This window comes from Peromyscus leucopus, chromosome 10 (assembly GCF_004664715.2).
Source record: "Peromyscus leucopus breed LL Stock chromosome 10, UCI_PerLeu_2.1, whole genome shotgun sequence".
NCBI classification, from domain to species: Eukaryota; Metazoa; Chordata; class Mammalia; order Rodentia; family Cricetidae; genus Peromyscus; species Peromyscus leucopus.
The window spans coordinates 45108485-45180573 of record NC_051071.1 but is presented as its reverse complement, the minus strand read 5'-3'; positions in this window follow the sequence as shown (position 1 = coordinate 45180573).

Sequence of the window (72089 nt, the reverse complement as noted above, 5' to 3'; positions counted from 1 at the left end):
AGATGCCCCTTCTTGTGTGTGAATGCATTCATACATACATACACACATTAATGCTTACATTGCACTTGGCTATAAAATGCAAGCCTTTCATTTTTTCTATGAAATTGATCATGACTATTTATAATTATCATTTACAAAAAGAAACCACCTAAAATTCTGAAACCTTGTAAAGACTTGAATTTTTATATTATAAATAGATTAATTGGCTTATCAGTCATATTTTCATACTATTTGCCTTAGTCAGTACTCTATTGCTATGAAGAGACATTATGACCATGACAACTCTTATAAAAGGAAAGATTTAATTGTGGCTTGCTTACAGTTTCAGAAAGTTAGTCTATTATTATCATGGTGGGAAGCATCGTGGCATGTAGGCAGGCATGGTATTAGAGAAGTAGCTGAGATTTCTACATCCAGATCCATGGGCAGCAAGAAGAAACAGTCACTGGGCTTGACTTGGACTTTTGAAAACCTCAAAGCCCATCTCCAGTGAGTCACTTCCTCTAATAAGGCCACACCTACTCCAACAAGGCCAGGCATCCTAACCCTTTGAAATAGTATCATTCACCAGTGACCAAGCATTCAATTCTATAAGCCTATGAGGGCCATCCTCATTCACCCACCACACTATTCTTAGTATGGCTTAGTGACTGTTAGTATTGATATTTATCACAGGATTATGATAGCTGATTATATTATGGAAATAATTGTCAGATACACAAGAAATACATGGATGCTTTGTCTAAGTGTATGCATTTTTGTAGTGTTGGAAGAGATGGAAATTAATCATCTAAGTGATGAATGTATAGACATATGTTGGAGGGATGATTTGTAGCATGAATAGCATGGTTTTCATTGATTATGTTCTCTGAAGGACAGTGGTGTCTTTTGCTATTACAATTGTCCTGTAAAGTATATCTACTTCTGCTGGAATGTTGTAAGTCTTGTTTGGTATCATTTTGCTAGCTTAAAATTATGTCCTAACATCAAGGAGATGCCAAAGAATTTGGGAATATAGAAGTAGAAAGGTGAAAAGATAGATGACAGAGATAAATTTGAAGTTTACTGGCATAGAAATGGAAAGTGGAATCTTGGATACTGTTGAGGTCAATTTATGTAAGAAATCCATCGTAGACACAGCTCCCAACAGTCAGTGATCCTCTGGATCTTATAATATTTCTATCCTCTCTTTTGCAATGTTCCCCAAGGCTTAGGTGCAGGAGTGACTTTGTAGATTTTCCCTTTGGGAATGGGCTCCATAACTCTGCATGCTGATTGGCTGTGATTTTCTGTAATGGTCTCTGTCTATTTCTACTATAAATTTCCTTGGGTAAACTATTAAGTCTCACGAACATGACTGCCTAGACATTAACTAAATGAAGAGAACAACAAGAGAGTTGCTAAAGTAGAATATGGAAAGTCCACAGGGCGTCAGCTATACACAGAAAACCACAGGCAGCTGGAGAATGCTGAGAGTGATGGAAGTAGTCTTCTCCTGAGAAGACACCATTTGATAATCCAATACCAAATGGTCATCCCTGAAAACATACACATAAATAATATTATACAGATGGAGCAGGCTGCATTTATAGATTTAGGAATATATATCTATATCTACACATACATATTTAGATATATATGTATGTAACAACAATTAAGAAGAAAAAGAAGCCAAAAATTTGAAAAAGAACAAGGAGGTATGTATGGGAGGATTTGGTTAGATGGAAGGGAAGAAAGAAGTCGTGCAATTATTGTTATCTTTAAAAATAAAATCGTTTTTAAAAAGAAATACATAGTGTGGTTAAGACAGAATTTCAAACTAAGTTTGCAAAAATGAAATAGCTAGTATCTGCATAAATGTGGATGATTATGTAAATGGGACACATAACAAGCATTCAAAGGGGAAGGTCATCATTCAGGAAAGGAAGTTAATGGAGAGCCTTAAGTAATTGACTGAGATAAGGAGTATCACATGTATAATTCAATGGTATTTTAACCATTGTGTGTAACAATATAGAAGCTAAAACCCTAAAGTTGCTTTACTCAATGATGAGGCCAAATTCAAATTAAAATACTGTGGTGGTCATGAAGGTGTACTCAGAGGTATTATTTTCTCCAAACTTACTCTTGCTTAATCTTTCAATATATCTCGATTGAATGTGGCCACCATAGTGCATTCCTATAACACCAGCACTCTGGAGCTTGAGAAATGAGGATTATGACTTCAGGTCAATGTGGACTACATGGATTCTCAATAGATAAAGACAAGTATCCCTGTCCAATGGCCTTGTCTCACTCACATTGGGACTACTCTTCTTTAGGTCTTCTTATACTTAGTCCTCTTTCTTTACATCTATCTTTCCACAAGAGAAAGAACTGTACCACAGTTTGAAGGCTAAAAGAATTGACCCTTGGAGAACTGAATGGGACCAAACATTCAGGGAACCAAGGAGTGTTTGTGCTGCTTGAGAGAAATAGAGGTATTAAATATGCTTTTTGTAAGAACTATGGTACAGATGAAATGTAGGATAATTTCAAACTTACATAAATTCATTTATAATTATATGAATGTACAAAAGTTGCTTTTGCTATTTTCAGAGTTATAAGTATGCATTGACTACATCTACCTGCTATACAGTGTTAAAGTTTGATACTCTGTCATACCTAAGTGGTGTATGTATATAATTGTGAGTAACAGACACACATTTTTTAATTAGCTGAAGAACTGAAATAAAAGTGGAAAAATAAATGCAATAATTTTTCAGGAGATAGCCATCAGTCAAGACAATGGTTATTAAAATATGCAGTCTATATAACATATGTGAGAACTCAAGATGCCACAGAAAGTGAATACAGAAGCCACAATGGGCTTAGATATTCTTATCATAACAACTTCATAATTTTCCATGCAACCATGGTAAATTGCTTAAATAACTATTTTTATTGTATGTTCTAGTGTTTCTATGTGTCTCTGAGGAAAGTGAATACTAAAAGATACTGCTTCATTTCATATTTTGCAAATGTTATATCTCTTATTTAACAAATAGTAAATACTAATAATTTACTATGTTGGGAACAGGGTTATATTTCAATGTAATTTGTGTTTTGGGTTCTGTGTTCTTCTCATTTCTAGTCAGAAAATGTTGCTGGTTTTTCACTTTCATAAATGATGTCCAGGTTGAAAATAATGGTTTTCCACAAGTGTGTCATGTATCCCATTTATTTAGTTGACATGCTAGCAACTAATTACATCATCTATTCAAAATAAAATTTAAATCCATTAAAATTAAATAGAATTCAAGTTTCAGTTTTCCAGTCACACTTACCATGTTTCACATTCAATAATTCACATGGTCTATGTTTCCTATTATGCAAAATTAAGATCTATATCATTTCAAAAAACAGGACAATTATGTTCTTCTACTTTGCTATAGGCAGTAATACTCATTCATTATTTGTCCCTTCAGTCACTATTGAATCCAATTTTACTGAAGATTTTCAATGCTTCAAGCACTGTCTTTTCTTCTAAGATTAAAAGTAATAGCACTTACATTCTTGAAATAAAGTAGATGTAAATTATTATTCAGGACCAAATTGATGAAAAAGAAGAGCTTAGTGTCTATAATCAAAGGACTTTATCTACGTAAGTACAGTAGATTGGAGAAAATATAAAAGAAACGAAACAAACAAAAAACCCCAAAACATGCTTTCCTGAAAAAATGATATTTCTTGATGAACGCATGTGAGGAGAATGATAATAAATGTTCTGGGGCTCTAGGACCTTGGCCCTGAGGCATAACCCATGCCTGGGAATCCCTACTCATCGCTGCCCAAGTTGCTAGCCAACAAGGAAGACTCCTGCCAGCAGGCTATCCCACCAAACCTCCCATCAAACCCTGCAATATACAAGACCCGCTCCCTACACAAAAGCCAGCCATACCCCTGTGACCTCAGCGGCTTCCTAAGACACAGAATCCACCACCTCTAATTGAACCAAGAGGTGAGTGACTCTTCTCCTACCCAGAGAGTCCTGCTTCTAGGACCAAGGCCTTCAGTACAACTGTTGCCCTGCACAACATGTGCTCAGAAAACCCCACCCATTGCTGTCCAGCTGCTGTCCAGCATAGAAGATTCCTGCAGGCAGAATTCCCCACCAACTCCCACATCAGACCCTGCAATCTACAAGATTCACACCCTACCTAAAATCTACCCATCCCCCTGTGGCCTCAGCAGCTTCCTGAGACACAGAATCTGCCAGCACTGTTTGTACCAAGAGTAGCTCCCTGAGACAAGGAACCTCTGAGCTCCAACTATGCTGAGAGCTATGATTGAACCAAGAGTGGTACCCTGAGACACAGACACAGCAAGCACAGATTGAACCAAGAGTAGCTGGATCAGACACAGGCAGGCACCTCTTGTACCTATTAGAGGAACAGATGGGTAGACGCCAGTGTAAAATACATACAACAACATAAAGAGCAATGTGGCACCACCAGAACCTAGGGGTTCTACAACAGCAAGACCTGAACATCACAACGTAGAAGAAGCAAAAGAAAAGTGACCTTAAAAATAACTTTATGAAGATTTTAGAGGCCTTTAAGGAGGAAATGAAAAATTCTCTTAAAGAAATTAAGGAAAAAAGAAACAAAAGAGTTGTAAGAAATCAATAAATCCCTTAAAGAAAGCAAGAAAACCAAGAAAAAGCAATTAAACAAGTGAAGGAAACAGTTCAAGACCTGAAAATTGATATAGAAGCAATGAAGAAGACACAAACTGAGAGAATTCTAGAAATAGAAAATCTGAGTGAATGAACAGGACTACAGATGCAAGCATAAACAACAAACAAGAGATGAAAGAGAGAATCTCTGGCTTGGAGGATACAATAGAGGAAATAGACTCATCAGTCAAAGAAAACACCAGAGCTAAAAAAAAAAAATCATAATACAAAATGTCCAGGAAATCTGGAACACCATGAAAAGGCCAAACCTAAAATAATAATAGGGATAAAAGAAGAATATCAATTCAAAGGCACAGAAAATATATTCAACAAAATCATACAAGAAAACTTTCCCAAATTAAAGAAGGAAATACCTATGAAAATACAGGAAGCTTACAGAATGCCAAATAGACTAGACCCACCCCAAAAAAGTCCCCTTGACACATAATAATTAAACCACAAAACATACAGAATAAAGAAAGAGTATTAAAAACAACAAAGGAGCCGGGCGGTGGTGGCGCACGCCTTTAATCCCAGCACTCGGGAGGCAGAGGCAGGCGGATCTCTGTGAGTTCGAGGCCAGTCTGGGCTACCAAGTGAGTTCCAGGAAAGGCGCAAAGCTACACAAGAGAAACCCTGTCTCGGAAAAAAAAAAAATAAATAAATAAAAAAGAACAACAAAGGAAAAAGCCAAGTGGCTTATAAAGGCAAACCCATCAGAATAACACCTGAATCCTCAAAGGAGATGTTGAAAGCCAGAAGGTCTTGGACAGATGTAATATAGACACTAAGAAACCATGGATGCCAGCCCAGACTACTTACTATATGACACAAAACTTTCAATCACGGTAGACGAAGTGAACAAGACATTCCATGAACAAACCAGATTTAAACAATACCTATCCACAAACCCAGGCCTATAGAAAGCACTAAAAGAAAAACTCCAACCCAAAGAAGTCAGATACACCATTCAACAAATGGTGCTGGCATAACTGAATGTCAACATGAAGAAGGTTGCAGATAGATCCATATCTATTAACATATACAAAACTCAAGTCCAAGTGGATCAAAGACCTCAACATAAATCCAATTGCACTGAATGTGATAGGAGAGAAAGGAGGAAGTAGTAATGAACACATTGGCACAGAAGATTACTTCTTAAATAACACCAGTAGCACAGACACTGAGAGCAACAATTAATAATTGGGAACTCCTTAAACTGAGAAGCTTCTGTAAGGCAAAGGATGTGGTAAATAAGACAAAACAACAGCCTATAGAATGTGAAAAGATCTTTATCAACACCACATCTGACAGAGTGATGATCTTGCAAATATATAAGGAATTCAAGAAAGTAGATATCAAAATGCCAAACAATCCAATTAAAAATGGACTACAGAACTAAACAGAGAATTCTCAATAGCAGAATCTCAAATGGTTGAAAGACATTTAAGGAATTGCTCAACATCCTTAGTCATCAGGGAAAAGCAGATCAAATGACTCTGAGATACCATCTCAGACCTGTCAGAATGGCTATGATCAAAAGCCCTGAAGACAGCTTATGTTAGAGAGGATGTGGACAAGGGGAACACTCCTGCACTGTTGGTGGGAGTGCATACTTGTACAGTCACTTTGGGAATCAGTATGGTGCTTTCTCAGAAATTGGGAATTGATCTTCCTCAAGACCCAGCTATAGCACTCTTGTGTATATACACAAGGAATGCTCAATCATACCACAAAGATACATGCTCAGCTATGTTCATAGCAGCATTATTTATAATAGCCAGAATCTGAAAACAACCTAGATGCCCCTCAACTGAAGAATGGATGAAGAAAATGTGGTACATATACACAATGGAGTAGTTCTCAGCAGTAAAAAACAATGAAGTGAAATTTGCAGGCAAATGGATAGAACTAGAAAATATCATCCTGAGTGAGGTAACCCAGACTCAGAAGGACAAACATGGTATGGACTCATTCATAGGAGGCTAGATGTAAAATAAAGGAAAACCACACTACAACCCACACAGCGCTAGAGAAGCTAGCTAACAAGGAAGATCCTAAGAAAGATACATGGATTGCCCTGGGAAGGGGAAAAATGAGATCTCTATGAGTAATGGATATGAAAGGAGGCAGTGGAGGGTAGAGGATGTTGAATGAGAACATAAGGGATTGGAATGGTCAAGCTGGAACAGGGATAGAGTGGGAGAGCAATGAAAGAGATACCATGATACAGAAAGACTGTATGAGAATAGCTAGAAACTGGGTGATAGGGTAGTTCCCAAGGATCCACATGGATAACCCCAGCTTAGACTTCTCTCAGTAGTGGAGAGGGTGCCTGAACTGGCTTACCCCAGTATTCATATCAGTGAATACGCTGTCATCATAGAGCCTTCATCCAATAAATGATGGAAGCAGATGCAGAGATCCACAGCCATGTACCAGGACAAGCTCTGGGAGCCCAGTTGAAGAGAGGGAACGGGGATTCTATAAAAAAGAGGCATCAAGATCATGGTGGGGAAACCTACAGAGACAACCAAATCAAACTAGTGGAAACTCATAAACTTTGGACATATACTGACAGCTGTGGAACCTCCATGGGATCGCACTAGGCCCTCTGTATAAGCAAGACAGTTGTGTAGCTTGATCTGCTTAAGGGGCCCCCTGACAGTAGGATCAAAATTCATCCCTTGTGCATGTACTGGCTTTTTAGAGCCTACTGCTTATAATGGGACACCTTGCACAGCCTTGATGCAAGAGGAGGGGTTGGACCTGCTTCTACTGAATGGACCAGGCTCTGTTGACTCCCCATGGGAGGCCTTACCTTGTTGGAGGAGGGAATGGGGGTTGGGGGTAGGGAGGCTGGAGGAATGGGATAAGGGAAGAGAGGGAGATCTGTGGTTGGTATGTAAAATGAATAAAAAATTCTTTAATAAAAATAAGTAAAATAAAATAAATGTTCTGGGACTACTGATGTGGAATTGTCAGCAAGAAAGATGAGTTGACACTGAGCATATACTCATCAAGTAAGATCATTATGAGTTATTTCATGATCAGTTTTTGTACATAGTGTGTCTATCATCTTTTAGAATCTTGGTCTCTGATTGCAATTTCCCCTTTTTCATTGAAAACATTAAAAAGAGGGCCCATGTGTCTTACTTTTAAAATGTACCATAAATTAAACATAGTAAATCTCTCATACATTTATTCCATTATTTTGGTTAAGCATATTTCCTCTTTTTCCTTAATGCCATTAATAAAGGCAAAATAAAAATACATTGAGAATCTGTGCACTGCAGGTAAATGAGTCTCCAGAAAAATGAAATTTCCTGGTTGTTTTTTATTTTCTCAGCACCAATGATATGATGAACCATTCTATACACTTAGATACTGAGGGGATTCTGGGAAAGATACACTAAAAATATGAGGGTAAACAAAAGGCCTTTTGCCAACAATAAACCCTAAAAGGTTGTATAAAAAATAAGAATTAATTATATAACAAATGAGGCTTCCACTTGGTAAGCAACAAGATAATACCAAAATTATGTAAATACCTTTGACTTATATCTTTTAGAAATCACATAGTGTAGCATAATTTAATATAAACAAAACCCATTAAATGATGTCATATAGCTAAAGGAATATTTTAAAAGTATATGACTATAACAATTTTTTTGTTTTCAAATTTCAGATAACATAAAGCCAATGTAATGCATGTTTCTTTCAATCTAAATTGAAATTCTTCAAGCAGCTATAAACATGTCGCTCTACATGAAAGCATGTTGATGAAAATAAATTATGCCATTAGCTAAACAATTTCACTTCCAGAATAAATAAATTCATGCAAGGAATGGTAGAATTAAAGGAAATTTAAAAATCAAAAGTAGTCTAATAATGAAACAAATGAGAAAATTTTAGAACTGAAAAAAGCAAATTTCAATTTTTAAAAACTTTCCTTGCACCACCATTCTATTTTTGAGATAACAGAGGAATTTTTAGCTGATTCTCAAATCTTTCAAAGGACTATCCATTTTTAGGTGTACAAAGTCTCAAAAATAAAATTAAAATATAACTTTTGTTGAAGTATTCTAATTGTCCTCATTATTTTTACTTATTCAAATTACATGCAACTAGTCTAAAAATAATTTTAAAGAAGACCTTACATTAGCAATCCTTATGAAATAATGTTTATTCCAAGAAATGTCATGTTTGACAAATACATTTTGACATTCTAATTACATACACTAGTTTTTAACAAAACCTCTTTTTCTTGTTGTAAGTGCATAGTTGTTCAAATCATTTTAATAGGTGAGTATCATACTACTTAGTGCATTGCTTGCAGTTGGATTCAACAAGATTTTTTCTTTTCTTCTCTTTCTGAGAACCGTGAACTAAATGTAGCTACAAAGATAAAGGATCTCTATTAAATATAACCCTATTTATAGTTTTACTGTTATCGTGGTGTATAACTTATAGATATTTAATAGAAATTGTATTTCCAATTCTGAAATGTTGTCTCTTTCTTTGACTAATCATATACAATCTGATGCTACCACAAAATGCAGAATCCCTCCTCTTAGCTGTATAACATCCAAACAATAACTGCTTCGCTGTGTACTTGGCTGCAAAACTTTCATGCTCCCTAGGCTAGGTAAGACCAACTCATTTTCCTCTTATATTATATTCAATCTATTATTGGACACATACCCCTTGTAACTCAGAGAGTATCAGTACAGTTCTATAACATCAGGTTAGTTTGCAATTTTTCTCGATGAATTATTTTCTGTTCTGTTTTCTGGTGCATTGTTCCAACTCATCTTTGTTGCTTTCATGTACACATGGGAGCTTTTATAAATGTTCTTCCATTTTTCATAGCCACTGCTTTCCTGCCTTCTGGATTGTTTTTACAGTTAGGAAAAGTGTCTAGAAGTTGTATCCAACTGGAAGTTGAAACTTTTTGAGAAATGGGGAAGTTAATATTTCAGCCCTTTTAGACCAAAATATTTCCATTAAGCTACACAACTCTGGAATGGGGGGCGGGTGATGTAGTAGCTAATGTAAAAGCACAAGGACCTGAATTCCTTTCTTAGCAAGTACACAGACTGGTGTGACAGTGTATGTTTTCAATCCTACTGTTATGGAGTGATGCTAAGCTGACTACAGGGTCTAGCTGACCAACCACATCTAGCCATAATGGCTACCCCTAGATTCATTGAGTGACTCTGCCTCAAAACATAGAGTGGATAAGGGATTGAGCAAGAAGTCTCTCTTATCCAATCATGCAACTATTGTATGAAGACTTACAAACAACCCCCAACACACTATATATATATACACTCACATATATACATACAAGTTCTTTAAAAAAAACTACTAACTTCTGCTGCTTTAGTATAGTGTTACAGAAAATACATCAATTTAATTTTCACCGATACTTTTTTATTGCTGTAATAAAGCACAATGACTAAGGCAACTTAGAAAAGAAGGCATTGTTTGGAAGATAAAGTTTCAGAGGGTTAGAGTCTATGGCCATCCTGTCATGTTGTATGCCAACCATCAGGCAGGCATAGTTCCAGAGCAGTAGCTGACAGCTCACAGCTTACATTGTGAGACACACCACAAAGAAGTGAGAGAACACACTAGGAATGGCATGGGCTTTGGAAACTTCAAAGCCTACCCATAGGGATAACTTCCTCCAATAACGCCACATCTCCTAACCCTTCCCAGAGAGTTTCACCAGCTGAGGAACAAGTGTTCAAATATTTGAGCCTATAGGTACCATTATCATTGAAACCACCATGACATAGAAAGGATGTTGCATAAAATGTTTAAATACATTTCTATGAAAAATAAATGGCAGGTAGCTTTTTGCAATGATTCATAGTCTAATTTCCCAAAAGAAAATGGAATACAGGCATGTTCGATTTTACAGATACTCATATACAATACTTATCTCAGCACTAAAAAAGGACACTCTTGCAGAAATAATTTTGAAATGTCTCATACAGATAGTGTTAGATTTTACAGACATTTTTCATGCTGTATATAGTAAGTTGATGAGCAAAGTAAAAAACTATGGCCACCATATCTATATTTTCTCTCTGAGTAAAAATTTTGTTGCAATTACATGGATCTCCTTTTCCAAGCTCCTACTCTTGATTTAATGTTTTCCTTAAGTAATTACTGTATATACTCATTATTATCGGCTGGTTCTGTAAAGTAAGAGTACTTAGGTTCCACAATACTAAATTGAACACTGAATTGACAATGTTGACCCTTGCTTTTGACAGAAGTATTTATTCACTCCCCTCTGATAAACACACACACACACACACACACACACACACACACACACACACACACACACGGTCAGATGGCAGATTTCACATGGATGATAACCTTAAAGTATAAAAGGAAATCATTGTGATAGGTTCTATTTCATTCCAAAAGTATTCAGAAAAGTTAACAGACCTCGAATATGTCTGCTCTACTATCAGGTGTCTGAATTGAGATTTAAATCCTGTGCAACAAATTCCAGTACCTAAGTTTCTCCCACTCCTTTGTACTAGTCTTCGTCTTTTGGTTGCTTCTGTATAGGAACTTATGAAGGAGTCTCCCTCCTGGTATAGTTGAGCTGGAGAACAATGAATATTATTCAATTCTGGGCATGCTTGTGAATTATGCAAAAGTCCAAAGAGTGATTTTATGATTGTATTAATTTTAGAAAATAGGCAATTTTTTTAGAACTTTTCAACTTTGATGATTGACTGTTTGCTAAGTAAATACAGAGTATCTTGGCTGTATAGTCTTTTGATCTTTGACAATTATATTATAATAGACATATATTCCAGTCTTACACTTACAGGTTTTTTACATTTTGATTTTTATGACTAGAGAACATTGATTTATATACCTATGATTAATCATAATTCTTCTTTTAGTCCAGTATTTTACTTCATGGTATTAGGGCCATATTTCACTTATTGATATTACAAATAATCCTGATATGAATATTTTATGAATTTTTTTCTTTTAAAGGTTGCCCTTAACGTAATATATGTTTGTGCATGTTTTGTTACACTTAATTACAAGGTAACATTAATAACTTTTTAAATAATAATCCAGACTTTTACACAATATAGGAACCTCAGTCATGGTATTAGGATTTTAAAAAAGTCTGGTTCTATTATCTAATGCATTATGTAAATGTTCTGTATCAGTTTTAATGAATGTGAATTGGCATATAATAAAGGGCTAATATACTAGTATAGTGCTAATAAATTGACTAATATTATATGGTAAGTTTTCTCAATTATTCTATGCTTTGCAGCATATATGTCTTACAAATGTAGTAGTTTTGTAAAATATTTCTTAAAAAATATGCTCTGAAACTTTATTGTGATTCCAAGTATTCTTTTCCAATGAATAAGCTATTCTCTAAATTTCCGTTTACATATGTGTGTATCCTGTATTTGTAATTTTGGTGTTTTTCATTTTAGATATTACTCTAATACATCTCACAGTCTAATATTTTGGGGTCTAGTAAAATTATATATATAAATGTGTCAACAATCACCCAGCCCATTAGAGGCCTACATGTTTTCATGTGTTCAAAACTGATATCATTCTTTGTTATGCTTAATAATTTGTTTAAATTTAAATTTTAAAACTGGCCTAAGATTGTATTTAGCCCCTTTTTTTCTCTTTGATTTCTGGTTTTATGTATGGTTTATCTTCTTATAATTCATTGTATATATTAAATATACATATATATGTGTATATATATCCATATGTGCCAAGTTTCATTTCCTCATAAGTATACATTCTGTTAAGTGTTTAGATAGCAATTATGTCCTCATGACAGCATTGTGTAGAGTAATTACACTCAAATGTCTTCAAGGAAATTCACAAATATGGGACAATTACATCTTCAGTGGATCCTGAAGGAACTGCCTGAGACTGTTCTAAATTATTCTTTAAAGTAACATTCACTAAAAAAACAATGAGAAAAAGAATATTAAATGGAGAAACCAACACCATAGGCATCTATTGTCATTGTTACTTACTTAGTTCTAGCAATAAGTATAACTATACAGAGAAGTTAAAATGCTCCTAATCTTCTTGGGACTAGGATGCTGCTTGGTTTCAGAATGTAATAGCTAGCACATTTCTTCAATTGAGCTGGATTTAGTTTCCCTTTTCAAAGCATTGATGCAAGAAACAGTTGCATAACTAGAGTTCTCAGCAACAACTGTAGTGATTGTAAGAGGTACTAAAGGTATTCTTCAGAATTCCTTAAGCCAGTGACCCCCTCCCTTCCAGTACTTGGATAATATCATCATGTGTGTCAAATTGTGGTCTGGAATGTAATTTATTGGTAGAGTGTTGCCTAGTAAGCACAAGTCCTGTGGTTTGGAAAAAAAGAAAAAAAATTAAAGAGCATCTCAGATTGCAGGCTCTACTTGCTTTTGAGCTCTTTGAACTATGTTCACTTTTACATCCCTTTTGGTTGCTGTCTTTCTTTCCTTTCTTGCTCTTTCTTCCCTTCTTCATGCCTTCTTAATCTATGTATATTCTTACATCACAGGCTAACTACAGGTTACTATATATGTAGTGTATGCTTTCTACAAAACCAAAGTGTTAGCCATCTGGACCAGAACTCTTATTCCATTGACTGAAGAAACAACATGGCCACAAATATTCTGCAGTGAGTATATTATTATATTCAGCATATGATTAAAAACAGGATACAAGCAGTAATATCTCTCCATCTCTCTGTGTATATATGTATGAGGGTTTGATCTCATCATTTTCTCTAAAAAGGTCAAAGCTTCATTGCCTTACATGAAGAGGAGAATATATAACCAGTTCTTTCCCATTCGGGCAGTGTACTGCATGAGCTCCCTCTAATGGTAAGGGGCACAAGTTCAGCCAGACATTGGTTGGCCACTCTCTCATGCTCTGCACCGCCATTGTCCATAGGTCTTGAAAGGACAGATTGTAGGTCGAGAGTTGTGTGGTTAGACTGGTGTTCAAGTTTCTCTTTTGATAGCCTGCTGAGTACTTTCCCATGAGCGCAGGAACCCTTGCTGAGGAGGGGAATGAAAGATGGTTGACATCAGAAGGGATGGAGCACACCAGGAGAACACGACCCACAGAACAACACAGAGACTGAAGTGTCAAACACGGTACCTGCAAGGTTCTGTATCATGTCCTCTATGTATATATAATGACTGTAAGTTGTGTGACTCCTAACAGTGGGAGCATGCATGTCTCTGATTCTTTTTCTTTTTCTTTTAACTCTTTCTCTCCTATTGAGTTGCATGGCCCAGTTTAGATATGAGGGCTTTTGACTTTTCTTACTGTATCTTGTTTTGTTGTTTCTCTTGGAGGTTTTTTTTTTTTTTTTTTTTTTTTGGCTTTTCGAGACAGGGTTTCTCTGTGTAGTTTTGCACCTTTCCTGGAGCTCACTTGGTAGCCCAGGCTGGCCTCGAACTCACAGCGATCCTCTTGGCTCTGAAGGAAAGGAAAAAGAAAAGAACAAGAAAAAAAAAAAAAAAAAAAAAAAAAAAAAAAAAAAAAAAAAAAAAAAAAAGAAAGAATCAAGAAGGAAATGAAAGACGAAAGAGAAAGAGGAAAAGAAAAAATAATATAGAACCAAGCAATAATGTTTCTGTGTTCCCAATGAGAGACTCCCTGACAATTTGAAGAAGCAGAATTTTATCCTTGGTATATTAAGCACCACCACTCAACACCTTAGGTCACTTTTCTTACTCACTAGAGGCAATGCTCTGACCATTGTAATTGATACCCTAGCTGATACTGGATATAGAGACCAGTCTGAATTATGCCTAAGTACATTATATTTTCTTTCCACACTTCAATATTTGAGACACAGCAACTACCTGTGTGAGATCTATGAATTGCTTACACAATGCCACTAGACTGATTTCACATTGATTCATCTTTCACTACTCTGTGTGTTAACTTCTATATAATATCTGGCATGGAATTCACCTCAGTGCAAATTTCCTTTTGGGGCATTGTTTACAAGTTATGTAGATGTATTGGCAAACTGAAAAATTTCATCTGCTCTAGTACCACATGGTGGCCCATTTTTCCAATTCCTGAGTTTCTCTATCAAATCTTTAGATAATTTACTGGTTCTGTTCCATAATGTCTCTGGTTTGGAACTTTTAAATTGATCAGATTTTTGTATTTTAAATGGCTTTCCCTAAAAATTCCCAGAATAATTTCTTTAATTATAGGTCAAAGTAACCCATAACTGAAACTAGTTTAAGCATTCAAAAAGATGAAGATAGAAACTAGGTTCTACCAAATCGATTGGTGGGGGCACTTAAAGATTTTTTTTTTTTTGGCATTACTGGGATTTTGAGCATGTGTTATTTAAAGCTGTTTCTTAATTTGTTTAAAATTTTAGTTGTTACAGCTGAGTATTCCTTTCAGATGCACTAATGGATAGAAACCATTCTTTAATAGATGAGTGAGAACATTTATATCTAACAAATACTCTTAGTGGAGCATAGGACAGCCCATAATCTCCTTAGTCCACATCAGAGATTTATAAATATCACCACCCCCCCGAAAAAAAACAACACTTTGTTTGTGTGTCTTCTGATTTTAATATTATAGAAAACGCAATTTGAAAAGTAGATGACAGTTCTTTTTCTTTGGATTGTTACAAAATATGTTAAAGGCAATTTCAAAGGAAAGCCATACATGATATTTTGATTGGAATAGATAAAGATTGTTTTTAGGTATTCTGAACAGTGGATTGAAGCCTAGCTATTTTCAGGATTTCTGATCCTTACATTTGTTTTAATGAGATTCCAGACTACTTTGACTTGTGTTACTTGGCATAAAGATGAATGGACGAGATGGGACCACACTGTATCATTCTCTGGTCTTTAATGACCATAATACAGCAGCAGCTGTGGCCAAGGCAGCTCAAGTGTGGTAAAACTATGTCTAATGACTTAAATTTAGACTTAACTATTACTTTTAGTGGATTATACACCAAGTCTCCCATTAAAGAATATGCTTATTTCTTTTTTTCTCTTTATACCTCAATACACCTCTATATCTCAACAAATAAAAACTTGTGCTTTATATACTGGATGGTGTGGTGTTATTTTATTTGTGCGAAATGTGGTGATATTTTATTTGTATGTTAATAAATAAAGCTTGCCTGGAGATGGGGGGTGGGGAGCTAGCCATTTAAGTAAACAAGGAGTCAGGCAGCACATGCCCTTAATACCTTAGCAGGTAGGATCTCGGTGTGTTCAAGGACACACTAGGGAGCAGAGCCCAGCATGGTGATGCACGCCTTTAAGTTGGTACTGACTCCCAGTACCAACCATAGTGGTCTGGAGGTCTGTACAGACAGACAGAAAGTGACAGAGCTGTGTAGGAAGAGGAAGTGAGGTAGCTGGGCTATGATAGCCAATGAGAGGGTAGAACAGCAAGGCAATAAAGGCGTGGGTAAACAAGAAGTAACACATTTGGAAGCTGCAGAGTTGGTAAGGTAAGATTGGCTGGTGGCTTTCCCTATTTCCTTGATCTAAGGCATTCACCCCTATATTTGGCTCCGTGTCTTTTAATTTAATAAGACCACTTATCAATTCACCTACAGGATGGTCTCAATATGATTAGAATACAAAAATCATGAGCATTCCATTAAGTAAAAGCCTGAAAATATAGAAAAGACAAAGCACAGTTTTTCAGGTTACAGGTTTTTGTGTTGATGGGGACTCGACTATTTGGAGAACTTAGTTATTTCTGCTAAATTATCATATTCATGAGTATCATTTAGTGTCTGACATATAGACAAGGTGTACAACATTTTCATTTCCTATCTGCAAAAGTTGGGTAATGGTATAAACCATTTCATTAAGAGGTTTGGAATTAAATTCATTTGTAGAATGATCTCAGGCACAGAGCTGAGCTTTGATAAATATTAGCTTGAATATACAACAACTATTTGTTAACCATCAATTATGTTCTGTGTTTTCTTTTAATTCCCTGGGCAGGTGATTGGATAAAACTAACAGAGATAGAAATATCATACAAATCAGTTTGTAAAACAAGCTGATAACCAAATGAGTTTAATGAATAATATACTAGAAGATATTAAGTATTTGCTCAAATGTGTTCATGATTTCATACCCTTGGGAGTGACAAGAGATGATTTTTTTCATCTTAATATAAAATATTGAATATTCTGGGCAGGATATATTACCTTAAAATATGGATTTAAACAGAAAATTAAATAATATAACTGAGATAAAATGGAAAATTGAGTTCTAAGCAGAGGAAACGTAGATTCAGTGTCAAAGTTCAGAACAGCAATAAAACAACTTGGTTTGAACAAAAGAAGAGAACTAAAAATGGAACAAGTAATGTCAATTTAATATGCCCAGTAGAAGAACAGCAGAGCTGAATAAGTGAAAATAATGAGTACTTTGGGTTTGTCAGAGGAAACAAATAATCCTTATCTATCTATCTATCTATCTATCTATCTATCTACCTGTCACCTATTTATCAAATTCTATCTGTACAAAAAGATTAGTTCAAATAATTATGGATGCCAAGAATTCATAAGATCTGCAACTGTCAGGAAAGAAGTTGCTTTACTACTCTATTCTCAAAAGTAACAGACTTAAGACCAAATATAGCTAAAGTTTTCATTTGAGTTTGCCAAAAATAAGATATCCATATTTCATGGAGAAGTCTATTAGAAAGCTTTATCTCTCTTTGAATCTGTCTTTTTTATACTCAAGTCTTTGTTTGAAGAGGATCATAAATACTGATGTAGGAAATTTACTATCTCTATGAAATGAATTCAAAGCTTAATAGAATCTTAACACACTTTCAGAGACATAAAGGAAAACTGTTTGACCAAATGACTGGCTACCTGTTCAGATTTTTACAACATGAACTGAGCCTTTACCATGATTTGTGAGTTTGAACTAAAATTTCATGACTTGTCTTTGTTGAACAGATAAAAGGAAGGACTGAGGAGATAGTTCAATTAGGAAAATGCTTACCGTACAGTAATGTGGACCTCAGTTTGATTCTAAAATTCATATTAAAAAGTCTAGCATGGTGATGTTCACTTGTAATGCTAATGCTGGGGAAGCAAATAGAGGTGGATTATTGTGGTTCACTGGGCAGCAAACATATCCTACTTGCTGAGATCAAAGCCAATAAGATATAATGTCTCCAAACAAGAGGTGGAAAGCTAAGAATGGACATCTGAGATTGACCTTTGACCTCTACACATGTGCATATACACACAGGTATGGTCATATACAGAGACACACACATGCACATATAAAATGCAAATAAAGCACTCTAATGATGTGTTATGAGTCAAATGAAGTGAGTAAGAATATAGTAAAGGCAACTTTTTGTCAGTAGAGGGAATATTAGAAAGTATTTCCAGAGACAAGTAGCACACTGTTGTATAACAGGTAAGAAATGGTAAGAAAAGGTGTACATTTTGAAGACACAGCCATGAGAATTTGGATATTGATTGTGAAAATACTGTTGACATCAAAGGTAAGTTGAACTGAAGAGTTGTTGGTATGCTTTGATTTACAGGAATAAGTATGTAAGTAGATTTGGCTAGCAAGAGAACAAATTTGTATATTCTACTGTAATATGTGATGTCTACTGTGTTGAAATTTCTATTCATTGCCTGAGATAGTTATTAATAATGAACTAAATTTCAACACTTGCACAAAGTTTATGAATTTTAGCAATTTTCAGAGGTATCCAACTTAGGATATAAAGATGTTAATTATGCTACATCATTTGTAAACAACGTTGACTTTGTATAGTACATACTTACAGTTATGCTTAGCTATGTACACAGGAATGTACTGTGATTCAGAGCTGTCAGAGGAAACTATACATATTTTAAGGATACAAATCTCTGTCTTCGGGAGCCTACTTATTCATTTTCCTCAGGCAGTTTGCTCCTACTATTCAGGTAGTTCTTTATGTAGTCATTTTCCTCTTCTTTGTTTTGTTCCGGAGTTTCAGTTTGAAAAAAGCTAGTCTCTCAATTTTTTCTTTTCAAAATCATTAAACATAAAGACATAACATAAAATTCCTCTCCATTGTTAAGACTTTCTCATTTCATATAATTGAATTTTTCCAATATGTCTCCATCATTGATTCTAGTTGTCAGTAAATATTTTAAAATTTTTACTATATATAGAGTTTTCTGCCATTTTTCCCAGAAAATGTAGATATTACTATGAATAGATAATTAGTGAACCATCAAAAGGTATAATTTTTTTTTCTTCCCTGAAATTCTGTATATAGCATGAACCTAATACTTTATAATTACTTTTTTCAGTAGATCACAGTAGATCAACAATAGTTGAAACAACACTGCAGTTTTTAAAAATCAAATTTATTACTTTGTAAAACTGTTTACAGCATTTTACAAATCATCTTAACCTGTCCTCCATCCAAGCTAGGTGAAACATTGGAAACTGTACAATTCATATTAAATACCAAAAAAATTCTTATGCTTACTCATTATATAGTGTTTACTTTTATTTATCTTTATCAGATATTTATATATTATAGTTTTTTTCCTAAAGATAAAAGTCACAGATATAAGATGAGCGAAACCCTTGAGGAGTGCAGTAATTATAGCATGAATTGACTAGTAGGCATAAATATTCCTTAAGACAAATAAAGAAGTGCATAGGTTGAAGTAGGAACATGGAACTTGTATAGCTAGGCTGCTGCAAAGAGAAAGAAAATTAGTCTATAACAATTTTTAATTTGTTCTATTTTCTCATGATAATGAAATACCGGATATTTACAGTTGTGGCTTGTACACACTTACAGTCTGTCGGGCACGAATCATAATTAAATGCTTACCTCATTCTATCCACTTGCATTGCTACTGTTTATGTGCTACAGCCAATTACCATTAAAGACTACATGAATTATTCAGAGAAACATTCCAATGAAATGTGTTTAAATAGGAAGAAACATTTAATAATTGAGTTATTTTCAAAGCAGCGAATCTGCACGAAAGACTATGAAGATAACGTAGTATTATGTCCCATTCTAAAATCACTCATTTGATAGTGAAAGCAATCTTCATCCCCATTTAAAACAGGTAAAAAGAAGAGCTCAGTCTATGCAATTAGATAAAATGTCATAAAATGATGGTACTTGTTAGGTTTTAGAACTCCTCAATCAGCACCTTGATATTTATCTGACATATAATTCACAATTGAATTTAATAATTTCTTTTCTTTTGTTCTTTCTTTTTTCTTTTCTTTCTCTTTTCTTTTCTTTTTTTTTTCTTGGAGACAGGGTTTCTCTATGTAGCTTTGGCACCTTTCCTGGAACTCACTTTGTAGCCCAGGTTGGCCTCGAACTCACAGAGATCCACCTGCCTCTACCTCCCAAGTGCTGGGATTAAAGGCATGCACCACCACCACTGAGTGAATAAAATAATTTCTAACAAGAGCGATACTATGGGAAAAAAAACAGAATCTGAAAGATATATTATTATTTTTAACAATATGCTTTGGGGAGAGAGACAAAGAGACAGAAAGAGACAGAGAGCACGTGAGTAAGCAAGCCAGCAAGAGACATAGAGAGAGACACTTGAGATGGCAGTAATGTGTAGGTGCTGATACATGTGTGAACATTTGTGTAGAGGCTAAGGGTCAAGCAGGGGTCTTACAACTCAAAGTCTGTGGCCTTTTACTTGCCTGCTTCTCACTAATGAAAGGAAGTTGCTTGGTCAGTAAGACTCAGGGACCTCTCACCCTCATACACATATATCCATAAAAATTAAATTTTAAAAAAAACAATATGTTTGGCTGGACTCCTGATAATCATTTACCTGAACTTCCAGATAAAGTCAGCACAGTATGGCAGTATTCACAACTCCTTTATAAGAATATACAATTACCCTCATTGGGTATTCAAATCACACTTAAGGACCCCACACCCAGCAGTAGATGACCAACATAAAACAAAATTCAGTGGTGTATTTGGAAATGTTTTGCTTGTAATGCTTTGTTTGGGCATTTTTCTTTTTTACCTTAATTGTCTTTTATTTATCTATTTTGGGCTACAATTTTGTGTTTTCATAGATTTTTTTTTGTTTGTGTGTGTGTGCACATGACTGTGTGTGTATAAGGGTGAGTGTTTATGGGTCAATGTATGTGTGGGTTTATCATGATTCTTTTTTTCCAGTTGGTCTGATTGCTTTTTAAGATTCTGATATTTGTGTTTATTTGCCTTTTTGTTTTCACAAAAGTGAAAGAAAAACGGCCTGGAATTAAATGGGTGAGTGCTGTGGATATCGCTCTATATAAATAAAACACTAATGGCCAGTGACCAGACAGGAAGTATAGGCGGGACAAGGAGAGAGGAGAATTGGGAAAACAGGAAGAAGGAGGGAGAGACACTGCAGCCACTGCCAGGATAAGCAGCATGTAAAGACGCCAGTAAGCCACCAGCCATGTGGCAAGGTATAGATTTATAGAAATGGGTTAATTTAAGATATAAGAACAGTTAGCAAGAAGCCTGCTATGGCCATACAGTTTATAAGTAATATAAGTGTCTGAGTGATTATTTTATACATGGATTGTGGGACTGCGGGGCTTGGTGGAACATGGAGAGAAGCTCTCCAGCAACAAATGGTGGCCAACGGCTCAAGTTTCCACCTTAAACCTGACAATATTTAATAACCAATTCTAAACAGAGCCAAAACCAGGTTCCTGCTTCATGTCTCATAAGGGCAGCTAGACACCACAAAACACGGGTTTGAACTACTGGCTGGTTCCTGGTGTTTGCATTTGACCAGCAGTATGGCGGTAATGAGTTGTCTGCCAGTGGCACATTACAGTGTGTGGTAGATTTAGTCTTTACTAGAATAAAAAAGAAAAAGGTTTCTGGGCTACACGCTGCTTTGATAAAAGCTTAGACCCACTATTTCTGTGACTTGATGACTCACAAAACTGGTGGAAAATGCCATGTTGGTGAACTGAAATGGGCGGAGCCAGGAGCCACAGCGCCATTTCAGTCTTAAAATACTTCAGTTTAAAGCAATAGATTCACAATATGTAGGCTTAAAAGAGACAAAAAAAAGATAAATTAATATAAAAAAACCACATAAAGATGAATATTACACAGACAATCTGGATTGTGTTGTCTTTGGGAATTTTAACCGCAAAAAAAAACATTTGATGGAACAAAATGTTAAATTAAACCAATATGTATATTTTAAAGGTACCTTGGCTTCAAAATTTGTATGTAAGGATATGTTGCTTTGGAAAAGAGGTTCTTCTTTTGTTTCCACAGAAAGCCAGAGGCTATGGATTTGTTCCAGATTAAGATACATCAGGTTTGACCAGCTAAGACCCCCTGAAAGGTCTTCAATGACACCATTGCCCAGATGATCCAACATCCGGAACGGTTTCAGGCAACTAGCTCAGACGATACACCCTCATGGACTACTCCATAATCCTAAATCTTTCATTGTGTCCCCATAAGATAAAAAGAAAGGGGAAAGTGCCGTGGGACGGTCTGTATGTCAAATTGCTCTGATTGGTCAATAAATAAAACACTGGTTGGCCAGTGGCCAGGCAGGAAGTAGGTGGGACAAGGAGAGAGGAGAATTCTGGGAAGTGGAAGGCTGAGGTGGAGAGACACTGCCAGCCGCAGCCATGACCAGCAGCATGTGAAGATGCCGGTAAGCCACCAGCCACGTGGCAAGGCATAGATTTATGGAAATGGATTAATTTAAGCTATAAGAACAGTTAGCAAGAAGCCTGCCACGGCCATACAGTTTGTAAGCAATATAAGTCTCTGTGTTTACTTGGTTGGGTCTGAGCGGCTGTGGGACTGGCGGGTGACAAAGATTTGTCCTGACTGTGGGCAAGGCAGGAAAACTCTAGCTACAAATGGACAGCGCCCCCTCCAGCAGGAAGTAGTAAGAGAAGCTACTCCCCAATTCCCAAATATACCAAGCTGGCTTTAGAGATGGAATTGGCTCACTCCCCCTCTAAACCCAGACATATTGCTTAAAAAAATGGTTAAGAGACTCTTATGTCCCAAATCAGAAGAGCCCTCTGGTGTGGGACAGAGAAAAAACAATATTTTTATTTAAAACAGGTTAATTATAAATATAATCTCTTTCTAAAGAAAAAAGGAGATAGTTTAGATATGATAGGATGAAAGGGTAAATTAAAATGAACCTACTTTTAAAGAGTAACAATTTGTTTAAAATGTTTTACATTGCTATAGATTTTAGTTCATTGATACAAATTTAAACTTATTTTTGTTATACTGTATATATATATTTCTATTCTTGTGTGAGGTATTATGTTTTTATAACTCATTTAAAATTGTAATGGATAATTAAAAAACAGATTAATAATTAGTCATCTATGATAATCATTTGTAGCCATGTTAGTTAAGTCTTCTAGCTATACATAGATTTATTTCAGATAGATAGGTAATCTTCAAACACTTCATAGACCTAGAGAATATGGCATTTAAATAACTTAGAATTCTGTTGACGTGAGACACAATTGCTCCTGGCTGCACCAATTTGATCCGGGGAGAATGTTGGGCTTCTAAGATATTTCTATTTGAAAGTTTGTCTTCTTGGCACAAAATGGCCTACTGGGCAAGGAACTGTCCTTGCCTTGACAGCTGACAGTACAAATGCAATGCTGTCCTTTCTGGACAAGCAGGACACAAGGAAAGTGACCACTGTACTCTGCCAAGAGAGGGTAAGATGGTCTTTCATAATTCCTGCTTCTGAAAATGGTCTGTCAGATACTCTGGGCCTGTAGCCAATTTGATTGCACCAATAATGCTGAGAAACATGAGCTGACTGTCTAGGCTGCCAGCTGTCTTTGTCTACTCTTACAAGATTCCCTAAAGTTGCTTTCATCCATCTACCATTTTTCAGGTACCATTAAGTTCCTTCTCAGGTCTTTGATGTGGTTAAAGACTAGATAGTTGTAATTTCCTCAGTTATGATAAAAGATAAGTTAGATATAAAACCTTAAACTCACAAATATAAGATAGATAAGACATCTTCTTTAATATTGTAACTGTAATTCTTGCTCAATAATTGTTTTGTTATATGTAATTTTACCATGTTAAAGTTAAAACCTTCCTTTAAAAAAAAAAAAAAAAAAAAGAAGAAAAGGGGAAGTGCTTTGGATATCGCTCTATATAAATAAAACACTGATGGCCAGTGACCAGGCAGGAAGTATAGGTGGGACAAGGAGAGAGGAGAATTGGGAAAACAGGAAGAAGGAGGGAGAGACACTGCAGCCACCGCCAGGACAAGCAGCATGTAAAGATGCCAGTAAGCCACCAGCCACGTGGCAAGGTATAGATTTATAGAAATGGGTTAATTTAAGATATAAGAACAGTTAGCAAGAAGCCTACCACAGACATACAGTTTATAAGTAATATAAGTGTCTGAGTGATTATTTTATACGTGGATTGTGGGACTGCGGGGCTTGGTGGAACCTGGAGAGAAGCTCTCCAGCAACAGGTGAGGTGTTGGAGAAGATCTAGGAGGAGGTGGGGGAGGGGAATCCATGATCAGCATATACAGCATAAAAAATATTTTCAATAGTCAGAAAAAGAAAAGATGACTAGTATCCAGCTTACCATAATCCCAATCTTTCAAATCTGTGAGATACATTCTACTCACAAAGGAAAATAGAATTGACAGTCTACTAAATCATAATACAATAAGAAAGGCTGTGTTCTTCCAATGGTGAAAAGAAAGAGTGTATGGTATTAACGTAAGTGAAAAACATATACTACAAATTGGGCATTTAAGTAAAGAGGAGCCCAAGAGGAGTCCACTGATACTGTTGTTTTTGAAGACTCCACAATTTGTGAAAATACCGAAAATACAGTACAAGAAAATAGCAATAATTACAAAGTTATCTTTGGGGGAGTGAAGAAATTATACTGTTATGCCACTTAACAGTCTGTATTGGAAATATTTCAAAAGGAAAAACAGAAATATCATTAAATAATAAACATTTATAAATCAATAGTTTTCATCACAAAAACTAATTCAAAGCAAGTAAGTCATTTCTTGAAACTAATATACTTATTAATATGGCTAATAATCAATTGTCATTTATTTTTTCTTCTCTTTCTTCCTCTCTGTTCTATTTATCCATTCAGTTAGTGGTCATAAGAACTTGACAAATAATACAATTTATGTCCTTCAACAGTCCATGTGGCTGCTCTGTGCACCTCCTGTGTCTCATGTCTCATGCCATTCACCTGTAAGTCCACACGTCTAGCACTGGGACTGACCTGTTTACTGGATATTAGGAGGAGACCAGGGACTATATTCACAACAGATTCTAGGAAGCTGAATAAGACCTTACTCAAGGCATTGTAGGGACATTGCCACCTGAGACTAGAGAAAGAATAAATGGATAATATGTTGCATCTTTTTCATGGGTTACATGAACTTGGAATAGTACAATCTCTTCTTTGAATCTTCGTTTCTCCAGACAAACCCGCCATGCAGTCTCCATCATTCTCTACTTTCTCCATTACCTTGGGTACATATGTGGGGATAATTGATTCTTTCATTTGTGCCTGTGAAATAGGTTCTTAATGACTATGCATATTGCTGATCTCTGAGTTATTCTATTTCTGGAATTCAGATTTTTAGCTTTTCTTCCACTTGGATAATTAATTCAAGTTAAACAGTCTGAGGGTTTCTGTTATTAGGTTAAACTATGATTAACACTATAATCTCTGTGTATTACCTCTTTATTCTAAAATTGTTTGGGGTTTGTTATGAGCAAGAGTAATAATTTGTAATCCTACCTTCCATTTTATATTTGCATAAAGACATTCTGATTCTGCAAATTGGGTTTATCCTAATACTTTGCCTCTGGGAGTTTTCCTTCTGGACAGATAGACTTAATCATGGTAGAATTGGGAGTATTTTTATTCAAATATTTGGGTCAAATATATAAAGAGATTTATTTAAAAATGTGGTTAGCTATTTCATCCATAGAAACAGAAAATAAAATACTTTATTATTACTCAAAATATTGTTATGTGATACATGTATATTGTTCAGCACAGCAAATTACTCAAAGCAGAATAATTTTGAATGGATGTTTGTGTAGAATGTCGTAGTCATATGTATTCTGTGCGATCCTCTAAAGAAGCCGTCAGTCATGCTCATGATACTTCATCCGAAAAGTTTTCTCATTTTTTTCTTTTTATCTTCTTTCTTTACATCTCTTCCTTTTAAATTTAAATTTGGCTTGCTCAAATAGGAGCAAAATTTTAATTTAAAAGCCAGAAAATGAAACTGTAGGTGATTTAAAAAATATATTTAATGATGTAATTAGAAGATTATATTGATTTTTGCACTGATTATGGGACAGACATGTGCATATAAGCTTCATAAATATCAACTCATTGAATGTTTATAGGTATTTTCTTGAGTTCAGCAGCATTAGTAATCTCCACTGGTGTCAGTAGGGATTATGAGTTCAAAGACTAAAGGGAAGCTCTGCAGACTATCATTAGATTCTCATCCTTTAAACACATACTGTACAGAAAATGGTGTATTTAATGTTATGAATTAGAACTGAAACTGAAGTCCATTTGTTACTTTTCAAATCTCCATTAAGTGAAATACATTTGGAGTATATATGTCTCTTATGCACTTTACTAACTGAAGTGGACTAGTGTCTTAGCTTCCATGCACAGTGGAGGAAGCCTTTTCAAAGACAATGTTTTCCAGGAAAAAAATATTTAGAGACAGAAAGTATCAGTGTTAGAGTTCACAAAATGAGAATAAAATAAATGATTACAGGTTATTCTTTTATAGAAACTGTACACTGCAGAAACATCTAATGACTTATTTGATTTATATCAGCACAAATAAGATCACAGATTAATTTTGTTTATCACATCATTTTCCTGTCAACATGTATAGTGGTTGACATATAAAATCTTAGTTATTTCTATTTTTTTCTGAATATATTCACTTCTTTTACTGTTTTCACATTTCAGTTATTGATAAAATGAAATTCATTATGATATTATAATAGACTTGGAAATGATACAATTTTCACAAATCACTGAAATAATTCAGCGATTGTGTTTCATGCTGAGATAATGGCTGCTGAGTCACTTAGGGTCACATTTTATTTGTACTTAAAAATCTAGAATATAAAATATTTGATTATTTGAGATATAAATCCTAACTGAAAAAATTCATACATTCATTTGTAAGTTAAAATTTAAGTTTTAATTTTAGTATTGTTTAAGTCTCCTTTTTCAACATCTATGTCCTTTATCTTTTGTTGTTATTTAGTGTTTCTTCCTGAAATTCCTATTCCATTCCTCTTATCAAGGTCCAATTTTTTTCTAATTAGAGTCCAGTTCAAATTTTCCTGGAAATTCTAGTTCCTTGTTTTATAGCTGATTTTATAGGTATTGAGCCTTGTCGTTGGATCTCCTATGTAAGTGAATGCTTTCCCCTTATTTAGAGATTGCTTAATCAACAATCAGGAACTGACTTGTCAAGGGTTTCTAAAGAAATGTTAATGTTTTCATTTACATACAATTTGAGAAATCTAAGAGCCAAGAGGTACACTGTGATATTTTAGAACCATGTTATTTTTGAATCCTTCTTTTAAAATTCTTGCTCAACTATTTGGTCTTCCTTATAGTCCTTTTTCTTTTCTTTCTTTCTTTCTTTCTTCTTTCTTTCTTCTTTCTTTCTTTCTTTCTTTCTCTTTCTTTCTTTCTTTCTTTCTTTCTTTCTTTCTTTCTTTCTTTCTTCTTTCTTTCTTTCTTCCTTCCTTCCTTCCTTCCCTCCTTTCTTTCTTTCTTTCTTTCTTTCTTTCTTTCTTTCTTTCTTTCTTTCTTTCTTTCTTTCTTTCTTTCTTTCTTTCTTTTTTTAGTTTACCAACAAACTTAAGTATAATTCTTGATATACTTTGAAATATCCCACTCAAAATAGTTTGTTGATGGTATGTAATACTTGGAACTAGCAATCAGAGTAAAATGAGGTCCTTAGAAACTGCCTAATCCTAATTGTTAATATCTAAATGAAGTGGGTCATACACACACAACACTCACGCGCGCACACACAACACTCATGCGCGCGCGCGTACACACACACACACACACACACACAACATTCACACATACACTGCCATACTGCACATACAACACTCACACATTCACACACACACACACACACACACACACACACACACACACACATACAAGATGAAAGTAGGGCAGCTTGCTGGGAAGAACATGGCTTCGGTAGGAGTGGAAGGGCCTGAGGGCAGGTAGTAAGAGGATTTATATGATCCAAAACCATTACACACATGTGCAAAACTGTCAAAGAATAAAATTTAAAATAAACTTTTAAACAACAAAAATAAATATAAAATTTTGATCAAAATGCCTAGAGTGAAGAGAACACAATTTGAAGGATGTTAAGGATAATGTCAGGGTGACACAGGCAGTAAGTAATTAAGGGCCCTATGTGACATGATATAGTTTCTGAAAATATCCTGCTTTCAAAGAGACTGTTCTTGCTGGACTACAGCCAAGTTAGTAATATGCCTTGAGATAATTTAAGGCAATGTACTTAACCTTTCTATCCTGCTAAGCACTTAGGTTGTTTAAGTTTATCCTGCCTTCAAGAGAACAATGTAGCAACCTTCACTATTCCTTCCTGTTGTTGTTGAAGGTTTTTGCTCTTTTGGGGGGCCGCCACCCAGCTCCCAAATAAATCACACAAGGAGGCTTTTTCTTAATTATGAATGCCCAGCCTTAGCTTGGTGTAGTTTCTAGCTGGCTTTCCTTAAATTAACCCGTCTATCTTTTGCCTCTGGGCTTTTCCTGTTCTCTAACTTCCATTAATTTTACTCTTACTCTGTGGCTTGCTGTTTGGCTTGGTGGCTGTCATCCCCTGAAGTCCTCCTCCTTTTCTGGCTCCCAGATCAGATCTCTCCTGCCAGATTCTCCCTCTATATTCTTTCTGCCTGCCAGCCCCAAGTATCCTTTCTCTTGCCTTGCTATTGGCCAGTTCTTTATTAGACCATCAGGTGTGTTAGACTGGTAATCTTCCATATTTTTGATCCAGGATAGCGTGTGTGTGTGTGTGTGTGTGTGTGTGTGTGTGTGTGTGTGTGTGTGTGTATGCATCTGTGTGCTGTTTTAATCATTTGCTGAAAACAACAAACAGGTAGAAGGCAACTGAAAAGGAAATATTCCATAAATGTTGGAAGCAACACATGTATATCTATTGGCTGAATCTGTGTGCACTTTTAAGTGCTGTGCTGTGTCAGTTGGAGTAAGTAACTTCTTCCCTTCTAAATGTCTTCACTTTTATAAAAAAAAAAAGCGTCTCTATTTTTTTTTCTACACCATATTTTATATACTGTCCTGTTAATATAGTACAAAACCCTTTGTTAGGAACAGATGGGACAGACAGACAATATAGACAAGCCAGTTGCACATTAACAGACAGGCAGACACCATAGATAGGCTACAGACCAGACTTCAGACAGAGGGAAATCACAGGGAGAAAGCAGAGAATTAAAATTTGGGTTTGATCTTGATCAAAGTGTTCTAAGTAGAAGTCTCTTTTGTTTTTCTTTCTTATTGTGAACTTGATTCATTAAATGCACAATCAACTTAATACTACCCCAAACAAAGAAAGCTGGAGCAGCAGACACCTCAGGAGAAAAAAAAAATATTCCTAAGACATTTCATGGAAATCACAGCACTGTCAATACAATGATTTTGTAACAAACTGTTTCTCCTCCCCTCATATGTATATGCCTTACTTGGATAACTTTTCTAGCAATAGCATTAAAATAGCTTGACTTTGTGGACACAGATTGTACAACTTGTATTCCCATGTTTCTTCTGTTGAACCTGACAACAATTTAGCTCATTCAGAGGATGTGTATCTGACAGCAGAAGTCCATTAATGACGGTGCCACAGCTTTCATGACAGGCATAGTGCTTCTGTCATGAATATGGATGTAAAAAGTTCACTTACTGATGCTCATGAATCTCATTCTTACATTGACCTTCATGTCCTCATTACTTCTCTATTTTCATATCTACCTTTAAGAAAATTAGTTTTTCTGACTCCCCCATTCCATAGCTGATTAGAAGTAGCAAATTGAGTAGGAAGGAAGGGATTCCAGAAACACTTTCAGAATAGAAATTATTATAGGACCCAAAACTGGTTAGTTTACAAACCCATCTTAGAATATAAATTATACTAATAACAATCCTTGGAGATTGGAAATTTGAATTAATTCCTCAAAATTCATTTTCTCCATTTATTAAGAGGAAAACAAGGCCAGCATTGCAAGGGCTCTTAATCATATAGCATTTGGTAAGTCCTTAAACAAGGAAGATATAAAGCAGAAAATTGTTGGCAACCCAATGATTCTTGTTTATATTTCATAGTAAAACAGTCTTGTTTAAGAGATATGATGAGAAAAATCAACTGATATATTCTGAACTCTCTTTGGGATGGAATGATCCTTTCAAAGGAATCACATATTAGATATCCTGCATATTAGATATTTGCATTTTGACTAATAGCATAGCAAAATTACAGTTATGAAGTAGCAATGAAAATAACTTTATAGAGGAACTGTACTAAAGGGTTGAAGCATTAGGAAACCGAGAACCACTGATTTTTAAATCCTTATTTAGTGTTATAATTGTTATGTCTAGATTTGGTCTGTAATCTCCAATAGATAATTCAATTATCACAATTATCAAAACTGACTGTGACTTTGTACCCAGTTGTATTGGTGGAAGTGCAATCTCTGTTACTGAAGTCCACTTAAATGTTCTACTACTAAATAATGTTAATAGCTTCAATTATTTAGACTACTTTTTAGCTGAGGTAACTGTTCTTTGTAACATTTTCTGGAGTTAGTAAAACATTTCGTTCTGCATTTTTTTCTAAATCTTCTTTGCTAAATGAAAATTTATGTACTGTATGATTATGATTTTTATACCCTTATTATGTAAAGGAAAATTAAGAAATAAAAACAACGCTTTCTCAATAAATACATAAAGTTCAAACTATTTTCTAATTTTATAGATGAAGATACCCTATTCTGTTTCCAAAATTCTCAGAAACATAAATAGGTTAACAAAAATATGAATTCTCTAAGAATTTGCATAGTGCCTCCAATTTATTTTTGTGTGTATGTATGTATATATATTTGTATATATATATACATATATATACACTCATTTTTTTATTCCTTTAAATTTGATTCCATTATTTTATTATTGTATATAGGTGTTTTGTAGTATGACATTATACTGTGTATGTGTGTGTTGCTTATGGAGTCTGCCAGAGTCTTTTGGGAAAACATGGAATTAGGCATGGTTTTGCACCCCCATGTGTAAGCTGGAAATCAAACACTGGTCTTCAGGGAGAACAGTCAGTGCTCGTAACCACTGAATCATCTCTCTATTACCCATTTAGTAATTATTACTAAACTAGGGAGAGATATACTGATATTTTTCTAAGACCATATTGTATGCATGAGTTGATCTAAGTAATATTTATTAGGTACCAGATTGTAAACAAATGTTTAATATTATATTTATCTATTTCTTCACTGGTTTAGTGCTTTTGAAGCAATTCTCCTAGTTGTCCCTGAATGTCCTCAAAATGGAGGAGATGCTTCTCTATCTACCTCCCAAGTGCTGAGATTACTTCCATCCCAATCTGATGGCGGCATAATGTACCATTTGGTATAAGTACTGACTACTAATATTAAAGACAGATTTGTTCCAGGTATTTTTCTCCTTCAGATTGCTTGGTTTTAAGCAGTTTGGCTCTGCTTTAACAGCAATAATTTACCTAGCTTGATAATTGGCAATAGACTTAATTTGATTGCTTAAAATCACTTTTTTTTTTTTTTTTGCAAAAAATGCAATGTAAGAAGAAAAATCTACAACAATAAACTCTAAAACTCTACTCAAGAATTTAAATTGTATGATTTCTAGAAAATTTAGGTAAGGGGGTTTGTACTATATGCATTTAAAATGACCCATTCTATGAGCATCCTATAACTAAATTTAGAATTTGATAATGTGCTAATGTAACTGTGCAAAAAATCAATGTTATAAGATAAAGATTATGCATTTCAAATAGCCAACTTTATTTAAATTTTATAATCTTTTTTCTTTGCCTTAAAAAACTGTTTTGACAGATGAAAGCAAAGGTCATATGTTAGCTTATGAATGCTTCCTAAACCCAATGAAAAGGGTCAGACCCCCACTGTCACAAAATAAATAGTGCTCAACAGCTCATTTTGTAAAATATTTGAGAGCCAATTATTACATTTCTATTGACAGATATTCCCTACTGACTCACTTTGTGAATTATAGACAAATCAGTAACTAATAATTTGTATTTATATGTTGCCTTTCCTTCTGGAAAGCTAAAAAGATCAAATTTCTCTCCACTTCAATTCTTTTTCCCCAAAGGTTAAAAAAAATTATAATGCAACTGTTGCCCCATGATGTTAAAAATAAAGGACTTTAAAATACTCAAGGCACTTCTTATAAATAGTACTGTGTAGAAGTACTATGATTAACCACACATCGATCACAAGATGTCCATATTAAAGAATACCTTCAAAACTTAGAAATCTTCACTGCTGTTTCACACGGAAATAACATTTGAGTAGAAAGAAGAAATCCATTTTTAAGTTTTAAAGCTGAAATGTCAGATAGTTTAGTGTGCATTTGTTTGGGACATAAATGCAAGAAGGAAAAATGTTCATTCCACTTACCACCACTCAAACCTGCCTTCTTAATGCCTATTCTGTTTTTGTAATGCATTAAATTATTCTTTGGGCAAAGTGTCCATTTAAATGATTGCTATGTTTTAAGCAATTTTGAAAATGTGATGGGATGGCCATTCCTCAAGCTGTCCAGGTGATCCAGGCTGATTTTGATGGCTAAGTGATCTCAGTGGGAGAGAGAAGGAATCAAAAAAGTTAACAGTAATCACAGGAGACCACAGTGAGTAGAGTCATTTATGTGTTTTTCCCTTCTCCTCCAATTATAGTCTTTTTAAATATATTTATCTTCTGGAGGAAGAATTCTGTATCTTATCTTTGGTTTCAAAATATGAGTTTTTGGGAAAACACAAGTATTCTATCCACAGAATAGCATGATAAAATTCTTTAATCAAGATTAGTGGTCATTAACATTAATATCAAACCACAATCTCCAACAGCATGTGACTTCCTTTAATATAGAAATTTATCATTTTAAGCCTATTTCCTAATATGTCACAAAAATTAGAAGCCAATGAAAGCCTGTTAAATGAAATAATTGGAGTCATTTAATAGAGCTAGGTCTCTGGTCTTAAAAAGAACAGAAAATTAATTACCAGATTTCTAAACTGAATTTATTGCAATTTCCTGTTCTTTGCTGCAGGCCTAGTAAACTGCTCCAGTTAAGTATTCTGTAATGCATCTACCTTTTAAGGAGAACACTCTAATTTTTCTGGCATTGTGAAGAATACTGTGTATACATATAATTTGATACAAATGTAAGTTTGGCTTAAGCATCTTCTAAAGAAATGAAGACGAGGTTTTGAAAAATAATGATGCTGAGGTTGTAGCTGCTAGTGTTGTAAAGAACAGTGTTTAAAAAGACTCTTTAATCACACTGGAGACAAAATAAGTGCTTGCTCAAGATCTGGAAAAGAAAAATAAAGTGAAATATTGGTGTACTAAAATGTTGGTTGAGATAATTGCATGGCTCACATAAATTAAAATGAGGCTTGATGGACAATCAAGTTGTGTTTTTGTTTGTGTTTGCTTTTGTTTTTCTTTTTTCTTTTCTCCTAGTAAGTTTAATCTGCCTCTGCTCTAGTCTATTAAGTGGAAGACGGCACATTTGTACAACTCAGGAAACATCGTCGAGACTTGCTCATATCTGTATTCAGAATAGGAAATAATGGAATTACATGGTCGGTGAATGTAGTTGGTAAATAGGTATAATACATTGTGTAGAGGATGGTATCAAGAACACAGGCAAGGTACTGGAGAAAGTAAATTCCCATGATCAAACCTCAAATCCAAGGCCAGAACTGCCCCAATTTAGCGCATGAAGATGGAGCAGCTACAGAGTGACGCCTACGCTGGTTTCTAGGCAGCTCACAGTAACTGCCTGATGTCACCCACATATCCACCTCTTGTTCTCCTCTTCTTCACTTCCTTCTGCTTTTTTTTTTAAAGAAGCAAACAAGGGGAAACTGCTGCAAATAGGTGTTCCATTAGAATGCCACGACTGTTAACTGCTGGGCTACGGAAGTTCTCGATTCTGTTTTAATATCATGTGAAAAGACATTCAATAATCTATCCTCTCAAGCAGTTTCAGTTTATCCAAATTCCTGGGGGGCATTTTAAGGTGCAAACTTCACTATTGCATGTTTCTCTGGAAATAAAGTGGTGAGTAGCAGGGAATAGATTGTACCATCTGTACTTGCTAAGACACCTGCAGAGAAATAATTCTCACCATTCTTGGATATAGTCTATAGTTGTTGTTGTTTTTTAATAAATACAACATTTGACAATGGTTTATGTTGTTTTGTATTCGCAACTGAGAGTTAAATATCAAGGAAAGTGACAGGATTGCAATGTTGTGGCAAAAAAATTTTAGTCAAAGCCACTTACCAGACTTCTGGAGGATCAGCCATAGACTTAGACTTACTCTCTGGGACTAGATAAAGACTAAATGTCAACATTTCATATCATATATTTCAAGAAATAAAAATTTGGAAAAAAGTACATTATCTTAATAACAGATTTCATAAATGAAATATATTGGGAAAAAGTGACTCCCCTTTACTTGTGTTTTGCAGCTTATATAATTCTCAAATAGGCTATTAGAATGAGAAAAATTGTAAAGATTGGTCTCGTGTTATCACAGCACTATTCTTCATTTTACTATTTCACATTTATTAGAGTGAACAAAAACTAGAGCACTGATGAATGTGCTACTGAGGATGTGAAGCAACATAAGTTCTCATTCCTTTAAAAATTTAATTAAAATATATTTACATCACTTCCCTCCATTCCTCCTTCTAACCACTCTCGTGTCTCCTCCCTTCAAGGCCTGTCAAATTGATGGCCTTTTTTCCCTTTGATTATTATTGCGATGCATATTTGCAACTGTATGTATGCATACATATAAATACATCCTACTCGGTCAGTCTGTTCATTGTTATTTCTGGATACATTACTTCAGGGGTGACCTCCTCTTACTGAATAAATAACTAGGGGCCCTATTTCCAGGAGAAACTAATTCTCCCTCTCTCAGAAATCATTCTTAATTGTTAATTCTTTTGTTCTTTGTCTAAGGGTGGGACCATGACAATTTCCTCTTCGGTCTTACCATGTCTATTGGTGGTGTCTTTGTTCAGGTCTTGTTTTGGAAGCCATGTTCTTGAAGTACCATCGATGTAGCTTCCCTGTTGTTTCTAGGATTCTCAGTTTCAAAGCAGATTTCTTGTCCTCAGTATTTTAGCATCATTCTCCTTCTTCTTCTGTGATATTTTCTGAGCCTTGGGTACAGAAGCTGTGCTATAAATGTATCTGTTGGGCCTGGGATCCCCATGATCATTTTATCCCTGTTTTGTGTCCAGATGTTGTTTTCTGTAATTGTCTCTGTTTGCTGCAAAGAGAAGATTTCTTTATATGGACTGAAAGAAGCAATTGTTTGTAGGTATGAGTAAATTTGATTATTCAATAAGGAATTAGTCTGGTCTGGTAAAGTGGTGGTAAGTAGATACTCTTCTAAAACCCAGGGCATCACTCTGTAATTGGCTATGTTTTTTGTACCACAAATGGCTTTCTCCTGATGAGTGGGCCCGAAGCCCTATCAGACAGTGGTTGGTTATAGCTAAGATATGCAGACCATTCATGTACTTTTAAGGATATCTTGCCATGCTGGTCATTGTTGCTGTTAGTAAACATCACAGCTGGGAAATACTAGGGGTGGTTGCCACGCATGGAATCTTGCATTGAAATTTCTGGTACTATGAGAACTAGTTAGTTCCCGGGATGTGGATTTTAGGTCCTAGCCATATCTAATCTTTTGAGTCCTGTGTCCACAGATTTTGATGTCTCCAGCAATAGGGACTTATTTGGCAACAGCAGTAGTCTATGTTGTTTTAGGATGCTCTTAGACAGCATGAACAGAGGTTCTTCGAGCTTAATTCTGAGATTTTTGTGATATAGACTATGGTTCTTGTGGGGAGCCTTGTCAATCCAAGTGACATAACTTTAGGATATCCTGTATATTGCACACACACACACACACACACACACACACACACACACACACATATATATATATACAAAACCATTTTAATATATATTAAATTATAAAATTTATATTTTGCATAATTATAAAATATATTTAATATATTACCATTTTAAACATATATGAAATAATATGTTTTTCTTGAGGCTTTACCAAATATCCTTAGTGTTATTTCATTAATATACTTGCATTCTGTATTATTTTAGTTGATTGAGTCTTAGATAACATTATTTTGAATCCATGACATTTTCTTTTTGCAATCAAAGACATGTTTCCCTGTTACAGCTTTCAGGAACAATATCATTGGAATCTTGGAGAAGATTAATGTGTGTGCAATAGAAAATATAGAAACACGACTGATAAAATAAATTTACACATATGTAAAAAGACTTTAAAAGAACCCTTCATGTTTAATCCTGAATATCTTAAATGACAGCAATTACACATACCACCACTATTTCCATGTTCCTTTTTGGTCTTTATTGAAATAGGTGTTTTTCTCACATAATGTTTCCTGATTCCTACTTCACCTCCCATTCTCTGCTCCCCAGTTCCTCACTACCTCCTTTATATCGAGATCCACCCCCTTTTCCATCTCTCATTAGACAACACACTTCTCAGGGATAATAATGAAACACAACGAAATAAGCTAGAACAAATAAGTAACACATTGGGATAGGACCAAACAAAGAGAAGGAAAAGAGTACGAGAGAAGGCACATAGAACAGATATATATGCGGAGAGCTGTAGGGTCAAACACTAAACCAGAAGTTATAATGTATAAACAAAGGACCTATAGGGTAAAAAGAGAGAAGAAAAAAATAGTATATAAGGATTTTTAAAAAAAAATTAAAAAGAATTTTTAAAAATGAAGGGAAAAGCCCTGACCTGACAGGATATTATGAGACAAGGACCCTCCAAAGAAACCTCCACTGAGCTTGTTTTCTGTTGACCATTGACTGCTGGTCATGCAGCCTACTAGTATGAAGAGTAGTGTGTTTCCCCAGTGAGGCTCCCTTGGGAAAAAAATTCAATTTTAATTGCAAGTGGTTTACAATTGGAGATATCTTTTAGGTTACAGAGGGGGCATGTGTCCACTTTTTCTTTCTATTTTCTAAAATATATTCATACAAGTTTTTATACTACACTTCATATGACCCTTAATTTTAGCGATCTCTCCCCATCTTCCCTCCCTCTTCTCCCTCTTCGCTCCTACTTCCCACTTGATCTTCCCATTCCAGGACCCCCTGTACATACAGAACTGTTTTATTCCCCTTTCCTAAGGTAATCTCTGTCATCCCTAGACCCTTACTCTATACCTAAACTCTCTGGTACTATAGATTATAGCTTGGTTATCATGGCTTTAACAGCTAATATCATGTATCAGGGAAAACATACCGTATTTGTCATTCTGGATCTGGAATACCCCACTCAGGATGATTTTTTCCTAGTTCCACCCATTTAAATGTGAATGTCATGATTTCAATTTTAAATCACTGAGTAATATTCCACTGTGTACATATACCACATTTTCTTCATCCTTTGTTCTTCTGAAAGGCCTTTAAGTTATTTCCAATTTCTGGCTATTAAGAATAGAGCAGCAATGAGTGAACATGATTGAGGAATTATGTCTGTAATAGGAAGGAGCATTCTTTAGGTATGTTCCCAGGAGTAATATAGCTGTATCTTCATGTAGATAGATTCTCATCTTTCTGGGTAATCACCACACCAATTTCCACTGTCGTTGTGCCACCACCAGGAATGGATATGTGTTCCTTTTACCCCTCCACATTCTTGCCAGCATGAACTGCTGTTTGTTTTGTTGATCTTAGTCATTCTGATGGGTATAAAATGAAATCTCAAAATAGTTTTAACGTGCATTTTCATGATGACTAAGGTTGTTGAACATACCTTTAAGTGTTTCTCAGCCATTCGAGTTTCCTCTTTTTGGAATTCTCTGGTTGGAGCTATACCTCATTTTTATTTTGATTTCTAGCTTTTGTGCTCTTTTCACATTATACATTATAACCCTCATTTAGATGTTTAGTTAGCAAAAATCCTTTTCCATTCTGTGGACTGCCACTTGTTTAAATGACTACATCCTTTTCCATGCAGAACCTTCTCAGTCTTATGAGGTTCCATTTTTTTTTTTTTTTAAGATTTATTTATTTATTATGTATACAGTGTTTTGCCTGCATGCATGCCTGCAGGCCAGAAGAGGGCACCAGATCTCATTATAGATGGTTGTGAGCCACCATGTGGTTGCTAGGAATTGAACTCAGGACCTTTGGAAGAGCAGCCAGTGCGCTTAACCGCTGAGCCATCTCTCAACAGTTGATATTAATGATTGTGTTAACAGTCTTCTGTTCAGAAAGTCTTTTGCTGTACCAATGAATTCAAGGCTGTTCTTTTCCTTTTCAATCAGGTTCATTGTATCTGGTTATATATTGAGGTCTTTGATCCACTTGGACTAAGTTTTCTACTGGGTAACAAGAATAGATTTATTTGGATACTTCTATATAGCCATCTAGTTTGAACAGAAACATTTGTGGAAGATGCTGTCCTTTTTTTCCAGCATGTATTTCTGATTTTTTATTTCATCAAACATATAGGTGTGTGGATTTGTCTGGACCTTCAGTTCTATTTCATTGATTAATGCTTCTGTTTTTATGCCAGCATATAATGCTGTTTTTATTACTATACATCCATAGTACAATTTAAATGGGGGTGGTAATACTTCCAGAAGTTCTTTTATTATTCACGATTTTTTTAGTTATACTGTTTTTTCTTTCTTTTTTGATGTTTCCATGTGATTGTCTTTTCATGAGTTGTGTGGAAATTTTGATGGAGACAGCATCTAATCTGTAGACTGCTTTTGATAGAAAGGACATTTTTACACTTAATTCTCCCAATGCTTCAGCATGGGTGATCTTTCCATCTCCTGATATCTTCCTCAATTTCTTTCTTCTAAAGTTTCTAATCATAGAAGATTTTCATCTGCTAGTTTTTATATTATTTTATGCTATTGTGTAAGGAGTTGTTTCCCTGATTTCTTTCTCAGTTCACCAATCATTTGTATATAAGAGGGCTATTGATTTTTGTGAATTAATTTTGTATCCAGCTACTTTATTAAAAATGTTTGTCAGTTGTAGGAGTTTTACAATAGAATTTTTAGGATCATGTATATACATCATATCATCTGAAAACAAAGACACTTTGAATTCATTCTTTTTAATTTTATCACCATGGTCTCCTTTGGTTTTCTTCTTGTTCTAGCTAAGATATATGGAATACTATATTGAAAACATATGGAGAGAATGGACAACTTTGTCTTGTTTGAGATTTTAATAGAATCTGTCCATTTCAGTTTATGTTGGCTCCAGGCTTGCTGAAAACTGCCTTTATTCTTTTTAGGTATGTACATTTTATCCCTAATGTCTCCAGGACTTTCATCATAAAGAGATGTTGAATTTTTTAAAAGGCATTTTCTGCATCTAATTAGATGGTTATGTCATTGCATATATCATGGTTTATATGGTTCTTTTTTCCCACAATTTATGTATATTGAACAATCCATGCATCTCTAGGATAGAGTCTGATTAATCATGTAGATTTTTTTAATGTCTTCTTGGACATACTTTACCAACATTTTACTGGGCCTTTTTGAATCTATACTCATAAAGGAAACTGGTTGGCAATTCTCTTTCTTTGTTGTCTCTTTATGTGGTTTGAGTATCAGGATAACTGTGGCCTCAAAAAACCAAATAGGGTCATGTTCCTCCCGTTTCTATTTTGTGGAATAATTTGTGGAGTATTCTTTAAAAGTCTGGTAGAATTTTGCTCAAAAATCCTCTGGTTCTGGGTGTTCTTTGGTTGGTAGACTTCTAATAACTACCTCTGCTTCTCTAGGGGTTATACAGTTCTTTTTAAGTTGCTTGTCTGATCTTGATTTAACTTTGTTAAGTGGTATCTATCACAAAATTATCCATTTCTTTTAAATTTTGCAATTTGTTGGAGTATAGGTTTTTAAAATATGTCCTTATGATTCTTTGGATTTCCTTAGTGTCTCTTGTTATGTCCCTGCCTCCTGTTGCATTTCTAATTTTGTTAATATGGATATCCTTTCTCCTTTTTAGTTAAATTGGATAAGGGTTTGTCAAGTTTATTGATCATCATAAAGAGTCAACTCTTTGTTTCATTGATTCTTTTAGTGTTTTGTTGTTGTTGTTTATATTTTATTGATTATAACCCTGAGTTTGATTATTTCATTGCATCTACTCCTTTTGGGTCTGCTTTCTTATTTTTTTTAGAGCTTTCATGTGTGCTGCAAAGTTACTAGAACAAGATGTCTTCATTTTTTTTTAATACAGACATTTAGTTCAATGAACCTGCCTCATAAAATAGCATCATCATGTCCCATCAGTTTGCATATTATGTATATTTGTTTTATTTCAATTTTAGAATATGTAAATTTTTTCTTAATTACTTTTTTAACCAATTTTTAGTTCAGTAGCAAATTGTTCAATTTTCATAAAATTGTAGGCTTTCTATTGTTTTTGTTGTTGATGATATCCAGCTTTAATTGTGGTGGTCAGTTAGGATGCAGGGTATTATTTCAATTTTCTTGTGTCTACTGAAGGTCTCTTCATGTCCAAGTAAGTGGTTACATTTTTAGAAAGTTCCATGAGGTGCTGAGAAGAAAGTATATTCTTTTGTGTTGGGGGGGGGGAGTTCTGTAAATATCTGTTAGGTCCAGTTGGTTTATAAATCAATCAGCTAGCTCTAGTGCTTCTCTGTTTAGTTTTTGTCTGGATGTCCTGTCTATTGGTAAACGTGTGTTATGGAAGACTCCCACTATCATTGTGTTAGACTCAATATGTGATTTAAGCTGTAGTAGTGTTTATTTGGTTCCCTTTTGTTTGTTGTTTAGATATTTCAGAATTTCAATGCTATCTTGGCAGGTTTTTTCTTTAATGGGTTGTAGTTTCTTCCTTGTCTCTTCTGATCCATTTTGTTTTGAAATTTATTTTGCCAGATATTTAGAATCACTACATGAGCTTTCCTCTTTGGTCCATTTGCTTGGAATGTCTTTACCATCTTTAAATCTGAGGTAATATCTAAACTTGATGCTAAGGTGTGTTTCTGGGATGTAGCTTAAGAATGGATCCTGTTTTGGGATTCATTCTATTAGTATCTGTGTTTGTTTTTTATCGTGGAATTGAGACCATTGATGATGAGAAATATGTATGTTTGGTGTTCACTAATTCATGTTATTTTGTTTGTTGTGGTGGTGGTGATGATATTGGTGGTGGTGGTGGTGGTGGTGGTGGTGGTGGTGGTGGTGATGGTGGTGATGTGTGTGTGTGTTTCCTTCTGTTTTAATTTTCTTGTCTGAGATTTTTTATTCTTCATATCATCTTGGATGTGTTTTATCTCCTTTGGTTAAAGTTTTACTTCTAACACATTTTTTAGGGTTAGATTTGTAGATGGATAATGCTTAAATTTGGTTTTATCATAGACTACCTTATTTTTGCTGTCTATCCTGATTGAAATTTTTGTTAGTTATGGTAGTCTGAGCTGACATGCATGGTCTCTTAGAGTCCACACAATATCTGTCTGAGGTCTGTCTGACTTATGAAGTCTCCACTGAGAAGTCAGGTGTTATTCTAATAACATAATAATATTCTATTATTTTCCTTTCAGCTTCTGACATTTTTCTTTGTCTTTTATGTCTAATATGTTGATTATTATGCATTGAGAGGATTTTCTTTTCTGGTTCAGTCTATTTGGTGCTCTGTATGCTTCTTGTATGTTGATAGGCACCTCTTTCTTTTGAGAAATTTTCTTCTATAATTATGTTGAAAATATTTTTTGTGCCTTTGACCTTGGTTTCTTTTTCTTCTTCTTCTTCTTCTTCTTCTTCTTCTTCTTCTTCTTCTTCTTCTTCTTCTTCTTCTTCTTCTTCTTCTTCTTCTTCTATTTTTATTTTTATTTTATTTTATTTTATTTTATTTTTTTTGGTTTTTCAAGACAGGGCTTCTCTGTGTAGTTTTGGTGCCTGTCCTGAATCTCACTCTGTAGCCCAGGCTGGCCTCGAACTCACAGAGTTCTGTTTGTCTCTCTTCCGATGTGCTAAATTAAAGTTGTGTGTCACTGCTGCCCTGCCTCTTTTTCTTCTTGTATTCCTATTATTTTTAGGTTTGATTTTGTTTATGATGTTCCATATTTCCTGAATGTTTTGTGCCAGAATTTTCTTTTAGATTTACCAATTTCTTTCATGAGGTATCCATTTTTTCTTTTGTGTCTTCAATGCCTAAGATTCTCTCTTCCATTTCTTTTATTTTGTTATTGAGTCTTGCCTCTGAGGTTCCTGTTTGAGTACCTACATTTTTCAGGTCTAGATTTCCCTTGGTTTTGGTTTTCTTTTTTGATTCTATTCCATTTTTTTTGGTTTTAAATTGTTTTATTCACTTGTTCCTGCTTTTTGTGTGTGTGTATGTTTACATCTATTTTTTAAGGCATTCATTTTTTTAAGGTATTTGCTCATTTCTCTTTAAGGATCTTTATCATATTCATAAAGTCTGTTCTTAGGTATTTATCTTATGCTTCAATGGTGTTGAAATTCTCAGGGCCAGCTGTGGTCAGGTTGCTGGACTCTAGTAGAGACATATTTTCCTGACAGTCACTGATTGTGTTTTTATATTGGTGTTTAAGCATCTGTATTTGGGAAGATTGCCAGTCTGTGTGCTGATATCTGGTCTTCTTTTTGTTGTGGATGCTTTGTTTCTTGTGCCCTCTCTTGTTTTAGTAGTAACTGTGTGCTCTTTGTTAGGGAATTCTTCTGGAATCCTGATAGGTATCGCCACTAGAGTTTCTGGGTAAAATATGTTTCTAGGTATTGGGTGCTAACACTGAGAAGTGAGGATACATTGAACACAGAGGAAAGGCATCCCCAGGAAAGAAGAAAGCAGGATGTTTCACTAGGATCCCCTTATAGTCATCTGGGAATGGGGGAAGAAAGAGAGAGGAGAGGGCACAGAAGGTAGTACATTTGGCTGCAGAAGATGAGATGAGACTGGAGAATTGGACATGGAAGAAGAGGGAAAGTGAAGATCTGATACATGGCTACCTGCTTTGCTGGCTTCCTTGCTTCTCTAATAGGCTTGGCAAGTGGAGTTCCAGGGAATCCCTGCTGGATAACTTGTGAGGAGGCTTGGCAGAGATTTATGTGATGCACCAAAGATGGCAGCAGAGAGGAGGGGAGGCCTCAGCAGGGGCTCTACTACAGAGCTGAGGATGAGGTCCAAGAATCAGGTTTGGAGAAGAGAGATAGGTCAGGATCTGAAGTTAGACTTACTGCTTCCGTGCCTGGAGTGGCCTGAAAGTTCCCACAGAATTCCTTCTGGATTTGGGACTGAGTAAATGGATTAACTATGTGGAAGGAAGTCTACTGGAGTAGATTTATGAGCACTAAAGATGCCTGTAGAGAGGAAGGAATGCCCAGCAGGAGATCTGCTACAAAGATAGGAATGGATTCAGAGGAAAAGAAAGAGAGGTGAAGATCTATACTTGGCCACCTGATTCCCCGGCAGGGTCTATTTCATGGTTTCTAAGAGTGAATGACATAACTTCCTTATCACTGTAAAGTCATATGATAATTCTGTGTTTTCAAAAGCAGAGAAGAAACACATTACTACGTTATTCTTGTATAAAAATGAATGCACTATGACACTGATAACAGTTTTTAGGAGCATCATTTTGAAGCCAGGCTACGATACTCTGTGTACTGCATAAATTCTACTAGGGAAGTTATGACTTTAATACATTTTACCAAACAAAACTTATTCTGATTGTTCCTTATATCAGAAATTATATAGATCTTTTGAACATTGCATCTTTAGCATAAATTTTGTAGATGATGTTTTCAGGTTATGTTCTTATCTCTGGGTAAATTTCTGACAATGATATTCATTGTATATAAACATTAGGACTACTGATTTTATTTTTAAGGAAGAACATTACAGTGAACATACTATTATATATGCTTTAGATCATGTATAATTACAAGGCTCTATAAATTCATTGGCCAAGTTACCCTTAACAATGATTTATAAAAGAGAGTTTTCAGCTATCATGGAGCTCTGAAATATCAGAAATTGAAATTTACAAGTTAATAGCTTGCCTTTTTTCAACAGCACACAAAATTTCCAAACTATAACTAACACTTTGATTCATGCAACAATTGACCTTTTGACAAGGGCAATTAAGCTAGTTAGAACAACAAAATATAACAAGTACCTCAAGAGCTAACAAACAAGAAGAGAGAAGAATAGAATAAAAAGAAACATTGAAATAAAAATCTCTTGACTTTTCACATTGCTAACATTAAAATTTCTATTTGGGTTTTCTATATTAGTCAGGTTGTCTATTAATTTCAGGGCAATTCTTCCTCCCAAGGTTTTTTTTTTTTTTTTTTTAATTTACTATGCAGAAAAGATAAATTATGCTAATTTTAATATAAGACTCTCAAATTCTATGTTCAACATTTCAATATTTCAAGGTCTCACAAAAAATCAAAAGGCGAGGTTTGAAATAATTTTTATAAAGATATTGGTTTGTATGACACAGCAAGGACATTTTATTTATAAACATTGAATATATGACCAGAAGATCTTCAGAACCAACCTTGAGAAAATGGCACAGCATTAGAGGTTGAGTGGAATGTATTAGATAATGCTTTACTTTACAATCCTGAGTATCATCACATCATTTAACATGCTTCAAAATAACACAGGATGAAATTGAGGTATAATTCAGTTTTTGAGTTGTAATCTTTGCTGAAACAATGCATACTACTTTATCAATGTCATCCTTTGATTGGAAAGGTCAAATTTATTAGCACAAATAAAATATTGCATAGGATAATTGTTAGCATATTTGTTTCAAAGTGTATATGTAAAATATATTGAAACTTCTTGTGTGGAAGAATATGTTTACAACTTTAATACTGTCACTCCTCTCCTGGGACATCAATCAGTTAAAATAATGCTCCTGGTTTTGGATCCTTAAGTTACTAATGAATCTTAAAGCAGGGTCTCTCTACATATGATTTCAAATTCATAGATTCAAAAAACTATAAATCAAAAATTCCAAAAGACCTGCACACAAACACACACACACACACACACACACACACACACACACACACACAGAGAGAGAGAGAGAGAGAGAGAGAGAATATTTTACTTGTCACTTCTCTAAAGAATTCACTGCGTAAACACAGTATTTATATGGAAAGATATTTATTGATTATATACTAATAACATTCAAATGAGGCTTAATATAGATATAGTAACTCCAGAATTTCTGGTTATTATTTCTAGAAATAAGGATATTGATTTTATTTTAATTGATATATATATCAATTAAATATATATATATATATATATCATATTTGAAGCAGAAGAGAGGTATATTTTGGAGTGAAGAAAGGGAACATCAAAAGAGAGAGACCAAAGGATATGGTAAGCAGGAGGCAGGAGAAATAACAAAGTGTAATTGCATTATATATACATATATATATATATAATGACATTATATATCATATAAATATGCCATTATGAAATCTATCATTTTGTATGCTAACTTATCAAATTAATAAGCAGTTAAAATATTTTAAAATATGTAGACAAAAATATACAGAACAGATAGCATGCATAGATAGCATGCATTTTATAAAAATAATTTATTTTGATGAGCATCAGAACTCTTATGACAGTGTACCTTCTTTTATTTTGTTCAAGCACATAATTCTTGTCCAGAGCACATGTTCTATGCTTATTATGCAAATGACAATACTGTAAACTCAATCAGTTGTGTTTACATTGATAAGATACAAATATCTTATAGAAACAACTTTCAGGAAACAGGTTCATTTTTGTTCAAAGTTTCTGTGATTTCAGTCCATCATGTGGTAGACAACACAATAGAGAAAAACTGTTCACATCCTCAAAGACCAGCAAACAAACAAAGCTAAAACTACAGGCCAGGTTCCAAACTCAAAGTACTTCCCATAGTGACTTTTTTCCTCAGACACTCTCCATTTCCAAAGCTTCTTTTTTATTTTTCTGTCTTTCATTCTTTCTCTCTTTCTGCCTTTCTACTTTTCTCTCTCTCTCTCTCTCTCTCTCTCTCTCTCTCTCTTCCTCTCTCCTTCCTTCCTTCCTTCCTTCTTTCTTTCTTTCTTTCTTTCTTTTTTTTGAGACAGGATTTGTCAGTGTAGCCTTGGCTGTCCTAGAACTTGCTCTGTAGACCATGCTGGTCTTAAACTCACAGAGATCTGCATGCCTCTGACTCTGGAGTGCTGAGATTAAAGATGTTCACCATCACCACTGGGCTCCATTTCCAAAGTTTCTACAGTCTTCCAAAAAGGTGTCATTAACTGAAAAATACACATTTAAGACATTAACCTGTGAGGACATTCCAGGTTCAAACTGTATTTTTTTATTGTGTCATATTAACCAAAAAATAATTATCCTAAGCCATGCATCAATTTCTATATTTTGACATTTCAAGTATTTATTTTGTTGGTTTTATTGCATAATTATTAGGACCAACCACTATGCTAGGAAGCATAGAGAAAATATTATAAGGAAGATAAGTCTAGACCTTGTACTTAGAGGGACAGTAAGGTAAATGAATAACCAATTACCAATATTGCACTAGTGATTATAAATATGTTCAGCATTATGAAAGAAGGCAACAGATACAGATAATTTGGTGTCAAATACAGGAAGACAAGGAGAGTGAAGAGCATGATATAACAGATACACAAAATAACACACAGAAAAGAGAACATTACAACCCAAGTGTACACAAACATAATTTTTTGGCAAGTCAAAACAATGCAGAGTTCATTAATTTTTAATATTTGTTGTAATAATTGATCTAATACTAAAGACCAGAAGGAGTGCAAAGTATTCCATAGTAAGATATGCAGCTTTAGAAATCTGATGTTCTGTGAGTTAATATGATGTGTAGTTCCACAGTGTTGGAATTTTTTGTTATAAGAATGAACTGAAAGACAAAAGCTAGAATTGTTCAAAATATATGAAGTGAAAAATTGAAATTGTGTTGTACATATTTAAAAGATAATGTGCATTAGAGAGTAGAAATGTAAGAAAGGGAATAATAATAGTTCATGCAATACAGAAGAATATTACAATGCTCATTATCTATAAAATGTTTCCAGTAACTAAATGGCACTCTTTGTTGAAGCTGTAAGCAAAGAACAAATGGCTATTTAATAATCTATGTCAGATTGGCCTAATCAGAAAGAAGTCTGTGTAGACCAGATTGTGGCCAACCGGCATGAATAAGCCTAATGAAAATAACAGAACACATTCATTTATTAAAGTGTGCTTGACTCTTAGAGTTCCCTGATGTGTCAGGTATGAGTCCATTAACTATTCTTATGGAATTTATGGCCTAGTGAGAATGATAATATATATGTAAAATTAATTATAAATCAAATTAGGAAGACACCACATGCAAGATGTCCTCTGAATCAGCTCATAGGTCAATGGATCATAAACAGCATTCCCCAGGTCTAATACACTAAGGAGATCACAGGGTTGCTAAGCTTGAGTATTGGAGAAGAATTGAAGTGCAGTGTATAGCATAAAACATGTATTTTGACATCAAAATATGTGTCTTTCCTCAATACAGTACTTGCTAGGATAAGCCATTCAAAAAATTATTTTACTTGCAGAGTGAAAATCATAATGTAAATTATCTCATAATGACATTTAGAAGAGTTAATAACAAAATGGTTACAAAACATATCATGCTCCCTGTTACATAATAGAGTCTTGTAAGTTGAGCTCACAAGAAGGGCTCCAGCTTTGAGGTAGGGATTGCTATGTAGAAAGTACCTAAGGAACATTAGAGAAAGATATGAATCACAAAATAACCTCAGCTTGAGTCATTCTTAGGGGCTGTATTTTTATTAATTATGCTTGGTCATCTGGAATATATACCCCTGAGACAGGAGTAATCTATTAGCAAAGTGAATCTCTAGATGATAGTGATTTTCCAAATGTTCAGAGGGCTGATAGCTAATTGAAAACTTTCTAAGCATATGAGGAACATATTCTTAAGTTGTAGGGAGGATTATGGAGGTTTGTACTTGATTCATTAAATAATTCAATCTATTTTGTAGCTGTTCTGGCTCTACCAACCCAGGTAACCTGGGGGCATGGGGTGAGAATAGGCAGAGTCAATGACACAGACTCTGGGAGTTTGCAAGCAATCTCCTATACTAAGCAAAGGTTTGAGGTATTATGTGTGAGTTTTTTGATGGGCTTTCGCTTCTAGCTGCCATGGCATTTCTTGGTTGGCTCTGGGCTGCATGCCATCATCTTTTGGTTTGGAGCTTATGGGTTAGGTTTCCTCTGGCCATAGTGCTCTCTGCACATGTGACAGTTGGCTATTTGCTTAAGGCATGGCCCAGTGCTTTGACCTTACCTGTCTCACGATTAAATATTTTATGCCATTTAATTACATTTACCTTCAGCTCTCTTATTCTCTCTCCCTTCCTCCTTCTTTCCCTTCTTCTCTCTCTCTCTCTCTCTCTCTCTCTCTCTCTCTCTCTCTCTCTCTCTCTCTCAGTCCCTCTGTCTCTGTCTCCACATCTGTCTCTATCTCTCTCTGTAAGTGTGGGGGAATGTGTTTATGTGTGTATGTATGTGTGTGGGATGCAAGAATGGAGGTCAGCGGACAACTTGGAGCAGTAGATTCTTTTCTTCCATCACATGGGTTCAGGGAATCTAACTCAGGTCAGCAGGCTTTCAAGCAAATACTTTCACCCGCTGAGCCACTTTGGCAGGCCTAGTTACTATTATAATATCAGGAATTACGATTTTATCCACAATTTGCATGGATTTCATTCACCAAAGTTTTGAAATCCTCATAGAGATGTTGTATGATCAGGTTTATCAATATTAACAGTAACAGGTGGCATCCAAAAGAAGCCAAGGGAGCAATAATTCACCAGGAGTCATGTCTAAGCAAGCATCCTAAGGATACAATAAGTGTGCATAATAACTTTAACTCTGAGTTTGTTTATTAAAGAATTATATAATAGAATTAAGAATTAAAAGAATTTAAAATTTCAGAACCAATGATTAACTAGAACTATTATTCCATATGTTATAACACATTCATAGAGGAGAATAATTTTTGACCATTAAGAAAAACTGGTTGCATCATTAATGCCAGCGTTTGGGAGGCAGAGGTTGGAGGATTTTGAATTTAACACCTGCCTGTATAAAAAAAAAAGTTCTGTTAATGAATGTATATTAATATTTATGTATTCATGGCATAAATTTCAATTTGTGTGTTGAGAGACATGTGACAAAGTCTATATGTTGTGTAGTATTTTTTATAGAATCACAAATTTATCCAGTAATGACTACTTATAAAAAATGTTTTTTTTTCATTATTAAGCACTTATTTTTTACTTTTTTCTTTCACATTTTTGCACTTTTGCTGTGGATATCACTCTCTATAAACAAAACACTGATGGCCAGTGACCAGGCAGGAAGTATAGGCAGGACGAAGAGAGAGGAGAATTGAGGAAACAGGAAGAAGGAGGGGAGACACTGCAGCCACTGCCAGGACAAGCAGCATGTAAAGACGCCGGTAAGCCACCAGTCACATGGCAAGGTATAGATTTATAGAAATGGGTTAATTTAAGATAAAAGAACAGTTAGCAAGAAGCCTGTCATGGCCATACAGTTTATAAGTAATATAAGCATCTGAGTGATTATTTTATAGGTGGATTGTGGGGCTGTGGGGCTTGGGGAACCTGGAGAGAAGCCCTCCAGCAACAAATGGCTCTCAACGGCTCAAGTTTCCACCTTAAACCCGAGAATATTTAATAACCAATTCTAAACAGAACCAAAACCAGGTTCCTGCTTCTTGTCTCATATGGGCAGCTAGACACGGCAAAACACAGGTTTGAACACTGGCGGGTTCCTGGTGTGTGTGTTTGACCGGCAGTATGGCGGGAATGAGGCGTCTGCCAGTGGCACATTAAGCTGTGTGGTAGATTTAGTCTTTATTATTATTTAAAAAAAAATTAAAAAAAAAGGTTTCTGGGCTACATGCTGCTTTGATAAAAGCTTAGACCCACTATTTCTGAGACTTGATGACTCACAGAACTGGCGGAAAACGACATGTTGGTAAGCTGAGATGGGCAGAGCCAACAGCCACAGCACTGTTTCAGTCTTAAAATACTGCAGTTTAAAGTAATAGATTCACAATATGTAGGCTTGAAAGAGACAAAAGAAGATAAATTAATATAAAAAAGCCACGTAAAGATGAATATTACACAGACAATCTGGATTGTGTTGTCTCTGGGATTTTTGATCGAAAAAGATGTTCAATTAAACCAATATGTATATTTTAAAGGTAACTTAACTTCAAAATTTGGATATAAGGATATGTTGCTTTGGAAAAGAGGTTCTGCTTTTGTTTTCACAGAAAGCCAGAGGCTGTGGATTTGTTCCAGATTAAGATACATCAGGTTTGACCAGCCAAGACCCCCTGAAAGATCTCCAATGACACCATGGCCCAGATGATCCAATATCCAAACCGGTTTCAAGGAAACTGGCTCCCACAATACAGCCTCAAGGGCTACCCCATAGGCCTAAAAATTTTTTTGCGTCCCCATAAGATACAGCGCCCCCCTCCAGCAGGAAGTAGTAAGAGATGCTATGCCCAAATTCACAAATATACCAAGCTGGCTTTAGAGGTGGAATTGGCTCACTCCCCCTCTAAACCCAGACATATTGCTTTAAAAAAAAATGGTTAAGAGATTGTGTCCCAAAGAAGAGCCCTTTGGTGTGGGACAGAGAAAAACCAATATTTTTATTTAAAACAGGTTGATTATAAATGTGTTCTCTTTCTAAAAAAAGGGGGGATATGACATAGATATATAAGAGGATATAGAGATGATAGGATAAAAGGGTAGATGAATGAACCTACTTTTAAAGAACAACTTGTTTAAAATGTTTTACATTGGTATAGATTTTAGTTTATGTTTAAAATGTTTTACATTGGTATAAATTTAAGTTTATTGATACAAACTTGAAGTTAATTTTGTCATACTGTATATTATATATTTCTATTCTTGTTTGAGGTATTATGTTTATGTAACTCATGTAAAATTGTAATGGATAATTAAAAATAGATTAATAATTAGTCATCTATGATAATCACATTTGTAGCCATGTTAGTTAAGTCTTCTAGGTATACACAGATATATTTCAGATAGATAGGTAATCTTCAAACACTTCATAGACCTAGAGAATATGGCATTTAAATAACTTAAAATTCTCTTGACGTGAGACACAACTGCTCCTGGCTGCACCAATTTGATCCTGAGAGAATGTTGGGCTTCTAGGACATTTCCATTTGGAAGTTTGTCTTCTTGGTACAAAATGGCCTGCTGGGCAAAGAACTGCCCTTGCCTTGACAGCTGACAGTACAAATGCAATGCTGTCCTTCTTGGACAAGCGGGACACAAGGAAATCGACCACTGTACTCTGCCAAGACAGGGTAAGATGGTCCTTCAGAATTCCTGCTTCTGAAAATGGTCTGTCAGATACTCTGGGCCTGTAGCCAATTTGAATGCACCAACAATGCTGAGAAACATTAGGTGACTGTCCAGGCTGCCAGCTGTCTTGGTCTACTTTTGCAAGATTCCCGAAAGTTGCTTGCATCCATCTACCATTTCTCAGGTACCATTATGTTCCTTCTCAGGTCTTTGATGTGGTTAAAGACTAGATAGTTGTAATTTCCTCAGTTATGATAAAAGATAAGTTAGATATAAAACCTTAAACTCACAAATATAAGATAGATAAGACATCTTCTTTAATATTGTAACTGTAATTCTTGCTTGATAATTGTTTTGTTATATGTAATTTTACTATGTTAAAGTTAAAACCTTCCCTTTTAAAAAAAGAAGAAAAGGGGAAGTGCTGTGGATATCACTCTATATAAATAAAACACTGATGGCCAGTGACCAGGCAGGAAGTATAGGCGGGACAAGGAGAGAGGAGAATTGGGGAAACAGCAAGAAGGGGGGAGAGAGACTGCAGCCACCGCCAGGACAAGCAGCATGTAAAGACGCCAGTAAGCCACCAGCCACGTGGCAAGGCATAGATTTATAGAAATGGGTTAATTTAAGATAAAAGAACAGTTAGCAAGAAGCCTGCCACGGCCATACAATTTATAAGTAATACAAGCATCTGAGTGATTATTTTTTACGTGGATTGTGGGGCTGTGGGGCTTGGGGAACCTGGAGAGAAGCCCTCCAGCAACATACTTTCATATAATTAATTTTAGTCATTTCACCCCAGTCCCTTTTTTCATCCCTTCTCACTCTTAATGAAATTCTCTTTCCTAATTACCACCCTCCTCTCCTCTTACTTTCATATATTCCATATATTCCTTTTGTGTCTGAGCCTTTTTTTTTTTGTATTTCCTTAATGTGCAAAGTAATATTGCATGCATGTGGAGGGCATAGGGCTACCTGCAGTAGTCTGCTCCCTCTTTTCTTTACATGGGTTCATGGAACACAGCTCAAGTACCCCGGCTTACCCCTTGGGCCATTTCATAATCCTAAGTGCATATTTTTAAGAAACAATATCGGTTAAGCATTAATACTGTTTTTGTCAGTGTTTTCACTAAGGTAGATTAAATGATGAACAAATGTGGCAATAACCCATTATTTCATAATGAGAATGTTCCAGTTCACTTTTCAGATCTATAGTTCTAGCATAAACAAGATAAAACTTAGTATCACACAATGTCTTTGCAAAAGTTCCACTCACCAATACTTTTCTCTTGGAAAAAGTTATTCTGGAAATAGCCTGTTCTTGAGAAGCAGTACCATTGGGAGGAAGAGGACTAAAATAATGATATTTACCAGTTATCACTTATTCATGAATGCAAAAGAATCATTTATATTATGCTTATTTTATTTATTTATTATTTATTTATTTTTTATTTATTTAAAATGGATCTGTACTAGAAAATAATATTAATGAAATCAATATATATATATATATATATATAAAATTATATTTTTCTCAAAATATGAACTGGAACATCTTAGGAAAGCTGAATTAGTTAATAAAGTGCATATTTTAAAATCAAAAAACATTATTTCTGTAAGTAATAAAAGTCATATTTCATTGTATGCTCTTAACATAGTATATAAAAATATTTTAAACTTTTTAAAACCCCATTTAACAATTTCTCATATTTTTAAAGAGTAGCATGGTGAATTAATGTGAATTAATGTGATAATATTTGCATTATTTTATAAATAACATATGCATTGTTAAACTGATTAGGGGATCTAAGTCCTTTAAAAATCCTTACATATCTATTAATCACTTGATGATGTTCCTGCTCACATATTTACCTCACCAAAGCTTTATACTTGTGTAAGATGACTTCTACCCAGATCACAGTTCATTCTTGCTGATAAAAATAAAATACACAAATTTTCATAAGATACTATTACTAGTGTATTTTAATAAAACTGGAGAAGAGTTCAAGAAAAAATATACATTTTAGGATACCAGTCTCATTAAATCTAGATTTATTTAATAAAATATGTTTATTATTTTATATATACATATATTTCCCAATATGTGCATATTCCAGGGACGGTGTTCTTTTAAATAGGAAATATATATGAAATTGAATGAATTTTGGCCAGTACCACAGTGAATATTCCAGATATTGTATGGAAAGAGACACAACTATAATATTTAAATATAAGTTTCCTATAGTGGAAAGAAATGAAACTATAATGAATCTCATAAGCAAAAAGCTTTACACAACTATAAGATGACTAAAATGATTATACCTTATCAATAAAAGTAGAAAAGCATAGAAAAATAATAAAATGATCTTCAATGATATTCTTGTTATACTCATAGATCAGTGCCTATCACAATGATCATCAGAGAGGCTTTCTCCAGGCAGTGATAGGAGAAGTTACAGAGATCCACAGGTAAACATTAGGTGAAGCGTGAGCCCAAATTGCAGATCTCCATCTGGTCCTTTCCTTGGAGCTCATGCAACCCCAGGAAAAGAGGGGGAGGAAGAATTGTGGAAGCTAGAGGGATCAAGGATATCAGGAGAATACAGCCCACAGAATCAACTAAGCAGGGCTCATGGGTCTCACAGAGAATTTTGAGATTGAGGAGGCAGTCACAGCCCCTGCATGTACCTGTGCTTGGTCCTCTGCATATATATTATGGGTATGTATGCGGATGTGCCTGCCAGACCCCTAACAGTAGGCATGGGCATGTCCCTGATTCTTTTTCCTGATCCTGGGACCCTTTTTCTTCTACTTGCCCAGCTCTGATATGGGGGTTTGTGCTTAGTCTTACTGTATCTCATTTTGCCCAGTTCCATTGATGGCATGGGAGACCTGCTCTTTTCTGAAGGGAATCAGATGAGCAGTGGATCAAGAGGAGAGAGAAGAGGTACTGGCAGGAATGAAGGAAGGGGAAAGTGGTGGTCAGGATGTATTATATGAGAAAATAATCACATAAAACAGTTGCCACTGGACTAAGAAAGCTTGTAGCTGAAGTACAATAGGCTAATACTCCTGAAATAACTAAAGAAAATGAGCAGAGAGAGCAATTTACCAATAGATCACCGGATCACATTAAAAACCAGGGAGGGGAGAGACATACAAGTCACATGATATAGGGCTTGCTTATGAGCTAAGTAGAACTAATATCACTACCCAAAGGCTTTCTTTCTTTCTTTTTCTTTTTCTTTCTTTTTTCTTTATGTGTGTGTGTGTGTGTGTGTGTGTGTGTGTGTGTGTGTGTGTGTGTGTATTTGTGTGTGTGTATGAAGGTTCATCTGCCCAGAATGAGGCCAGAGGCCAACACTGGTCTCCAAACATCATACTGTACTTCATTTTATTGAGAAAGGGTTGGTAATAGGGCTGTTCTGGGGAAGACATATTGTCACTTACTTGTACAGGGTTTTTCTCCCAAGGAACTAAGAGCTATCATTTTACCTCCATGGCTAGCAAATGAGATCTCAGGATCCACCTCTGTGTGCCCTCCAGCACTGGTATTATACCGCATCACTATCACATAATTGTATTTTGTACAGATGCAAAGTATCTGAACTTAGGGTCCTCAGGTACTGAGACTTTCACACCATGTACTTTACCTTCTGATTGAACTTCTCAACTCAGTTACATTATTTACTTTCATTCCATGTCTTGTCTTTTCATGATATTGATGTCTTCTTGTTGATTACTTTCAAAATGTTTTTCTTAATTATTCACCTCAAGTTCTTCTAAGTGTTACATTCTACATATAAGGTAGAATAAAGACACAGCTTTCATTAATGCCAACTAGCTTGAGTTTTGACCACTGGAAAATGTGATACAATTGTCACTGGGGAGATGGAGTTAAAAATGAAATGGTGGCAGAAGGAAGGTCAGTTAAATAATTTTTCCCCATTGGGCAAAAGTATGCTCGTGGGATTCAAATGAGAGAGAAGGTAGAATAGAATAAGGAAGAATAAAGAATAAAGAAGGAAAATTGGGAACATTTTCAGAAAGATGTAGATGTAGAAAGATGTAGAAAATACTCAGGAAGATTCGGTTACTGAGTAAGAAGTCATCTGGTTCTGCAGCAGCTGTGATTCAGCATGGAATAACCAGAATCATAATATGTGTTATTTTAATTACATGAAAGAGTACAGAAATCATCTCTTGTGGTATTTTATGAGATGAGATGAATTCTTATTTATTTCTAAGGAAACAGTGAAGGCATTTTTTTTTTTACTGCAACAGAAAATTGAAGTAGGAAATAAAAACAACATACAATTTTTCAAAATTACACAAAAGAGCAGGAAATTAATGGGTGTAGAACTTGTCAGTCATGTATAGTCACAGAAATCATTTCACTTTTATTCTGAGACACCACTTGAGGCTTTTACACTCTGCCTGTACACATTAAGTGCTTGTCTTCTGTTCCAATGCTCAGCTGCTGTGTTTTATCTGGAGTGCCCTCTTATCAACTTAACTGTAAGAAAGAGATGATGTGATAGCAATAGTTGCATTGTTAAGAGCAATGAAGAATAATCAATACTATGAGTGGTAAAGACATTACCATATTTTTAATGTTGGCATGCTCACTATTCATATTTTTAAAGTGGAAATAAACATGTTCATTGCAGACTTTATTTCTGAATACAGTAAATGTCTTTATCTACAAAAAGTGGAGAAAAGTACCCTGATGGTACCTATTTGAGTGTTAGCTTCACAGGAAATATAATCAACTTGGAGACAAATTTCTAGATGTATCTATAATGGAATTCATACAGTGGGTTAACTAAGATGGAAAACACCTCCTAAAGGTGATTGGGCATCATGCCATGGGATAAGATTCTTTACTATACACAAAGAAGAAGTGAGTTGAATACCATCATTTACCTCCCTGTTTAAAGACTGTGAATGCAATGAAACCAGATTCTTTCTGCCATGACCTCCACATCCTACCTGCCACTGTATCTACCCAAATTATGAGACAAAATAATCTCTGCTTCCTTTAGATTGCTTCTTGTCAGTTATTTGATATTGCAATGAAAATAATAAGTATGTCAACAACTACAATTTTGCAACTCAAGTGTCACAAGTTTGTTTCTTTGTAGTATTCCTTTTCACTTTATTGTTATATAAATGATACAACAATAAAGTGTATAACTAAAGGAAGAAACCTTAAATTTCATGTCATCAACTGACATAGTTTGGGATAGTTGGAATAAATGGATGGCGCAAGGGCATGACAAATTTCTTTGTAGATTAACAAATTGTACAATAATAAGACAAATTAGAGAATTTCAGATAATTATTGAAAAGGCAGATCCACCAACCAAATTATTGCAAACATACCTACAGCCTCAACAATAATGAAACTCAATGGCAGTTTTAACATTAAGTTTAATTTTTATTAAAAGCAATCTAATTTTCAAAACTTGTTTCAATTTGCTTCATTTCTTTTGCTATAAGAGATGATTCTAATGGGCTTAGGGATGATTTCCTAGAGAATTTAGGGATAATAAAGATATTACTATTGCAGAGTCGAAAGTTGAATACTGTCTATACCCATACACTACTCCTTGTCCGTGTTTCCCTATGTTTGTATGTGTCAAGGTCAAACATCAAAGTCAGATTGATTTTTTTTTAGGCCAACTTGTGTTGTTTTGGCAATATTAAACCAAAGAGTATACACATAAAACCGTATGTTGAACCATATCTTGCTTTCTCTACTGAATAAACTTTAGGCCACTTCTCTGAAATCTTGACAGATTCTATTTTTTTTTTTTTTGCCCTTTTAATATTGTTACTGTATTTTGAAGAATAAAACAAATATGTCAGTTCTTGGCTTAAAGTAGCTTCAGGAGATTTCATCATACGTAAAATATCTAGAATGAAAATGTGGCACCTTCTGGTCCTGACAAATCTGGTGACTCTTCTCCCTTTTATCTTCTGAGTGGTTGTTTTGATCCCTGTGTCTCCTGAAGGCAGAAGGAACATTCCCAACATCTAGGCTTTTCCTCTGAAGTTCCCCCCATCTTGCTCCCTATGTATTTCTGTGACCATGTGTCTCTTCTCCTTAGGTGGCTCTCTTTGAGCTCCTAAAGGAAATCATTTTCCTGTCTGACACAGTCGTGTTTTATTTTTTATCTTAAAAATCTTCATGTTCATCATTTATTTCTAAAATTCCACTTTTTGCAATAATAACACAGTGGTAGAAAGCAGAGGTTTTACACCATGTTCCTTGGGTTTAGGTCATTACTGGAAATGCAATTGTGAACAGTTTTGCCTTCACATTCTATTGCTGACTTTCCTTGACCATAAAAATGAAGAAAACCATAATAACTTGAGCTAGGTTTATTGTGACGATTTAATAATATTACCCTCAGGACTGTGTGTGGTGCACAGGAAATGGCTACCATTATGCAATAATTGTATAACTTAGTATAATAACATTATAAATATAATGTAGTATTTGTAATATAAACCAATATGATAAAATATATTTATTTGTTATTGTTATTTCTTCCATAGAGTTAAAGATATATGGGAAGAAATATTTATTCATTTTATTTATGATTTTCCTCATAAAATTGAGAAATGTTCGCTTTTATATTTGCCGAATTAATAAATTAATAGAAACAGTAAGGTTAAAAATTCATGCATAAAAACAGATGAAGAAATCAGCAGACAGCTGGATTTAATAAGAAAGTCATGGACAATATTAAAGGACTATGTTTTATATTTTTAAAGACATTTCATATATATTATTGCACACTTTTTTTTAGAACTATAACAAGTACATTGGATGCTAATCAGAGTCTAGTAAGTCAAGCTGGTTGCCATACTCAGCTTTATTTTACACATGAAAAAACTGAGGACTGGAGCAATGACAGGTATGGTCCTAGTGACCTGTGCAGGCAAGAGTAGATCACCTTGAACATGCACATTTCTAGTTTGTAGTCTGTCATTATTTTGGCTCAGTAGTCTGCTTAATCCCAGAGATTACAGGGTCTCCAGTAGGCATCCAGGATATTGTAAATAAACAGTTATGCTTGCCTTCTCAGTCACTAAGTGTTGGACATGTATGAGGGACAAGAAAGGAACATTGAACATAGGGTGCCTGCATCATATATCAGACCCACATTTATGGTTGTTGGGCAATGTCTCTTAAGTTTTCCAGCAGTTATGAAAATAATGTATATCCTTCACTTCAACATTGAGGTTATACTTTTCTTCTTAGCAATGTTTTTGTCTGCCTTATGCAAAAATTATGCTAGTTTCATTGAAAAATATCACATTCCTTTGTTGTATATTAAATTATTATTAACAATTAAGAAAAAAGAAAATCTTGGAGGAAATATGAAGAACTCTGGAAAAGTAGGTCTAAAGAAGGAAACCCATTTTCACTGCTAAAAATTTTTGTCTTTCAATATTACTGTTCCTGTACTACATGGAGTCATCCATTTGTACTCCAGCCTTTTTGGTTCTGAGCCTGTCCTTTAATGGCTGAGCCACCTCTCTATCACCATTTCTACTCTAAGTAGTTTACGTAGATAAATCTAATTTGATTTGGCTTATCACAAAAAAGCCAATGACAACCACATTGTTTTATTTGAAGGCATTATCAACTAGAAAACATGATTCTCATGACTGAGCTGTTATCAAGTGTTAACTTCCCTTTACTTCTTATTTACTTTTTCTTAGCAACAGATTGAAGGATTTTATGACAACTTTATGTCACTAGAGACAATACCTAAGATAATCAATTTTAAAGAGAAAGCCTTATTTGGCTTTCAGATTTAAAGGCTATAGTTTAAGATCAGTTTCTGTGTTGTTTTGTGCTATGGTATGTGAACACATCCTAGCATAAATATGTGGTAAGCAGGACCAGTCATATCATCATCAAAAAAGGAAAGGAAAAGGAAGGGACTGAGGTGCCATTATCATTTGAATGCACCCATGACCTGACAGCTTCTCACTAGACTCTGGAACCTATGCTCTGAGAACTCCTGATTGCACTAATCAATGGGCCAAATTTTCAACACATGAATCTTTGGGAGATATTCCAGTGCTGGGCTCTAGTACACCTGGAAAGAAATTCCTGTTATTTTTTTTTTTTTAAGATTTTTCAAATTTTTTGTTTATATAATTGTACATAAAACTCAGTGAACTATTAAAATGACTCTATATTTAGTGATTATTACGAATTAATTATTGTAACTAGTGATTTTGTTTGGCCTCACAAATACACATAAAGAATTGTTCAACATTCTTAGGGAACATCCTATCAGGGAAATGCAATTCAAAACAACTCTGAGATACCTTCTTCTACCTGTCAGAATGGTTAAAATCAAAAACACTAATGGTAGCAATGGAAGACTCTTCCATTGCTGATTGGAGTGAAAATTTGTAAAGCCACTTTGGAAATCAGTTTGGTGGTATAGATGAATTTCTAAATGCTCTTATTAAATAAAAAACATGGAGCCAAATATAGGGGTGAAAGCCTTAGAGAGATCAGGGTAATAGTGAAAGCCACCAGCCAACCTTACTTCACCACCTCTGCAGCTTCCAAATGCTGTGACTTCCTATTTGCCCATGCCTATATGCCTTGCTGTTTTGCCATCTGATTTGCTGTATCCATTCGATTTGCTGTATCCATCCGATTTGCTGTATCCATCCAGCTATACCACTTCCTCTTTCTGCCCAGCTATGTCACTTCCTGTCTGTCTATGCAGACCTCCAGACCTCCATGGTTAGCTAGTGTTGGCATTTAGGTATGTTCCACCATGCCTAGCTTTGTTCCTAGTGTGGCCTTGAACACACAGAGATTCTGCCTGTCAAGTGATAGGATTAAAGGCATGTGCTACTCTTTCCTGACATGATTGTTTACTTAAAATGGCTGGCCCTTTTCCTCTGATTTCCAGGCAAGCTTTATTTCTTAAAGCACAAATAAAATATCATCACACTTCAGCACAAATAAAACATCACCACATGGTGGTTTCTCAGAAAACTGGGAATCAATCTACCTTAAATCCTAGCTATACCAATCTTAGGCATATGCTAAAATGGTGCTCAATCATACCACAAGAACAGTGGCTCAACAATGTTTATAGCAGTGTTATTCATAATAGCCAGAACCAGAAAACAACATAGATGCACCCAACTGAAGAATGGCTAAAGAAAATGTGGTACATTTACACCATGAAATATTACTTGGGGGCTGGAGGGGAACAATGACAAATTTGCAGACAAATGTATGGAACTAGAAAAAAATTCATCCTAAGAGAGGTAACCCAGACCCAGAAAGACAAATGTGGTATGTACTCACTCATAAGTGGATATTAGATGTAAAGCAAAGGATAACCACAATCCACAGTCCCAGAAAATCTAGGTAACAAGGAGTACCCTGTGAGGGACACATGGCTTTCTCAGGGAAAGGAAATAGATGAGATCTCCTAGGAAAACTGGGTGCGGGAAGTGGGAAGATGGAGAGAAGAGTATGGGGGGATGGGAACATAAGGGATCAGGTCGGTTCATTTGGGGACATCATGGAAGAGTAATGAAAGAGCTATCTTGGTGGAGGGGGTCATTTGGGGGTTGTTGAGAAACCTGGTGTCAGGGAAACTCCCAGGAATTACCAGGTTGACCCTAGCTAATACTCCTAGCAATAGTGGAGGGGTATCTGTACTGACCTTCTCATGTAATCAGATTGGTGACTACCGTAATTGTCACCAAAGGGCCTTTATCCAGTAACTGCATTAAGTAGATTGCAGAGATCTAAAATCAAGAGCTGGGTTGAGCTCTGGGAGTCCAGGTGAGGAGAGGGAGAAGGGATTGTATAAACAAGAACAGTCAAGATCCTGGCAGGGAAACCCAGAGACAGGTTATCATAGCTAAGAGGAGCTCATGGACTCTGGAAGGACAGCCAGGGAGCCTGCACAGGACAACCTAGGCACTCCACATGTGGGTGACAGTTGTGTAGCTTGGTCTGTTTGTGGGGCTCCTAGCAGTGGGATTAGGACCTGTCCCTGGCCCATGAGCAGGCTTTTTGGAACCTATTCCCCATGTGGGGATGTATAGCTGGAGTTTTCTCCAGTCCTGCTCAGAACCAAGTAAACACACAGAGACGTATATTACTTATAAACTGTATGGCCTTGGCAGGCTTTTTGCTAGCTAGATCTTACATCTTAAATTAACCCATTTCTAAAAATTTATACTTTGACACGTGGCTTGTGGCTTACCAGTACTTTATATCTTACTTCTTGTGGGGGCTGGTATCATCTCCTGACTCAGCCTTCCTGTTCCCAGAATTCTCTTCTCTTCTTGTCCCACCTATACTTCCTGCCTGTTTACTGGTCAATCAGCATCTTATTTATCAACCAATCAGAGCAACACATTCACAGAATATAGAACATATCCACAGCACTTCCCCTTTTCTTTTTTTTTCAAAAAAGTAAGTTTTTAACTATAACATACTAAAATTACACATAAAAAACAATTATCAAGCAAGAATTATAGTTATAATATCTAGTCTACTTGTATTTGGCAAAATTAAAGAAGATAGCCTATCTATCTTATATTTGTGAGTCTAAGGTTTTACTTATATCTAACTTATCTTTTTATCATAACTAAGGAAATTAGAACTATCTAGTCTTCAACAACATCAAAGACCTCAGAAGGATATAATATTATCTGAGAAACGGGAGGACACAAGCAACTTTTGGGTGTCTTGCAAGAGTATACAGAGACAGCTGGCAGCCTGGACAGTTATCCAAAGTTCCTCTGTAAAGTTGGGGCATCTGTCTTTAGCCAAAGGCCTAGAGTCTCTCAGTCACTTCTCTCTGCATCCTGTAGAATGTCTGGCAGCTTCCTCTGCGAAGCAGGAACTTGAAGAACATTCACCAAGCAAAGTTCAGTGGTCATACTTCTATGGGTCCTGCATGTCCAGTTAATCAAGCAGTCCAGGCAACAACAGTCTCTTGCCCAAATGGCTATTTTTCCAATAAGAAGGTAAACTCCATATACAGCGTCTTTGATGCCCATCCTCCTCTCTGAAGTAAATCAGTGCAGCCAGAAGCAGACATGTCTCACTGTCCAGAAAGTCTAAATTTTTTTAAAAAATTTAAATGTCATATTCTATAGGTCTTTGAAGTGTTTGAAGACTACTTATCTGTCTAAAATATATCTATATATACCTAGAAAACTAAACTAACATGACTATAAGTTTGATTATCATAGACTATTATTAATCTGTATTTTTTAATTATCCATTACAATCTAAATGAGTTACATAAACGTAATACCTTAAACAAGAGTAGAAACATATATATGTATGTATATATATATATATATACATATTTGTTTTTGTATTATATATATGTATATAATTGTATATATAATACAAAAACAAAATTAACTTTAAATTTGAATCAATAAATTAAAATCTATAGCAATGTAAAATATTTTTAAACAATTTGTTACTATTTATCCTATCATATCTATATTCCCTTTTCTTCTTTAGAAAAAGATTGCATTTATAATCAACCTGCTTTAAATAAAAATATTGCTTTATCTCTGTCCCACACCAGAGGGCTCTTCTGATATGGGACAGAAGACTCTCTCAACCTTTTTTTTTTTTTCTTTTCTTTTTTTTTTTTTTTTTTTTTTGCAATATGCTTGGGTTTAGAGAAGGAATGAGTCAATTCCATCTCCAATGCCAGCTTAGTATATTTGGGAATTTTGGCATAGCTTCTCATACTACTTCCTGCTGGATGAGGGTACTGTATTCTTATGGGAACACAAAGAAAATTTTAGGATTATGGAGTAGTCTGTGAGGCTGTATTGTCTGAGTCAGTTGCCTTGAAATCGTTCTGGATGTTGGATCATCTGGGCCATGGTGTGATCAGAGACCTTTTAGGGGGTCTTGGCTGATCAAAACTGATGTATCTTAATCTGGAACAAATTCATAGCCTCTAGTTTTCTGTAGAAACAAAAGTAGAGCCTCCTTTCCAAAGCAACATATCCTTACATCAAAATTTTGAAGTTAAGGTACCTTTAAAATATAAATATTGATTTAACTGAGCAGTCTTTACAATCAAATGTCTTTCTGCACTTAAAAATCCCAAAGACAACACAATCCAGATTTTCTGTGTGATATCCATCTTTATGTGGCTTATTTTTTATACTACCTTTACTGTCTCTTTAAAGATGTTGTTTTTTTAAAACTATTTCTTTACATAACTGCATGTATTACTTTTTTTTTCTCTCTTCTAAGCCTATGTACATTTTTACACACATTGTAAAACATTTAAAGTCTTGCTCCATCTGAATCTGTCTTATTGTGAATCTATTGCTTTAAACTGCAGTGATTAGTACTGAATGATTCCACCTACCTCAGCTTCCCAAAATGGCAGTGGTATGTTTACTGCCAGCTCTGCATCTGGGAGCCATGTGTACCATCATCTTCCAGAAGCAGTTGATCTATGCCTCTATGAAAGCAGTGTGTAGCCCAGAAACATTTTTTTTTTTTACTAGCAAAAATTAAATCCCTAGAACAAGGCCAAACCTCCTAGTCCGTCTAGTCCTATCAAAGAGTTCCACTCACTGATGACTAAGCATTCAAATATATGAGCCTCTGAGGGCCATTATTACTCAAAACACTACAAATGCTTCTATTGAATTTTAAAATTAACAATATAAACACTTGCAGAAAATTGTATTATTTGTATAAGAAAATGCAAGGAACATGCTCTGATATCTTCTTGATACATAATTACATTTGGTGAAGAAAACATGAACATTGACCATTCAAAGTAAAACAAATGCCTAAGAATAATTTGATTTTGAATGAAAATTAGTTTAAAATGAACAATTTAAACTTATATCCTTTTGTATGGTCATGTGAATAATATACAACATCCCTCCCATTATAATGCTCTTATACTTAGTGCATTTTTTTCACAATGAAATATCTATGTTACATTTTTTTAATATCTTGTATATGGTTTTATGACAAGGTATACAAAGTAATTATTTAACCTGTGAATATCATGGAAGGCTATAATCTTTGGAGATGACATGAAGAACAATATATAACTAGAAAAGATATATGTCCTCTTGCATCATATATAATGACAGAGGACATAGACAACCAATTTACTGACAACTAAAACAGCATGTATGCCAATTTTCAAAGGTATTCTGCAGGACCTCTTTGAGAAGATATTTAATCAAGAGTGTAAGAGATAATGCATACTGAGGTGCATGTTAAAATTCACATTCCTGGCAACATTTAAGGTGGAAATTCCTTGCCAATTCTTTTCTTAGTTACTAACTGCAATAATTTAGCATCATTTATGTTCTATGTTTTAAAATAAACTTTATTTTTTCCAATTGTTGACTAGTACGTTTAAAAAAGGTGATTATCCTCTCAAATATTTCCTCATAAAGTTTTGAAAGACTGAGTTAGTTTAAACTTAAACGAACAGTTTTAACTGTGATAATACTGATATATTTTCCTAATGTCTTATATTTATTTGGAATTCTGACAAGGACATCCATAAAATGATCATTTTCTGATGCATTCCTTTTTTTAAAGGACAACAGGATGATATCAGCATGTGTTTGTGCATTTAATTCTTAGCATAGGGTCATATGGATTAACTTACTGAATATGGGAGTGATTGTCTATTACTTGAATTTTTTTTCTATTAGGAAAAATCCATCATGCCATAAGAATATTGATTTTCAACAAGATTTCTTTGTGTCATTAATTGTAGAACTAAATTTATTATAATAGTAACTGGTTTAAAATAATTGTAGCATTTATTTTAGATGCTGAAAAGCTTTACTGAAAAAATAATAATATTAACACTGAATATAAAAATAGAAGTAAAAGTAAAGCAAGAGGTAGTATATAAATTATGTGCTTTCATGATAAACTATAAAGGATGATTAGTTGCTTTACAGAAAACACACATCTTGTATGTAAATCTTGGTATTTTGTCTTCATGTACCAATCTGTAACAAATTCAAATAAAATGTCAAATCTTATTCTCTTTAAGAATAATATGCATGACTAATAAATATCAAGTATTTATTAGAAAATGCAATTGTAAAAGATGAATAGAGACTATTCTTCAAGGACCATGAATGAGGACTTCTTTGTTATCACATTTCATTTTCAGATGTTAATGCTTTAAAGTTTTTAAAAAATGTAATCTCTACTTAAGCTTCCATGTGTGAGACTACAAGAAATTTTGTGTATCACATGAATGCAGGTACCCACACAGGTGAGGAGAGGGAATCAGATGTCCTGACACTGAAGTTATAGGTGTTTTTGAGTCTCCTTATTTGGGTGCTGGGAACCAAACTCAGATCCTTCAGAAGAGAGGCAAGTTCTCTTCATTAATAGATGCTTCTCTGGCCCTTCGGTAGGACAGTTCAGTTTAAAAGATTAAAAGACAAAGTTAAAATATCCAAATTTAAACTCTAAATTTGTGTCTAATTATTTATAAATTACCCTTGTATCCTTGATAGATTAGATTTTCATTCAGGCAGTTATTTCATGTACTACTTAGAATGTATTTATTTTCATCTTTATTTTCTATATTCAATGTTAATATTACTGTATTTGTCTGAAAAGCTTCTAATCATCTTAAAACAAATGTTATAATAGGTTATTATAAATCACTTACAATCATAACTGATTATGGCTATTTCTTTCTACCTGGTAGTTATTAATCAAAAGTATATTTGTAACAGATAGCCTAAATAATGCTTTGAAAGAACAATTTAGATTAATAATGAATTTTATATGAAACTAACATGCATACCCAAATAATGTTCTACAATTCTGTCTTTATTTTTTGTTTTGTTAATGATGTTGAAATGTATTTTTTTTTAGAATTTTCTATAGTGATATTTTATTTGTACTAAAATTTGATTTGTATGTTAATAAATAAAGTTGCCCGGTGGTCAGAGCTATTAGGGCCATAGCAAACACTGGGCAGTGGTGGTGCATGCCTTTAATCCCAGAACTTTGTAGGTGGAGCTAGGTAGATCTCTGTGTGTTCAAGGATACAGCCAGCATTGGAAACACACACCTTTAATCTCAATACCAACCACAGAAGACCTGGAGGTCTGTATAGACAGGCAGTGACAAGGCAGTCATGTGGTTGGGTTTACAACCAATGAAAAGGCAGAATAGAAAGTCTATGTAAAGACAAAAACACAGGAAGTAGTTCTCTTGGCTGAAGAGGCTAGCTGCAGCAGACAGGTAAAGCTCTTAGCTCTGATTTCTTGGCTTTCTTCTTTGCATTGGTTCTGTGTTTCTTATTTAATAAGATGGTTGGTTACATCTACAATTTCCTGTGATACTAAAAACTCCAATTTACCTTCTCCAAATTCTGTCACATGCCAACCAAGACTCCCCCACCCAACTCCATGTTATTTTTGCCTTTTTTTCATTTAAATAACTAGTGAAATCCAGTTAGTGAGGCCTCTCTCCCCATGCACGTGGGGCCATGTACAGAAGCCTGGACAATACCAATTACCATACTTGGAAATGAATAACTCTCCCTATACCTACCTAGTAGCCATCAACTTAGAATACCTTCTCATTAGGGGTGGGATATTATGATATCCAACCTCACCTGTGCTATAAATTTCTCTGGTTTCATTTTATACAGGGATCTACAAAAGGTATGCTTTCCTGGACACAGTAGCCATGTTATGTCCACAGTGGTAAAATCTTCCTTTTGACTCTTATATTCTTTGTACTTCTTCTTCAATAGTGATCTCTAAAGCTTGATAAGGAGATAATGTGAATTTCTGAGTTTGAGGCCAGCATGGTCTACAGAGTGAGTTCCAGGACATCCAGCACTACAAATGGAAACCCTTTAAAGAAAAACAAAAACAAAACAAAACAAAAAACACAACAACTTCCATTTAGGACTGAGAACTCACAGACTCACAGTCATTTGTTCTCTTCACTTTTACCATTTCTGAGTTCATGAATTGACTGCTTTCCCAATGCAAAAAGAACCTTCTCTGATCAAGGTTGACAGCAGCCAAAGACTATGGGTATAAGCATAGTTTTAGAGACACTTTGACATCATGAGCATTTAGGTAACGATAATGTTACCCTAGATTCTATAATATTCCCAGCCATAGGGTATGATCATTCCATTTTGTTTTAAAAGCAAATCAATAGAAAACATTCTGAGTTATTGAACGTTAATTTTATTTGGGGCTTTTAGTACTCAATAAAGTTACAATTGGGAATGTGTCACCTTGAGAAAATATCTACCATAAATAACTTAATAGAAGAGGATTTATATGGTGGTATTTTATTTGTAATGAAATGTGATTTTAATTTTTTATTAATAAATAAAGTTGCCCAGGGGACAGAGCTATTAGAGCCATAGCAAGAGCGTGCAGTGATGGTGCACGCCTTTAATCCCAGCGCTTGGTAGACAGAGTTAGGTAGATCTCTGTGTGTTCAGGGATACAGCCAGCATTGGAGACATACGCCTTTAAGACCTGGAGGGTTGTACTTACAGGCAGTGACGAGGCAGTAATGTGTTTGGGTTTACAACCAATGAGAAGGCAGAACAGAAAGACTATATTAAAGACAAACACACAGGAAGTAGGTCTCTTTTTTCGAGAGGTAGGAGCACTGCAGGAGGAAGGGTAAGGTTTTAGCTCTGAGCTCTGACCTCTTGACTTTCTCTTTTATATTGGTTCTGTGTTTATTTAATAAGACGGTTGGTTACATCTACAGATTTATCTTGGTTAGCAGTGACAGAAGTTTGGTCCATGGTTGAACAGTCCTGAGGACTTGGAATGAACAAACATCATGGTAATGGGGGCACGTGGAGGGAAGCTAGCCATCTCACCTCAGGGTAGACAGGAAGGAGTGTGACAGGAAGTGGTTAAAGCAGAATAGATTCTTAGAATTAAAGCTACCTAGGTTAAGAATTCTAGCTTAAGAATTATCTTCTTAACCTAGCTAGGCTCTACCTTCAGACATTTATGCCAATGCCCAAAAGAATGCCATCGACAAAGAAAGATACATTAAACCCTGGGGCCTGAATGGATCATTTCATATTCCAGGTACATCAATGCCTTTGATTAAGCTATTTTATAGACTTTGATTAAAAAGATAGTCATGATAGAAACTCTCTTTCTCAAGATAATGCATTTGAGTTTCACTTGTTTGAGAAGCAGTATTTTGTTAACACTTTTTAAATAAAAGGAATGAGTGACTAATAAGTTGAAGACATTCCTGGTTTTGTTTCTTTCCTCTCATAAGGACTATATTACTTCTGACAGATAAGTGTGCTGAAAAACTGCTCCATTAAGCGATTATTATTGAATTATCCACAACCAAATCTCTACATAAAATTTTAAATCAATCTGACTCATGCTTTTGAGTGGCTCCAAATAGATACATTTGTCTTTGAAGGTCCTGGAAGTAGGTAACAAAAGGTAGAATTTATCATCCTTGAAGAGTGTGTCAGCAATTTGCAACATGACAGTTTCATTGAACTATTCATCTGTAATACTGTGGCTGAATGCATTGCATCTCTGCATGAACTGAATTTTATTAATGTTTATTCCCCACTCCATTTACAATGAAATGACAGAAGAAACCTTTGGTTTGTGGTGATGGCTTTGGTTCATGATGAATCATTGTTGAAATTTATAAAAAGACATGATTCTGATGCTCATTTAAATCACCTTTTCATAAGTCATACGTCCTGAGTTGTATTCCCAGAAAAATTCTAAGTTATTGTTGTAAAATTAATTGGTAATTAGAACTAGAGTCTGAGCATCAGTTTTGTTGTCTAATGTTGGAGTAGTAGCTTTAATTCTTGGGTAAATTTACAGAATGTCTTAAAGTTGAAAGTAACTTTTGTTCTATTTTCAAGCAAAAATAAAAATACATATTTACAGATATTTCTTCTTGATCTATAGATTAAACAATCCATGCATTCATGATAATTTATAACCAGCGAAATAAATCTCAAAGTGTGATTTTAGATTTACCACACAGTCTATAACAATTGATATGCTGCTTTTGAAGCTAAGGATAAATTTTCAATCATTATGCTTGAAGCTCTGAACTGAACATACACATGGGAGATTTGCAGATGATGTCATTTAATGTTAGTTATTTAAATATTCTTGAAGGAAATGATCACTTTAGGCTCCAATTTTGATTGAATGGTGGCTTAAAATATAAGTGTTAGAGGCCATATACTATTTTGTTTAGTCTGTTTTTCTAATTAAGGAAAGAGTTTAGGTCATTGTATAACCTGCTTAAGGACACAGTACTTATAAATGGCAAAGACAATAGCAGAGTTTAGGGCTGGCTTTGCACACTATCAATGCTGTATTCTGTGGCTGTCTTTCTTTTGATTCCAGTACCAGATTTCATGCTGTCCTTGCTTCCTTTTACACACATGTCCTTTATCTTCCTACCTTTTGTGTAATGTTGGATCATAGTGTTAAGTTCTAAGATCTTAACACTTGGAGAAAATGTTCTTTTTAGCTCTAAGATATATTAAGGTCTTTCAAAGGGAACTATCTTTCTGTAAATCAAGACATTTTCTCGGTGCATTATACCATTGTTACTGAAGAAGACTTGTTGCCTGAGGAGTCAAATTTTTAAATAAGAATGAGCTCTAAATTCACCTTGCATGGCAAGTAAATGGAGAACAGTGTTTTATGATAGCTTATATTATAATAAATTATTATAAGTAGGCATATGTTTTATTATGTTTGCATTTGTTTATTTGATATATATATGTATATATATATATATATATATATATATATATATATATATATACTCATGAGACACTGTGTATCTGAAGGAATAGGATATTTTTCAAATACGTAGGTCCTTGAGATCAAACTCAGGTTACAAGACATAGTGATATGTGCCATCTCAACATTTCCATGAATATATTTTATCCATTAAATTTTATACAAAAATATTTTCATATCATATATGTACATAAATGAACAGTATGTGAAAATGTATGAAAGATGTTACGTTTGTATACTTGTGATAGAAGAAGAGGAAAAGAGACATCACAATAAGATTATAGATGGTCAAATTTTAGTGAAAATTTTGTATATTATATAAGAGCCCAGTCATTATTGAGCTTGCCAAATATCTGTATGAAAGACCAACATCAATTTTTTTCTTTTGACTTCTCTTAGGCATTTAAAACAAGTGCCTTAGTTTTAGCTAGTTCATGATAGAAGCATGGCAGTCGGCTTAAGATAGACTTTCATATTGAGATTGAAGATCAGTTTGTTATCAAACCTCAGAAGAAAAATTTGAGAAAATTAAAAGGTTATAAATACATTGAAGGGTCTTATGTTATGAAAAATACCAAGACACCAACAGATAAATGTTGTGACTATCAGTGGCACTGTACACATACATACCTAAAATATCATTGCTGAGCATGGGTCAACCTCTGCACAGTTTGCTGCTGAGTATGATGTAATATAAATGCAATGTTTTTTGATCTTTACCAGAGAACTCTCCCTTAAGTGCACCATCATTATGAATATCTTGAGTATGTTTATTTGGAAGCTGCTTTCCATGGCAGCAGAAAATCCTTCTTTGAGGCATAAGAATTTTGAAAATGTATCAAACAGTATAGTGCCACTTTATGATACACCCATTTAACTGAAATGCACATGCTTTTAGGAGCTCTGTCTGTATGCTCTTCCTTTGATGAGTGTGCTTAAAATGTGTCTTTTCTTTCTTAGGAACAAACTGAAAATTTAGTTTCTTATCTACTAGTATCTGCCATTCACTTCTCCACTTCTTCCTTTAGAATCTAAAGTTTAGAGGATGGTCAGTCAAACTGGCTCATATCTAGAGATATTAGATCACAGAGTAATAGTCACATTTAAAAAATGATCACTAATTTGTTAGGTTCCTAAATTTGTGTATATGATGCAATCGCTCTTAGATGCATAATGAGTTTTAAAAATAGTATTAATCATCTAGAATACTTTTCATAAAAACTGGGACATTTTTATTTTAGTTTACTTTTATATGTATTATAGATACAGTTGTTTCTGTTTCTTCCTGTGTAGGTGTATGAATATTAAAAAAGGTAAATTTATTTATAGTGCACATAAACATGTACTTAGTAATATTCTAGAATGATGGTGATTACCTAGACTTTTACTTACACACACACACACACACACAACACACACACACACACGTTACTTGCAGTA